The sequence below is a fragment of the Marmota monax genome, unplaced genomic scaffold (assembly GCF_021218885.2).
Source record: "Marmota monax isolate L192 unplaced genomic scaffold, Marmota_monax_Labrador192_F-V1.1 WCK01_AAM20220418_F8-fsc00061, whole genome shotgun sequence".
Lineage (NCBI taxonomy): Eukaryota > Metazoa > Chordata > Mammalia > Rodentia > Sciuridae > Marmota > Marmota monax.
The window spans coordinates 6,929,835-7,001,923 of NW_026695230.1; the positions used below are offsets into that span (position 1 = coordinate 6,929,835).

Consider the following 72,089-nt stretch of genomic DNA (forward strand, 5'->3'; position numbering starts at 1 on the left):
CTAGTCTAATATTTTGATGGTAGCTAGTAAAAGCAGTAATATCTTTAAGATTTCCTATATTTGATTTTCTAAATCAGATGGGAAACTCAATTAATTCTTGCTTATTGGTGTTAACAGTAATCTCATTCCTGGGACTGTAAATTACTTTCTTTATATCATATAAACATCTTTTCTCAACTTAAGATTCTAAAAGTGTTTAGTGTCAGAAACTATGTCTCAAATTACCAAAAAAAAAAAAAAAAAATTTATTACACATGAAAGCAAAACAGGTATATTTAAATATTCTTTACACATTAATAGAACAAAGACAATAACTTATCAAAAATTACAAGTTTAAAGAATAGTACTATTTTGAAACAGCCAATACTGTATCTGAAAATACTCTATTTTATCCATAATTAGTGAATATTATCTCCAAAAAAGTTAACTTTAATTTTCTTGTGAAAAATATGTTTTTTAAAGATGTCTTCCAAAATTGTTCTGGAACAGTCCATTTTTCTAAGTTTGAAAGACTATATGCATTTATTGGGAACTGTTCTGCCAAATGGCTTTAAAACTACTTGTTATTTTCCTTGGGCTTAGGTCAATTCTAAATTCCACTTCACTTTCAGACCACAGGGCACTGACGTAAACAGAAACAAATCTGAGTCCGAGTTTTGAGTTGCTTTTCTTCATACGGAGCGAAGAACTTTCTCTTTAGTTGGGTGAAAGACCATGGTGTACTGGGATGTCCAATCTACTACGCAGGGCTTCACCAAGCCAAAGAAGCCACACTGAAAGAAATCTGCCAGGTTCTGTGTGAATCCAAGGCTGCCAATAAGAGAAGAGAACACATCTCACTATACTTCCTGTGTAGTTCTTGAAAAACATTCATTCAAAGCATACATTCACTGAGAATCAAAGGTAATCAGACTGTTCCTGGACTTACAAAATCTTAAAACTGAAACCTAGTTCCATTTCTGGACCTGAATCCCTACTTTGAAATTCCTTGATTCTGTCCAGCAATTCAATTGAATTTTTCTTCATTGTTTCATTTTGGGTTCCCCCTCACTGTATTGGTCACTGCCATCATAAAGTATCTTTCAATTCCCACTGCCCTAATTGAGACTTTTGAGTATCTCAAAGGCCTATAGGTAAGAAGAACTATAATAAACGAGATGGGGTTTTCTCCCCTAAGCCTTCTCACCGCTCTAATGATGTCTTTCTCAGTTCCTTCCAGTTCATTTTACATAATAGAGACTTTTAGTCCTCCAAAACCCCTGATACTAACCTCTCAATTACAACCCTTTCAAGATACACATTTGCCCAGAGGCTCAAATCCAAAATCCTCAACTTTGTATTCAAGGCCTTATACAATGAACTCAAGTTTTAGCTGCCCAGCTCATCTCCATAGACCTCCCAGTCTTACCTAGGTCTATTTTCCCCATGATTATAACTGTGTGGGCCTGGAAATCACATTCCCCCAATTTATCTCAGGTAATACCTCCATCCTTTTAAGTCTTACCAGCTCTCAAAGACCCATTCAAGGCTCACATTCCCACTAGAGCTTTACTCACTACAACTATCTCAGCATCCCATTTTTTCCCATAAATTCCTGATTTACTGCCTTATTTATGTTTACTACTGCCTGATTCCAGTATAAGAAATGCTTATTTTAAAGCATATGCCCAATGTTTTCAGTGCCTAACTCAATCCTCATGTATGCACAATCATGACTGTGCTACTGTGAGTAAAAAGACCAACTTACTCAAAAAGTACCTTCCTAGAAAGAGGGCTGACTACATGGGATTGATTAAGTGGCAGCAGGGAGACATGTCTGAGAAGTACAGGATCTGGCTCATGACCTACTTTGTAAGCATAAGTAACTTAGAGGAGGGTAAAAAAGCAGAATGTTTCATATGGGCAGGATTTTGGAAGTAAGACTCAAAGTTATTACAAGGTTTTACCTTAGTTCTCAAGGAATGTTCGAGTTTATGCTGCCATTATTCAGCAAAAGTGCACCAGCTCTCATCTCCCTCTCTCCTTCCAGATTCTTCTACAGGACTTGGAATAACCTTCCTCCCATCCCCATCACGCCGTGCTTCAGATCTCTCAAGGTTCAGCTTAAAATTCCACCTCTATTATAAGGTTTCTATACTTTAGTGGAGTAAATATTATTCCTCTGGTTAAATCACTGTGACTTTATTATCACTGCTGGACTGAAATAATCACAAGATTTGCACTGTTCTCCATTATCATTGCTGTAGCCATCTCTTCCCAATTAAGTCAACTTCTCTCCTCCCTAAATACACATTGTAGTCACATCCCAGTCTCTGATTTCCTTGTCTAACAACCTAACAGTTTCATCTTGTACCAAGAGTAGGCTTTAAAATAGACTGCTCATGAGATATGCAGTGAGTGCTCAAATCCCTTGAGGGCTCTGGGTCACCTCTGCAGCACTCTGAACCTCCAAGACCCTGATGATGTAGGTGGTAGAAAGATAAGCTTCAAAGCCTGATCTTTCCTATCACAAGATGACAGCCTTCCTATAAACACTCACATTTTCTACTGAGGACAGGTTTTATACAACCACTTCTCTAAAGAAAACACCTCAAATCTGAAAAACAAAACAAAAAAAACAACAAAAACTAGCTTCTCCCTAACACAGATGGGCACATTAAATAGAGGGCTAAAAAAAAAAAAAAAGACTGGTGATAGAAAGTCAGGTTAAAATTCCTGGCAAAGCACACAACCTAATACTTTCTACAGACAACACTGTGGCTGGGCCAGCCACATGGTTAATTATCTCACACCAATTCTTCGCCAGCAACATACAACCTTGTGACCATGTGGCTTGATTGGAGAGATTTCCCAACTTGGCAAAACTTCAAAGTTACTTACTATTTGTGCTAAGTCCAGCAGACTAAATTCCTTGTCACCTCAGGGCTCATGACCTTACCACCTACCCCTTGTCACTTAGGCTTCCAATAAAGAAGGGCTCAAGTTAAAGAATAGCAGAGTGGCCATGGGTAGTGGCACTAAGTTAAGAAATCAGTGGCTAGGGATCTTCAGATGGTGAGAAGAGAACTCACTTACTTGTAAGGTGTCTTCCTAAGGGACAAGGTCTGTTTCATATGCCTGCTCTGCTTTAGCAGGCTGATTCTCTCATGGGAGGTCAGGCCCAGAAAAGCAATCTGAAAAAGAAGGTTGGCAGATACATGAAAAATACCACATTGTGGCTCCACTGCTCCTAGCAGTACATTACAGGACACTGGTAAATATTTAGCACTCCTTCTCTAACCTTCTAACCAAGATCATGGTGAAGGCAAAGATTCAGCAGCCCTAAACCATTCTCTCATTGTTTGATTTTTATTAATCTTCAAAAAAACACTGGACAGTGACTCAGAGTCACGAAGTAACTGCTTCATTAATGCAAAGCACAGCTTATGGTCATGTTTAGATTTTCAAGACATCGAGGATACAACTTTTGGGTGAATAAAACAATAAAAGGTCAATTTCAATGCAGTTATTGCAATTTGTGTTATTCTTGAAACTTCTTTGAAAAGGTGCCAAAGAAAAAAGTTAATAAAAAACATTAAAGCCTATACATTTGAAGAATGAAGATGACTCAAAAATTCCCAAATTAGTAAAAACCATTAAGAGGGTTATTTAACTGTTGTTTAATCCTCAAACAAACTCAATGGCAATTTTCTCATCTGTAATATGGACCTTATCATACCACCATATCAAACAGCTTATCACACAGTTTTATGGATGTGAGATAAAAGATTTAAAATACCTAGTGCTAAGGCTTAGAGAGGGAAAATAACTGACCCAAGGCCATACAACTGAGAGAGTGGTAGAGTTGGCACTGACACAATTCAGAGCAAGGGTACAGCTGCCCCTGCTCCTAACCAGCAGTCTGGAGACTCAGTCAAAAATCCTGTTTAACCAGTGCACTCAGGAAACGAACATTTTCAAAGAACTAGATTATTTTGCTCATTAAGAAGATAAGTTTGTTCAAAATTCTTATTCAAATATATAAGCCTTCGTTTTAAAAATTAAGAATATCATAACCTCAAGTATTTGTTCTAAGAGTTGAGAAAAGAAGCAAGAAAATAAAAATTGATGTCTGAATCCTTATGTTCTGCTTTTAATTCCATCTCTTACCATGGCTGTAAGCAAGGCAGTCAATATACCTTAGGGTTAGTTTTCTTGTCCATAAAATACATAAACTACTTTGATATGGTCTCAAATGCTTATGAGGACATAAATGGGTAAGTGCTTTGGAAAATGTAAAGCATATATAAATATTATAAATGACAGTAATTAATATTAGTAATCACAGAGGCTAATATCCATTCTTACTACCTGAATTGTTGATATCAGAGGGATAGAGTGAGTACTCAGAAACCTCAGTTTAATAAGTTTGAACTCCTTCCTTAGCATTTTTTCTTCCTTCCTTCCTCTCTCCTTTCCCCTTGTCTTTTTTTTTTCTTTCTATTATCTTTATTATTTTGGAATCGGTTACTTCTGCATAAAGTGGAATTCATTCTGCTTTTGTTGAATAATATTCTAATTATCTGAGGTCTTGCAGTAATTGGTTTGGACTGATTACTGCTGCCCATTCCATGTGGGAAGGTCATGGCAACAATGATAATTAGGTTAGGCTCATGGGAGAGGAAGGCAGCAGGGAAGGGATAGATACATCATATAAAGCTGAAGATGACTACTGCCCTGGAGCTTGAACTTTTTAATAGCCATGACCTTCTCTGAAAATATAATTATCACGTCTGTTGGTCAGTGGTATATCTTCCATTTCTTCCCATTCTTATCCACCTAAGCACTACATATGGCAAGGGTTGAAAAACTGAGGGAAAATAATCATCTCACATTTGTACAATGCTGTAGAGTTTATGTCATCTTTTCACACATCATATGGTTTAACTGTATGATGGAAAGAGCCCTGGAATGAGGGTGGTCAGAAGAACTAAGTTTACATTCCAATTTTTGCCAGTCATTGAGTGATCTTGAACAACTTGACTCATCTATCTGAACCTCTACTATTTGTAAAATCAGGAGATAAAATTAGATTACCCTTAGGTCCAGCTCCAATAAATTATTTATTATTCTAACCCTTAAACCATCTTGTGAAAGTACTTAGGCATTATTACCCTCATTTTACAGATAAGGAAACTGAAATTCAAGAAAGGTCAAATGACATGCCTAGATCCACAGAGGAAGCAACAGATTTAGATCTAAATTTGCTGATTTTAAATTCAAATCTTTTTATTTCACTTTAGGCTACTAGAAATTTTACTCAAAGGATTTATGAGAAATAAATACCTGAAAGAGTTGATTTATTAATAAAAATGTTGACCATGAGAAATGGAAAATTGCTACCCCGAAGATATATAAAACCCAAGGGGAACAGGCCACAATCTGATTGAGGTAGGTCCATAGGCCATCTTCCTTGAATGTTGTAGCACAATGATTTGACCAATCTGTGAATTCACAAAAAAGAACTCATTATTCAAAATGGCAAGAAACTAGTGACTATTTTTCAAAGACACAAACTAATGTTCTATTTAGGGAGCAAAGAAAGCAAAACATGGTGGCAGAGATCAGAATTTACCTTTAGGGGCTAGAGGTACAGCTTAGAGAGCAGAGCATATGCTTAGCATGTTTGCGAGGAATGGGGTTCAATTTCCAGCATTAAATAGACAAAACCCTAGGAATTCAACTTCAGGAGTTTACTTTTCAAATGCTAACTCAACCACCAAAGGTGAGAACATGGTACCTCGGTGTTGGTGAAGGTTTAGATAACACCATGTTAGTAGTTGATAGTGAAGGTATGAAAGTGGTTCATAAAATCTTCATTCAAATCAGCTTATTCAGCATAAAACACACTGGCCAGAACTGCTTAAGGACTTGACAATGGAGAATGATTATATTTAATAAAATACTAGTCCAGGAAAATTACCTCTATTATGCATGTTACACCAAGTTATGGGTTTCTCTTACTTATGGTTCAGATGAACAAGTGATTGCTGTGAGCATAAGAGGTCCTATAAGTGTCTAGATTAAATTAGAACATATACAGCATACAGGGGAATGGGTATGGGTGCACCTTGGCAATGGCACTATAACTCATTCTGCAGAGGAAGAAAGGCCAGGTGAAGTGACTCCACAAAACAGACACATCCAGGAAAAGAGCACAGAGCATGATTCAGAGGTCACAACTCAGTTTCTCCCCCAGGGCATCTATATACCAATTAAAAGAGGATTTCACTATGGCCTTCACGTTATTGACAACCTAATCTATGCAACTAAAAAGCAGCAGTAAGGAACAATACAGGTAGGAAGTGGCAGAAACAAGGGAAATAGATCTTCAAGGTTATGACTTTTACAGGCACCTAACTACACATAAAGTGTGAATTATTTCTAAAATGAGAATTCTCTAAGCTTGCCCCCTGAGGTTTCATAAAGGCCTCTGACAAATTTGATAAGTAGTTTCTAGCATTTCCCCATACGTACAGAAGAACTCCTGAGGCAGGAAGAAAATGAATCTATGACTTTACTGTCAACTGTTTATTTTAGTCCTAACATCTTTTTTCTCCCCGTTTTTTGAGACTCACTCATTTGATTCTCAACCATCTTTCATAAATATATGCCAAAAGCTTTGTACGAGCAATCATTATAGAGTAAAAATCAGGGTTAAGGCAAGTTATACTCTGTTTAGAAGTACACATTAGGACTGCAAGAAAAGATGCATCCATCCTATGTCCCTAATACTACAAAAAAAAAAAATTGAATACATCAATAAATAATTTCCAATAGCAGAAGGAGAAAGAATGGGAAAGATTATCTATTTTCTTTCAGTTAATGGATTTCTACTGCTCCCTTGTGGGAACGTTCTGATAACACAACATGATCTTATATTGAAGTTCTCACACTGAAGCACTGATTTAAGATTTAGTGTCCAAGATATAAATGACCACCAACATTATTTTATGCAATATAACACTTTAATTTGTGCTAATATATTCTTATCAGGCAGTCACTGGTTAATAATAGGGAACTCACATTATTTCAAGTCTATCATTTCATCATTAGATAGCTCTGACTGTTACATAGTTCTTCCTGATATTGATCTAATACCCTTTTCCCTGTCATTTTTATGATGCTGACACTTTCTGATTCACTTACTGTCCGCTCTGAAAATATACCTCCAAGAAAGATGGAATTGATCAAGGTGTGCAGAGGCAAAAGTATCTGCTACTGGATCACATGACAAGTGTATAGGAGGAGAGTATATAGCAGAACTCTACTGGCAAGAGCATTAATGGTAAACAAAGGAGGCTGAATGACAGTGACACCTCATTAGAGAAATGGAACATAGGTTCATGTTTCCTGTTTGTGAAATAATGATAAAATTCCCTCATTCAGTGTAAAGAAATATTGTCAGAATATGAATGCAATAAAGTAACCAAGTATGCTCGGGTAGTACACAGAGTTTTAAGTCAGCAAAAGGTGGGATTGTTCATTACCAACAAAATATAATATAAACAATAGTTCAGAGCCAGAGAAAAAAGACAAAAAGGAGGGAAGACTCAATTTATGTAATAAAAAAAAACCACCAAGGAAAGAATGAATGTGATAGAAAATCACTTCTCTCCTTATCAATAGTCTTATGCTGGGGACACACACACACACACACACACACAGACTATTTTTAGTGAGGAGAGGGAAGAGAGAAGAGACAAGAGTGGTGTAAAATCTGGCTCCTCTCCCCTAGAATCAAGTCCAAGACAGAAACTGGTCTGCAGGCCAACCTAGAAAGGTTTTCCAAGAATATGCTTTATTGGCAAGCCTTAAAAGGGCAACCCTCTCTAAGGCACCGACAAAAAATCTTTTATTTCTTATGTCACAAGACATAATCTAGTAGGGTTTTAAAATTTCAGTGTTCAGGGTTACTGGGAACCTTGAACAAGAAGTTGTACTAGAGCATGAACCCATGGTATCACACAAACTAGGCAAGTGCTCTACCATAAAGGTGCATCCCTGGGCCTTTCCAATTTTTTATTTTGAAATAGGGCCTCACTAAATTGCCCAAGCTGGCATCATATTGTGAACCTACTGTCTCAGCCTTCCAAGCAGCCTGAATTATAGTCATGTGCCACTATGTCTGGCTCTGAGTGAAGGAATTTTAAACTTCTATTAGTCCTATTTGGGAAGGTGACAGTTACATTTAGCTACAAAGCATTCCCTGGAGATCAGACACTGAAGATATCAATGAGAAATGGTCTGACACGGTAATTGAAGCCCTTGTCATGCCTACGTCAGGGAAAAAAAAAATCCATTTCACGTAGATACTAACAATCTCTAAACATGAAACCCCAAACTAAAGAAAAGTTGCAATACTAGATAATCCTAAGGAAGGGAACTGGGAGGCTGGGGGACAAGCATAAAAGAAATTCTCTTTTGAGGAAAGTGTGGGGCAGGGGACAAGGAGAGAAAGCATGAGCCCACAAGAGTACTATGGCTTGGCATGCTCAGGGAAAAAGAAAACAATGTAGGGAAAATCATTCCTAAAGTTTTCCAGTAGATTTCAGCTCAAGCAATGACAACATAAAAGAAAGGTTTACGGGCACAGATTAGATGTGGAGACTATTTTCCCAAAGCCTTTGAATAAATAAAAACCAAACAGTAAAGTCCAAATAAATAAAAATAAATTACTGGCACTATATTGGTTTTTCCAGTTTGGTAACCTATTCCAATGTGTGAAAAGTTCAGTCATGTATTTTGTTTTTTTGGTGGTACTAGAGATGGAATCCAGGTTCCTGCACATGCTAGATGAGTTCTCTATCACTGAGCTACATTCCCAGCTGTGCTCCTTTTTTCAAGATTTAGATAGGGTCTTCTTGAGTTGCTCAGGCTGGCTTTGAACTTGCAATCCTCCTGCTTTAAACTTTAAACTGAATAGCTGGGATTACAAGGCACTTGTAATTCTTAAGAGTTAACCAAAATTCTTCTTGCTTCAATTTAAACCCTGTTCTTCATCAATCATTTCAGAACAGCTGGCTATTATTCCACATATGATACACCTAGAATACCTTATTAAACTGCTACTAAAAGCCATTTTCCTTTCTCAGAGCTGCAGAATAAGCAATAATGTCTTCTTCCTAGTTAGTATTTCCAATCTTTCAATTGTTCATTTTTGAGAACTTCCATTTCTCAATTTCAACTTGACACTACATGGCATGTGCTTTCAAAGCTCTGTTCCTCAATTTACGGTGACCACCACCCCCAAACCTCTAAACTTGACTGCATGAACTTCTATTTTTGAGCACTTTTCAAACATATGAAGGTTCTCTTCCAAAGTATTGAGAACTAACCTTTCTTTCAGCTTACCACTGTTAAAGAGTCTTAGAGGCATCTACTTCGATTTTATTAGGGATAAGGTACAATCATCCGACCACTTGTGATATATGAGAATTTATAAGAAAAAGTACATTTTGGTATGGGTGCATTGTAAGAAAAAGTTATACTTACAGGTGAAAGATCCATATATAATCCAGTCACATACCAAGGAAAGGAAAAATAAGAAGAACAGGTAATAGTGATGGTTGCCAAAACCTAAATCAAAAAAAGTAAAACACTCAGTTTCCAGATAAGACCTTTTAAATTTCCAGTCAAAAGGCTTTATCAAAATTTAACAGAAATAAAGTTGTTGCTTTATTTTTTAAATACTATTATATCAAACCCAAATAGTCTGATATGTCATGGTCAACTTATATATTTATTCCCTACTTACCTAAAAGAAAATAATGTGTTTGAATAAAATTAACTAAGCCAAAACAGCTCTGGGCTGGCCTATACTCTGTTGAGGGAGGAAAGTAGGCAGATTTGGGGCAAATCATATTATCTTTTTTTTTACTTTCTTCCATGAAACATGTTTATATAATTATATCCTCTGAATATCAAAGACTGATTTGATCAGAGGGATGGAAAAAAATAAACCTGAGGAGCAGCAATACATACATATATTGCAGGAGATTAGCCATAGCACAGAGGGGAAACCCACAGTGTACTAATAAATGCAGGGAGAAGAAAGTGTGAGGGGTGCCAGGCAGCCTGTGTATGTATGTATGTGCTGTATCCCTACCTTCTTGATCCTAGAGATGGGAGCATTTCAGAGGTAATGACATAAATGCTTTTTAGGTACGTCATTGTACCATTTTCTCCTGAAGCAGCAAAGCTCAGAAAAAGCATTATCCACTGGAATCAGGATACCTAGATTTATTGATTATTAGTGTGTTAAGCTGTTTAATGTCTTTGATCTAGCATTCTTACTTACAATATGCAGATAACAATATCTCTTTTACTTCTCAGGCCTATGACACATAAACAGGATGATGCATTTGAAAAAAACTTCTAAATGCTGTGTGATAAGTATTCATGAGCTCATTGCTATTGTTTTTCAGCTGCCATTAAATGCTGCCTGGCATAATGCCAATCATCTAATCATTATGGTGGGATGAAGTCCATGAGGGTTGGAACCCTAATAATCGAGCCACCTTTCTCTAGGAAAAGATGGTTGAAATGCACCAAGGAAACCTGACTAAACTAAGTCAAAGTCAGCCTTCTATTCATCAGGATTATAAAAATATATCCTCTACTGAAGACATACAATTATAGTTCCTCATAATAAACTCCTGTCTTTACTGTGTTGGCTCAGAGAAAACTCGGAGCTGCAGGTCAGGAAAATTAATATTTCCTGGGTGGAAGGCAATCCCTAGATTTCTGCCATTCCTGGTCTTACCTAATACCGAAGGAGGCAAATGGAGAATATGAATAAAACAAGTCTTAACATATTAAAACATCATGATATTTGGAGCAGAAGGTGGATACTACTAAAGTGACCTTAAGCAAATAATTTCATCTTTTTATACTTTTACAGCTCCAAAACAGAAATGATAATATGAAGTCACATGTGTGTTCTGATGATCAAATTGGATACCATATTTTAAATTCCAAAATACTGTATGAATGACAATAATTATCATTATCAACTTCAAAAATTTCCCCAAAACTTCACACCATAAAGAGGATTCACAGACAAGGAAGAGCTACAAAATGGGAGCATTTTTTTTATGAATCACATACACAACTAAACATGTTTAACTTCATAGTAGTAATCGAAAAATAAAATCTCTCACCTACACACCGTCCAGTCCACAGGCAGTGTTGATCATATCGAGCCACACAAGAGTTGCACACATGGCAATGGAGTGACCTTAATGGCTTCCTTATCTAAGTGAATAATTAAGAAAGGCCTAAGCAAAAAACAGTGTCTCAAAGTGATAACAAATCATAAGCAGATAGGTTGTAAAGAGATAGGCACATATAATCTTTAAATTCCACAGGATCTTCAGAATGACTTATTAACACTTACTGTTATGTCAACTCTGATTAAGCCACTACTAAAATGGATTTGAATTCTAGAGCCTATTCACACTAGCTAAGGGGAACTGAGGCAGTAAGTACAATATAACAGAATAAGCAGTGGACTAAAAGAAAGGGAAGCTGAGTTCCCTTTCTGGTTCTTCCCATAATCATGAGAAATTACATCCTCCTCTATGTCTTAAGTCTTCAATTGCAATATAAGAAGTTTCTAGGTCATTATAAGTCTCTGACTTGAAGGTGATTCTAATATTCTAATATACACTTTCTGACAGGAAAAGTAAACAAAACACACTGTGGATAATTCACAAAGAGATTCAACCGGAGGCAACTTTCATGGGATTATAAATATTCTTCCATATGTATAAGGCATAAAATTGTTCTGGCAGTTAATACAAAATTTGAACTGGGTAAAAACAAAGGTAGGTAAGTATACCATGAAGATATGACAAATGCTTATTTGAATAATGTTACCAAGAATTTGCTTTTACTAGAGAAAATAAAAAATTATACAGAAAAGACTCACAAGACATGATGTACAAAATGTTCTGAAATCCAGACAGCCAGTTTCTGCAAGAGTGATGATATTCTGCAAGACATGAAGTTTGACCTTATGATTGCTTTTTATTGGAGAAAGTATTATGCATGGTTATGTACTATTCTTACAACTCACTCCAAACTGAAATAGTTAGAAAAGCAATTTGAAATATAGCCACCAAATCATTCTGTGCTTGAAATAATGTGACTTTTCAAGGCTATGTTTTTAGCCAGTAGCCAAGAAATTAGATTGTACAAAATTGCACCCTCTGCGATCTCCCTCACCATCTTCTCCCAGTTATAACATGCTAAAGAAAAATAAAAATTCATACATACACATCTATTAAAAAAGAAACAAAAATCAGTATACATCAAAATCAATGGTTACAAGCACCAAGGACTGAGTCTTTCAGGTACTTTAGCTTTAGGTAACAATGAACAACATTCTCCCTAACTTTGTTCCAAACAGGAGTACATGGAAAACATTCCATGTCATGTGACAACTTCATAGGTGAGGAAGAGAAGGAATCCCCTTGGCCCTTGCCTTTATATAGTAAGTGAGGAAATTTAAGCTAAATGACCCTTACCTAAATATTATTAAAAGGAAGTAGGTAATCATTTCTGCTAACAAAAATCACACCTAAAAAAGTTTTGGTGGGGTATTACTGTCACAGAAAATAAAAGTATTTTTTAAAATTTTCATATACATAGTTGAAAAAAAGTGTAATTGTGAAGATATCTCACTTTGCTGAATTAATTACCTTACATATGTTATATCTATTTGTGTTATCTATGGCAAGCTCTAAAGACACACTCATGGCAAAAACCAATATGATTATGAAATACTCAAGTTTACATGTCCTCTGATTTAAAACAAAAACACAAAACATTACAAAGAGAGCTCACCGCTTTTCTTTCTTCTTCAGAAGCTTTAGTGAAGCCTGGATCAGTTGCCCAAGTCTTATAAAAAAAGTACAGAAAGGCTATTACGCTGAAAATGAAAGCAAAATAGAAAGGAGTATCTGCTATATGTTAAAGCAAAGTTAAGGAATATATCAAACTTCCATTAAGAACAGCATAATTATGGGGCTGGGGATATAGCTCAGTTGGTAGAATGCTTGCCTTGCATGCACAAAGCCCTGGGTTCAATCTGCAGCACCACACACACACACACACACACACACACAAGCCTAACTATGATGCAAGCAAAGTTTATCTTTTGTACCTAGGAACCTCTCTTCTCTGCACTGCATCTTACTTCTCTACGTATATACAGTGTTATTCCCAAACATGGCTCAATCTTATGTCCAATCCAATAGGAATTTGCTCCTAGTTGGCTAATAGTTAATGCTCCATCATTAGTTGAAAACTATATTAATTGATAAAAATAGTCACATTTATGAATACCCTGAAGATTAAAAAACATTTAAGACCTAAATAAATTAGCATCTAATGGTGTAACTATGGCTTTCCTGCGAGTATATATATATATATATATATATATATATATATATATATATATATATATATATATATAAAAATTCTCTGATCATTTTAACAAAAGCATTTAAGGCAACAATGCAGCTTGGTTCAGGGATTCCAACTATAATATTGCCCTATAGGGTAGACAAATGCTTACAAAAATTTCCTACTGGAGAATTTAGTAACTGATTCTTGTAATTGTTTTAATCTGAGTTAATTAAATAAATTGCTCTCCTTGCAAAATAATTACAAATCACATACTATTTGGGAAAGACTGATATTATTGACAAATTAAGAAAAAAAGTATTTCAAGAATAACCACGTTCCTCTTTGAAATATTTTTAAGGTTGTAAAATTTCTTTATATAAAAAGTCAAATTTTACTCCAAAGAAAGACAAATAAATGTACAGTAATAACTCAATAAGCCTCTAGTAAATCCAGTGTCCTCGTCCAATTTAAAATATTATAGACAGTAACTACATCTACCTTACAAGATATTGCCAAGCTTTCTTATGCCATACTTAAGAGTGGAAAAGGAAGCCGTAAAATAAACTCTTGGTATTCAAAATGTGGTCCAAAGACCTGCAACACCAGCTTCTTGGAAAAGCAGAACTTCAGGCCTTACCCCAAACCTATAGAACCAGACTCAATCTCTGGGGCTTCAACCACACATTGAAGTTTGAGAAGCACTGCTCTAACCCTCAATGACCAGCACAACCACATCTGGTTCAGATAGGCAGGAACAAATCTTGGTGGCTTAGTTTGATACAGTTTATTTGCAGGTGGGTATAGTTTTAAGGAAGAGGAGCCAGAGAAGTCATGATAAGATGAATTTTTAACAAAGTTTAGTTAGAATGAATTAAGATGGACACTATTAAAGGATACACTGGTCATGATCTTTTGTTAAAAAATTGCATCTAGGGCTGGGGTTGTGGCTCAGTGGCAGAGCGCTTGCCTCACATGTGTGAGGCACTGGGTTTGATCCTCAGCACCACATAAAAATAAATAAATAAAAAATAAAGGTATAGTGACCATCAACAATTAAAATTAAAAAATTGCATCTAATTTTTTTTCAAAGTTCTGATCAACACACACAACATATTCTCAAAAATTCATTCAGTTGAATCATGTGGTGATCATGCATAGTGAACTGATTGAATTTGAAGCTCCTATTCTGAATTAACTTACAAATCACAGAAAAATCAGTGGATCCCCTTTCTCCAAACATAAAAGGCAAACACGTTCCTTGCTTATGTTCACAAACATTTTCTACTTCCTCTCACTGACTTCTGCAGCCACAATTTTAGGATGTCCAAGTCCTAACTGCCTTTAATACTTAATATACCATTTCCTTCCCTTTGTTTTTTCTACTTCCATGGAAAGAAGGATTCTCTCCCATCCCCAAACCCAGGAGAACTTTTTCTATGGTACTTGGACTATAATTATTTATAGTCCTTAGACTATAATTATTTATAGATGTCTCAGCCTCCCCTATAAACTGGAATCTCTTGCAGTTAAAAAAATCTCTCAATATAGAACTAAAATTTGCCCTTCTATAACTTGACCAATCGGTTTCCATCATTGGATCTTTTAGATCTTCTCTACATAGACTTATTCCTTCATTTGTTCAATGATCCTTTTTATTGAGTGCCCATTCCATACAGTACACATTGGCTTCCAAATAATATATTTCCATGTGAAACTGGGAGGCAGTGATCATACAGGACTTTACATGTGTTGAGTTCTCTTAAACTTAACTCAGTTATAACCAGTATCACATATATTCAATGGTATACCATTTCTTTCCCAAGTCTTAGCCATAACTCCAAACTTGTCAGTAAGGTACATGTCTGTTTCATTCAAACTCCTTCACAGAAGACAAAAAAATGCATTACTTGTCTGACATATAACAGACATCAAAAGAAACTGATAATCTGAGGAGCAAAACTAGAATTGTTCTTAAAATTAGTTTCAACCTGAGCCTTCCACAGATTTTCTTCCTAACAGTAATTAATAATAAAATATTAAGTATATTTATACAGTGCCAATTACTAAATGGGAATCTTTTAGCATAGTGATCCTTGAAGCCACCTCATAAGTTTGGTACCACTGTCCCCAATTTACAGAAAAACAAAAAATGGGGTAAAATGAACTAGTCAGATGTATATAACTAGTGAGAAAAACAAGCTAAAATCTAGAATCATTCTGTTTGATTTCAAAGACTTTATGTTTTCCTCAGTGTCCCAGACTGTCTTCCCAATGCACACCAGAGGCTATGAGAGCAGAAGCCCCCACTCAGTTGTTGCGGCAACCTGAGCCAAGATTAGTCAAAATACTTAGGATAGGTCTATATAGGACAACACCTCATTTCATCCACAGGGCAGTTCCAATCACTTTTAACATTTAGCTTGAAAAACACTGCTCTCACAGTGAAGTATTCTCATGCTCTCAACACTAGCAACTTCAAGTAGTACCTGGGTCAAATAGTTTTATGTTGTACAAGTAAGTAAAACATTCCATCCTGTCAATTCCAACATCTTAACATTCTTCCAACTATGGTAATCAGTTCTTCTAAGGTAATAATAGCTCCTTCACAAAAAAGTTTCTAGTTACATTCAACTAAATATTAACTTCTGTAACTAAGGTTTTGAACTATAGTTGTTACATTTTTAATGTCTGATTCTGTAAAATTGAATTAAAAATGATCTGTGAAAACTTTGAAATATTCTAAGTTGCTCAAATTATTAAAATTCATCAAAAAATGCCATAATTTTAAAAATGGCTTATTACATTGCTACACTGGTTGGTAAACAAAATATCAGTCATCCCTTCTCAGTATCAGGTCCATTACCCAAGGATTTATGAGCTTTGGGTCTTCTGAGAGTGCTGTTGGTTTAAAGTGTGCTGTTATTAAATGTACATGTTGTTTATAAATGTACTCCTAGTTGCTTATTAAGTAATTTTTAATCTTGTATCTTCCAAGCTTTCATTAAGTGTTGGCAAAAAGGTCAGTGCTTACAAAGGAGCTACCAAATCAATAATTATGAGACAAAGGGTAGGGGTAATTAAATCTTTTGAAAAAAGCCTAATCATTTCCATGGTATGCTGTGCCATTCATTTAGATTAAAGAAATGAAAAACATTAGATAGTGCTCAGAAATAAAAGTAGCATTAAAGCAAAAACATGCTGCAATAGAGGTAGATGCATGCACTCTGAAAACTCATATGCCTATCTCATTTCATATTTATACCTGAGAAAAATATAAATTAAAGGAATATGCTAAAAGGTATTATCTCTAGCCACTACATTCCTTTTTTCCTTATCCTATAAGAAGAACAAGGTTATAATGGATTCTCAAGCAGTGTCCTTAGGAGAGGAAAAAGAAGTCTAGAAAGAGGTGGGAAGATGAAAAATGTGCCTCATCTAATTGGTATTATAAACAGCTCTAACACCAAGAAGTAGCCACTCTCTGCACTGCTACATGACTGGACCTGACCAATCTAACAGGACTATTTACCCTTGAGCTGGACTTGGACCTGGGCCCTGATCCTCAAGTTATAAACCCACTTTGAATGTTTCTTTTTCCCCTTTTAAAACTGCAGGCTATCCATTTATCAGTAGGCCATGAAAGAATTAAGTGGGCTATGACTAGAATTAAAACAACAACAACAACACAGGATAAAGTAAAACAAGGTGAATTACACATTAGGCATTTTTTTTCAAAGTTCATTTTACATTATTTTGGAGGCAAAAATATCATTTTTTTCTGTGAACTAAGAATCAATGCCTTAGATAATAGCTAGAACTGATGCTTACCATTAATGAGGAAGCCACATTTTCCTAAATATCCCTCTCATATAGGTCATCTTGGTACCCTGAAGATTAAATCATCAACTGTAACTGCTGACTAAATTAAAAGAACCATGTGACCTTGAAGAACTCTAAAAACAATCCAATTTACTATTATGGGATCAAGTAAAACAATAATTCACTCTACTGCTCCCCTCCTATATGTAATTAATATGGGAAACCTATTATTTTCATAGTATGTTGAGATAACTTTCAGAATCAAGGACATTCTCAACATTAAACATTCAAGCAGAATCAATAAATGAATGCAAATGTTAGCTACATTCCCTAAATATTTCCCAATATCTAAGTTTATAACAATAGGCATTATTCTTTTTGAAAGGTAAAATTAAATATGCATTTAAATTTAAGCCTGAAGGATATCAGGAAAGAATAAGACGAACCAAGTCATAAATGTCCAGAAAATGGAACTTAGCAGAAAAACTGCTGGTACGTATACAAGGTTCTTATATCCAACCAAGAACCTAAAAGAAAAAGGACAAACATAAGGTATTAGTGAAATCAAGTATTAGTATTATTCATGTCAATTTTAGTCCTAAACCCCTCAAATAATGATAGTAGTAATAACAGCAGCAACAGCAATACCTTTTACTTTCTGAGTGTTTACTAGTGTCATCTGGCACTTTCCATGTGCTCACAGAGTTATACACTACCATCACCCCATTTCATTGTGAGAAAACTGAAATATAATGATCCTGAAGAAGTATATATTCTAGTTCTTCTAATTTATACATCCTTTCATTCACAACCTTAAGCATTTTCATTCTGTAACCACCTCAAGAAACAGTCACTATATGAGAAGATACAAAGATTAAAAATGATATTAACAATCATAACATTAAAAATTTCAGGCAACAAGCAACTTGAAGTCCACATATAATATACTCAGAATGTTTAACATTGCAGTTTCAAAAGAAAAAATCTGTCTTTCACCAAATACTCAATATAGTCTTTTTATGCATGAATAGAGTTTAACTGGATATATATTAAAATTCTACTAGAAATAAACAGTAGTTGTTGGTGGATATAAAGGGTTAAAAAAGTCATCAGGTCCATAACCATAATTAGGATAAAATTATATTTGAGAAGACCTAAAGAGCCCAACCTCAGGCACCCAATATTCTGCCAGAAGAAGACAAATGGAATCCACACAAACTCCATGATATGGCCTATGTGTGGCAAACATCACATTTGATTTAATTAGGTAGTAAATCACCTAATTTGTAAAAGGCTGCTACTTCTACCTATTTCTGACATGTATCACATAGCAACATGGATGAATAGGCAACTGCTCCTGGAATCCAATAATAATAAAAGTTTGCAGCTACTTATTTCCATAAAATTGGAACTCTACTGATGAGATGAGAAAAATAAGGCAGTAAAGATAAAGTTGCTATATAAATATGACTTAAATTTGAACTGCATAATATACCAAGAATAGCATATGAAAGCCCTTAACTCGCAGTCACCCAAAACAAGTTTTCACATAAAATTTTGTATTCGTGAGGTTTCAGCTAAAACAAATAGCCACCAAGATCACAAAGGCTCCAATTCTGGGTGAGTAGATATTGCTAGCCCTTAAATTCTCTCTGAAAAAAAAAAAAGACTGTGAACCTTGATGATTTGGCTTCAAATTAACTTAGAGATCAAGTCAAATCAATTAGTGGAAAGTTACAAGTTTTCTGAATAGCGGACTAAGCATTTGAGCTTTCATGTCATATTTAAATTTAAATTCATTTCCAGCCAACTATCTTGTTCTTGGGTGACCAAGTAATAAGATTCCTCTAATATTCTGTTTTCTTTTAAGACAAAAGCAGTGCATGCTTATTCCAGAATATGCTGGCAAGCAAAAGAATTCAGGAATACCTATAATCATGCCCTGTAGAGAGCCAACACCGCTTATTTCCTTTTAGATTATTTTCTATGGATCATTGTGATTACATCTTTCTTTTATTCACTGAATGAAAATGTTCAATAGTGAAGACAAGCTTTTTGCTTTTATGGACCTCATATTATAGGAAAGTGATTAAATACTATACGAAGAAAGTAAAACAGGTACAGCAGAATTAATCAGGGATGGCCTTGATAAAAAGGTGATGTTTGAAGCTTACAATGAATTTACATTTTAAAAAGGAAAACCACCATCCCCTAAAAATTCTGAAAAATGGGCAAGAATACTTCTAGATAAAAAATAGTTACCAAAATCTCTCCATTTTTTACTAAAACTAACAACTCAAGCAATTCCCCAGGATATTTATTTTCCAATGATTGTCAATACAAACAAATTACTGTGTTGAGCCATTTGCTTTCAGCCAGAAAATATGTCACCAAAGTCTTTTCCTCTCACCACCCCAAGAATGTTGTTATGTAGTTATGTAATAGTTATAGCTCAGTATAAATCTGGGATTCCAGCTAATCCACAACAAAAATAAGCAATCACATTGCAAAGGCAATAACCAGCCTTGCAAAGACTAATATACACACCTTGGAAACAAAGATGTCAGAAAGAATAATGTTACCAGAAGACATCCTTTTAAAAGCCAAGAATCTGAATTGAAGTCCAATATGTATCCAACAGCCCACATGGTACTCACAGAAAGCATCAGCAGCAAGAAAATCTATTAAGAGATTAAGAATTTTAGAGCATTATGCATTTTTACCTCCTATAATGTCATTTTAATTAGTTCAGTATAAGAACTATGTCCTAAGTGTATAATAACAATCAATACAACAGCAGAACTAACAAGTTTTCTTAAAAATTGGCTAACTGATAAACTTGAAATTTGAGCAGTTTATATATATATATATATATATATGCTGGAAATAATCTTTTAAAAAGCCTTACATTTCATTCAATGTAGCTTTAACGTGCTGCCGCTTTCCTCCAATAAATTGTGGTTTTTTTTACATAAGTAGTGACAATCTGATATTTTTAAAAATAACTTCTTCCAAATCACATTCTTTATTAGAAAGCATAAAGACTAAATAAGGGGAACAGAAGAGCTTCAAATTGGGCACCAGGTGGTGCCATCACCTAATCAAGAAGGTTAGAAGAAACGACTCTGCAAAAAAGATAAGCTCAGTTTTGGACATGTGAAATTTAAAAATACCTGGATATATCCAGAAGACAGTTAAAAAAGCAAGTATATGGATTGTAAAGCCATGAATGAACGACATACCAAAGAAAGGTAGAAAGGGGCAGTATCTTGGTCAACACAAACAATGAAGGCAAGGAACAAAGCTAAGATCCTAAAGGTTACCAAGAAAGTCTGACCAGAAAGACAGTCTGAAAAGAAATTTTTTTCCTTCTTTTTTTTTTTTCCAATGAAAAAAAATTTTTTTTCTTTCTTTGCTGAAAGATAGCAAAGAAAATTTCAAGGGAGTGATTCTTAGTGCCCAAGGGCATATGGAGATCAAAGACTGAAATATATCTTCAGGATGCTAATGATTAAGGCTAATTTTGGTAAAGTCAAAAGAATGAAACTTCCATGATACAACAGTTTGACTGTCTGCACTGAAGTTAGGCTCCACATTTGTGCAATGCAGTCCCTTAACAAAGATCTTGAAAGCAAGCATGGCTTTTGCAACAGCAAAGAGGAAAAGTGTATTTTGTCTTATCTTCTTTATTCTGACTTCTCTAAGCCATACCTAGGGATCAGTAATTTCAAATGACATCAAATCTTTAAAACAATCCCAATTTGTTTGGTGACATAAAGTAAGCAAGTTTAGATTTTTTAAAACAGTTAAATTCAGAATCTACAAGTAGAACAGAAATAAGAAGGAAAGATTTTACAATTCTAAATCTCAGATATAATGCTCAATCAAGAGTCACATAATTCATTAATTTAATAAATATTTGAATGTAAGGGTCTGTTTGAGGCATTTGAGACAACCAAAAGGATTTAAGGTTTTTCCTCTCATAAAGCTTCAGCTCTAGCTGGGAAGACAAATCTATTTAACTTTATAGTACATAAAAAGCTATATCCCCAAGTCTTGGAAGCCATTAAATGACTTTCTTTTTACTCTGGGTGAAACAGGAAGACATCATAGTTATATGAGTAGATGAATGATAGGATCTTAAACTTACAACAGTCATCTGTTATACTAACATGGCATTACTGAAGTGGTAAGAAGGGATCAGATTCTGGATATACACTGAAGGAAGAATTAGACACATCTTTCTAATGGAGTGGGTATGTGGTATGAGAGCACAAACTAAGACATGATTGGAAAACTATAGAGTTGCGACTGAGATGCAGAATATGCGACTGAGATGCAGAAGGCTTAGTCACGCATCAGGAAGAGATCAGGAGTTCAGTTTGTTTGTTTGAAATTGAGGATTGAACCTGGAGACACTCTACCACTGAGCCACATCCATAGCCTTTTTTATTTTTTATTTGGAGATAGGGTCTTGCTAAGTTCACTAAGTTGCTACAGCTGGCCTTGAACTTGGTAATCCTTCTGCCTAAGCCACCCAAGTTGCTGGAGTTACAGGCATGTATCAAGGCACCCAGATTGGAATTCAGTTTAAATTAGTGCATTTTCATTAAAAAGAATAATGGGCTTCATTGTGCATTTGACATAGTTTGGTCATATTCTCCCCTAATATAACCCTTCCTTATCCTCTCCTCCTCCTCCCCTGGCCCACTTCTTCTTTTCTAATAGTCTCTCTCCTGCTTTCAGGTCATATTTTTTCACTTTTGTTTGTCTGTGTCTAGATTCCATGTATGGGAGAAAACAAGATGTATGTCTTTTTGAGTCTGGCTTATTTTACTTTAACATAATAATCTCCAGTTGTATCCATTTTCTTGCAAATGACATGATTTCATTATTTATGGCTGAATAATACTGTATTGTGTGTATATGTGTGTGTCTGTCTGTATACATCACGTTTTCTTTACCTATTTGTCCACTGATGGGCATCTAGGATGATTCTATAATTTGTCTACTGTAAATGTGACCAAGGTAAAAGTGGGTACACAGGTTAGCTCTATGGTATGCTGACTTCAATTACTTCAGGTATATACTACGGAGTGATATAGCTGGATCATATGGTAGTTCTATTTTTAAGTTTTTTTAGGAACTTACTGGTTTCCATAGTGGCTATACTGATTTACATTCCCACCAATAATGTATATGGTTCATTTTTCCTCTGCATTCTTGCCAGCACTATTTGCTATATTCTTTTTTAAAAAATATTTATTATTTTTAGGTGGACACAATATCTTTATTTCACATTTATGTGGTGCTGAGGATTGAATCCAGTGCCTCATGCATGGTAAGCAAGCACTCTACTACTGAGCCACAATCCCAGTCCCGTGTTTTCTGTATTCTTGATGATAGCCATTCTGATTGGGGTGAGATAGAATCTCAGTGTAGTTTGGATTTATATTTCTCTGTTGGCTAAAGCGGTTGAATGATTTTTTCATATAATTTGTACTTCTTTTTAGAAGTATTTGTACAGTTCATTTGCCCATTTACTGATTGTGTTCTGCGTTCTGTTTTTTTTTTTTTTTCTCTGCTGTTAAGTTTTTTGAGTTCTTTATGTATTAACCCACTGTTGGAAGAGTAGCTGACAAAGCTTTTCTCCCATTCTGTAGTTGTTTCTTCATTCTGATGTTTCATTTTTTGTATTCCTTCTTAATTAATGAAGTTCCACTTGTTGATTCCTACCATTATTTCCTTTTTAAACATTTATTTTTTAATTTTTGGTACCAGGGATTGAACCCAGGGGCACTTAACCACTGAGCCAGATTCTCAGCCCTTTCTTTATTTTATATTTTAGTCAGGATCTTGCTAAGTTTCTTAGGGCCTTGCTAAATTGCAAAGGCAGACTCCATTCACTAGGATTACATGCATGCATCACTGTACCTGGCTTGGACTATTATTTCCTGAGCTTTTGGAATCCTTTTCAGGAAGTTGTTGCCTATAACTTGAAGTGTTTCCTCTATGTTTTCTTCTAGCAGTATTTTTTTTAAAGTTCCAGGGTCACATTTTATCTATTTTGATGATTTTTATGCAAAAAGACAGATAGGGATCTAGTTTTAATCTATATATGGATATCCAGTTTTCCCAGAAACATCTGTTAAAGGTGTCTTTTCTTCGATGTACATTTTTGGCACCCTTGACAAGGATCAGATGGCTGTAGCTGCATGGGTTTATCTGTGTCCTCTATCCTATTCCATTGGTCTACGTATCTGTTTTTATACCAGTAATATGCCGTCTTTGTTTATGCAACTCTATAGTATAATTCAAACTGGGTATTGTGATGCCTCAAGCATCACCCCTTTTGCTCAGGATTTTTTTTGTTATTCGATGTCTTCTGAGCTTTCAGATGAATTTTAGGATTTTTTTTTTCAGTTCTGTGAATTATGTCATTGGTACTTTGATGGGGACTGCGGTGGCTGTACTTTTTGTACTATGGCCATTTTAACAATATTAATTCTGCCAATCTATGAACATGGAAGGTCTTTCCATCTTCTAGTGTCTTCTTCAATTTCTCTTTTCGGTGTTCTGCAATTTTCATTGTAGATGTCTTCATCCCTTTGGTTCAGTTTATTCTTAGTTTTTATGTTGGTTTTTGGTTGGTAAAACTATTTTCCTGATTTTTTTTCAGCAGATTTATTATTCGTGTATAGAAAAGCTATTGATTTTTCTATATTGATTTTGTATTCTGCTACTTTGCTGAATTTGTTTATCAGATCTAAAAGTCTTCTGGTGGAGTCTTCGGGGTCTTCTAATTATAGCTTTGTATTACCTACAAATAGAGACAATTTGATTTCGTCCTTTTCCATTTATATCCCATTTATTTTTTCTGTTGCCTAACTGCTCTGGCTAAAATAACAAGTGTTATATTAAAAAGGAAGGTGAAAGTAGACATCCTTGTCTCATTTCTGATTTCAGAGGAGATGCTTCCATGTTCTCCCCATTCAGTATAATGTTGGCCACAAGCTTTTTGTATATAGTCTTTATTTTATATCGAGACTAAGATTCTTCTATACCTAGTTCCTTTAGAGCTTTTTATCATGAAGGAATTTTGAATTCTGTTAAAGATTTTCTCCATCTAGTCAAATGATCAAGAGATCTTTATACTTGATTCTATTTATGTGACAGATCACATTTACCGATTTACGTACGCTGAGCCATCCTTGCATCCCTGGAATAAAACTAACATGGTCGATCATGGTATGTGATCTTTTAGTGTGCTGTTGAATTTGGTTTGCAAGCATTTTACTGAGGATTTTTTGAGTCTATGTTCATCAAGGATTTTTTTTTGTTGTAACCTTATCTGTTTTGGTATCAGGATTACTATCTTGGTAGAATTAATTTGGAAACATCCCTTCCCTTTCTATCTCATGGAATAGTTTGAGCAACTGATGTTAGTTCCTATTTAAAGATTTGGTAAAATTCAGAGGTAAATTCATCAGATCCTATGCTTTTCCTTGTTTCAGGATTTTTTATTAATGTTTCAATTTCACTGTTTGTTATCCATCTGTTTAGGTTTTTTTTTAATCCTCTTGGTTCAGTTTTGGAAGGCCAAAAAAATATTCATTTTATATAGATTTTCTAGTTTATTGGAATATAAGTCTTCAAAATAGTCCTTAATGATTATCTAGATTTCAGGGGTATCTGATATAATAATTCTTTTTTCCTTTCTAATTTTATTAATTTGAATCTTCTCTTTCTGTTGGTTAATTTGGCTAAGGGTTTATCAGTTCTCTTTATCTTTTCAAAGAACTCTTTGTTTCATTAATCTTTGTATTATTCTTGTAGCCTCTAGTTTCAGCTCTGATCTTTATTATTTCTTTACTTCTACTGATTTTGTGTTTGTTTTGTTTCTCTAAGACCTTGAGATACACCTTAACATTATTTATCTGAGATCTGATTTTTTAATGTAAGCACCCATAGCAATAAATTTCCCTTTTAGAACTGCTTTTGTTGTAATCTTGGGAGCTCAGTTTTTGATATGTTATTGTGAGATGTCTACTAGACACTAAACTGAATAAGTAGATAACTGGACTTATAAATCTGGAAAGTTCTAGATTAGAGAGATAAGCCTGGCAGTTGTCAACATACAGATGCCTAGTAGAGAATGAATAGATAAAAAAGAGGTTCAAGGACAAGATCTTGGAGCATCCTACCAATAAAAAGTGAGGGGAAAAAAGTAGCAAAGGAGAATGAGTAGTAGCCTTTCTCTCCTCTTTCACATACCTAAATGCAAAATAGGTGTAGCATTCATAATGATCCTCTACATAGAAATCTGGTATTTGTTAATTCTCAGTCACTCTGAAAGTATAATTACTAATTTTTATCTGATAATGTTATCATATTTGAAAACAACAAACTATGGAATCATCCAATATCCCATTTTGAAAATTTGAATTGAATGTTATTATTTTCCTTTAAAAAAATTAATAAGGAACAATCTCATTAAAAAAAGCTTCTATAAAATTCTTTACAACAATTTGTTGTTCTTATTTTGCTTCATTTTCATCTTAATTCACTCATTAAGTAAATGTGGAATACCACAGAATATCCATAAGATAGCCAACTCTCTGGTTTTCCTTATTGCCCTAAAAATCAAAAACAAATTAACAAAAAAAATTTCTTATATCCCAGAGAACAGAGCCATATGAAAATACCTCACTTTTCTGTAGCCATCTCCAAAGTCGGAACTTTTGGTTAGTTCGCATTTTGGCTTCTGTTTTTAGCATATGAATAATGAGCTGGTTTTTGTTTTGCAGAGCCATATCAAGAGGAGTTTGTCCCTTAAAAAAAAATAAAATCTATTATATTTTTGACATATTATGGGTGTTAAAGATTTTTTCATCAGAATCATATTAACTCTAAGGGCAATTAGCTATTATTATTTATATTTATCTTCGTAGTAACTGAAAATAAACATATAGCTTATCTTTTCCTAAAATGACTAATCCTCAAACTGAAAATATAATAAACGAAAGGAGATAAGTACCTGGTCATACCTTAACATTTCGGACATCCAGACTAGAACCAGCTTCCAAAAGTTTATCAACTGCATTAATATTTCCTGCTGTAACTGCCCAGTGAAGTGGAGTGTTTTGGTGTATTTTATCAACAACATTGAGAGAAGGATTAAACTTTAAAAGAAATCCAGTTGGTTCTGGCCTGTCTCAAAATAATAAAATACCAAGAGGCATTAATAGGGATGATGATTTGAGGAATCATTAAGTATTCTGAACAAGTGAGGAACTGCTTTGTTCAGAGTTCTATTCTAACACTAACAGGAGAGATTAAAAAAAAAAGACATTTTAAATAATAATCTGCTATACACATAATTTAAACATCAATATAGTAGAATAAGAAAAACTTTACTTTCATAATGCTGCTCTATTGGTTAACACTTTTTAAAATTGTGGATTTAACTTTAACCAATATTAAGTGTTATGTTATTTATCCAATTTAAGAACTAAATGTAAAATTAAAAACATTTTTCTTTTAGTTGGAAATGGTCACAATATCTTTATTTTATTTTATTTATTTTCCTTTATGTAGTGCTGAGGATCAAACCCATTGCCTCACATGTGCTAGGCAAGTGCTCTACCATTGAGCTACAATGCTAGCCCTGTAAAATGTTTTATCTGCGCAGATAAACCAAAAGTTACTTTATACTCTTCCTTTAATCAATTATTAAATAAAGCATGTATAAATATAGGTTGGGTATCCCTTAACCAAAATTCTTGGGATGTTTCTAATTTTTTTTTTTAATTTTGGAATGTTTACACATATATAATAGAGATTTTCAGGATGGGACCCACATCTAAACAAGAAATTCATTGATATTTCATATATACCTTATACACATAGCCTGAAGTTCTATTTTTAATAATTTTGTACATGAAACCAAGTTTCATGATATGGAATTTTCCACTTGTGGCAACATGTTTAGGCTCAAAAAAAATTTTCAGATTTTTGCACCATATTGCAGATTTTTACATTAGGGATGCAAAACTGAAGTGCCCTAAAATATCTGTACAGGTTAGAAAGGTATAAACTAGAAAGATAAAATTCAATAAAATATTTTCATGTTAAACATCAATGCCTTTCTTTCCTTTATACTTATGAGTATAAAGAAGTATATGAAATATGTTAGAGTATGAAGAATATACTTTTTTCCCAAGAAAAATTATATTCTACTATGATTATTCAATGAAGATCTTTAGATATTATACCTGACTTCAGAGCTCAGTAAAGAGAAAATGCTTTCTATTGTTTTTTTTTTTTTTTTTTTTTTGACACTGAGGATTGACCCAACAGCAATCTACCTCTGAGCTACTTTCCAAGCCTTTTTTTACTTTTAGTGTGAGACAGGCTCTTGCTAAATTGCCCAGACTAGCCTCAAACTTGCAATCCTACCTCAGTTTCCAGAGCAGTTGGGATTAAAAGTGTGTGCCACCACAGAGAGAAAATGCTTTCTAACAAAATTTCACCCTCAATCCCATCATTCCATGAAAAAAAGGAAACATAATTAAAAGAAACTCAGATCCTACAAGAGAAGTCCTAAGGAAAAGCAGAACTGGCAATTCATTTCAAGGACATAAACAAACTGAAAAAGTGAAAACTATAGTATGCATTTGCACAGATAAATACCAGAAGCTGGACTACAATCTAGTCATTAATTATGTATGTTTATAAATTATACAGAAAAAGTTAAATGTGTCTAATGTGAAATGTAAATAGACTCTTTTCATAGGTCAGTTACAATTAATATTTTCAGAGACTCAACAATAATGTCAGAGAACTTCAAATTACTGTTCTCTGGAAAGCAAATTGATCATCTAGATTTCAAATTATGAGAACATTTAAACTTGTAAACATTTAAACTTGTAGAATATCAGTCATGTCAACAAGCATATGCTAAGGAATCTCTACTGTTGTATAAGGAAACTTTTTTCTTAATAGTTTTCAAATTTTTCACCAAAGCTTTCAGAAAAGATAAAATGTACTTCAGTAGTGCATTTCTAACTACAAATACCTCAAAAATCCATATCATAACCCCAGGATAGGCAAGTATCTTTATCAGCTTGTACTATCATCTCATAGTTTCACAGAAAAGAAATTGTAGGAACCAAGAATCAGACTGAGGTAATTCAATTAAACTCACCCAATTACTTTGTGAGCTGATAACATGAGAGGTGTTTGCCCATTTACATCTGTCAAATTCACACTCTATTCAAAAAGAAGAAACTATTAACAAAACTGTAAACATAGTCAAAAGCCTCTTTTCTCTCTTGATAGAAATGCTTCCTTTATACATTCAGAAACTACCATTGTTTCTATAAAAAGAGTTCAAGTCTTATCAAATAATGTTCTTCTTCACTTCCATAGGGTAAAATCCATGGATTTCTACAAAATATTTTTAAAAGTAAAATCTAAATATGTGATATAGAGCATTATATGATATGAATAAAAGTAAAATCTAAATATGTGATGTACAGCATTATATGATAGCTAGGGAAAAAAGCAAAATGTTGATAACCATCATCAAACATAAATAAATGTACATGCCCTGGAAGTCAACGAATTTAGATCTTAATTGACATATGAATACATGCTATCATTTCTTAAGCAAAGTTATCCAGTCTCTATTTAAATGCTCCCAGAAATAGTGCACAACCTATCTTCTAAGGCCACTTGTATTATTTGACTTATTTTAAGTTTCAAACAGTGTAACAGGAAAAATTCTTTTTATTATTTTAAAGAGAGAAGAAAGAAATCATATCCCCATGAGAATAATTTCTTTTTGTAAAACAGGTCCATGTATGAGGTGTACAATAATGGTTCCGACTAAACCAAAAAAAGAATTTGAGTTACTGAAGTTTCTTAGAGGTTTTCGGGGAAAGAACTTGGGAAGGAGCTGGAAGAGAAGCAGTAAAGACTCCTCCTCATATGTCTTTTCAAAATGAAACTCAGACGGTTATCAGACGGTTATAATTATTCTACTTCAGTTGGCTAAGTCTGAAAGAAAGTACTTATTTAAAGGGAACACAATCGCTCCAACAGCATTTGTGCAAACATGTTTTCCTGTCTATTTCAGGCAAGAATGCTAATACATAAACTACTTTGCTTCCAGAAAGGCACATTCTAGGCAAGTACAGCTGACAGTGAAATTCCCCATTGCCAATAACCTATAATTTAACCTCTGTCTCTTAAGGCGAATCATTTTTCATGGAATTACTTTAGAGAACAATAAGAGGCATACAATCAAATTGGCTACCATTTGGGCTCAAATAATAAAAGCAAATGATGGGTTAATTTAGTGATCCATTTCCACATTCAACCAGAAACAAAATATAGGCTTTAAAGCCATGTTTTTGAAAAACTCTGCAAATTACTGGGCTCATAAGAAAAACTATTACAGGTTTACAAATTTCAGAATTATCTATTATATGATCTTTACCCTCCAATGAAGCTGAAAACTCAGTACACAATAGTTAGACTTACCAAGGCTAATCTTTGAATATCAGTGTATCTAATAACTTCTGCTTTAAAAATGAGAACAGACTATGACTAATAATCTCTTCAGATTATAATAGCTGTAGTAAGAGATCCACTTCAAAACATACCTGTCCCTTTGAGATGAGATATGCTATAATAGGCATGTGCTGAAATAATACTGCTAAGTGAATGCTGCTGAATCCCTCTCCATCAATGAGACTAGGATCTGCACCATGCTGGAGTAATAATATGACCATGGGTAAATGCCCTTGTCTATAAATATAAGAAAAAAAAATTATGTTTTATTCTGTTGAAAAAGATTTCAGACACAACAAAAATTCAGGAAGAAACTAATATCACTTAGATATAATGGTTAGATATAAAGAACATTTCCTAAGAGATTTTTAAAACACTCTAGATTGAACAAATGTCTTTTATTTGGATGCCCCAAACTTAAAACTATAAGGATATTCCTTTCTAAGGGCAAGTGATAAACCTGACAGCCTCCCAATCTAACTTAAGCCTTAAGTTACAATCATGTGTAAATAATAATTTTACATGACTAATACTAATAAAGAAAACTTTAAAAGCCCTTACACTTCACTGTTGCTGTTTTAAAAGCAAAAAATCATGTGCCATATATATGGAAGTATAATATTCAGAGACTGTGGATACACTGTGATAATATTACCATCAGGTTCTTTAGTACTCAGTCTATGGAGAAAAGATTCAACTCCTTGCCTTACAAAAACAATTACTCACTTTAGTTTCAGGTTCTTGTCAACTTCCCAGCAGAGAAGAAATAAAATAAAAGAGGAAGCTGTCAAGTATTCAGATTTATTCCTTCAGTTTCAGAAGGCCAAAATATACCAGAGAAAAAAGGAATTTTGACAGGTCAATAGAAATGTACTAATAAGTTGACCCACTCAAAATTTCTTGTCCTGAATTGACACATTTGATACTAAAAGAGAGAATTCCCTCTCTTTATATTGAGAGGGAATTTATCTTTTTAAAATAAAATTACAACTATAAGTAACCAAATGGACATCTGTTATAAAACTGAATACTGAAATGACTGTTTGCAGTTCACTGAACTATTGCTTTTATTCAGGGTGACTAAAATATAAAAGATGTTTGTTCTATTTTAAAAAAATAAAGTATAACACTCATATTTGTGTTTGATAATCATAATTGAGCCCTGAATTAAACACCAAAATTATCCTTTCTGGAAACTCCTTGTAATTTCTTTTTAAGCAAAGGGGAAAAAGAAAATCCTTTGAATTGCCTGTATCTGTGATTTACAGTATGGTGGCTACCAGTCACAGATGACTATTCAGTTTCAGGATTTAAAAAAAAAAACTCACCGAATGGCCCAGTGAAGAGGAGTTGAATTTAAATCTCCACCCAACTGATCTACAACAGCACCTTTTGAAATATAAAACCTGTTAAAAACAGACACAAATGAAAATATGTTTTGAAACTTAAAATTCATATTGGGACAGAAAACATAATTTTTTTTCTTAGCGAAAATGTATTAGTAAACAGAAATTATAATAATAACCCTCTCTAAAGAACTCAAATCTACAGAAGTCTCAAAAATTTAAAAGACAGCATCATACAAATCCCTGGTGAAATATTCTCAGCTTCACGTCAGTAATCATTGCTGTTGAAACTAGTATTCTTTTATAACTCACATACCAAACACATGATAACTATTCTTTGCAGATTAAAACTACCACAGTACTCTTCAGTTCACATTTAAAAGTTTTGGGAACAGTATATACTCTATTTAACTCAGAGAAAGGTAAAATTAGGTCAATTTTAACAGTTCAAAATTAGAATTACCAGGTGGAAATATTCTAAACGTAGTAAAAAAAATTAATTTAAAATCCTTTCAGAAAAATTAGACATTTTATATGTTTTGCACTCTATTTGGGGAACGTAGATATGATGCACTGTATAAAGCAAACAAACCTCTAATGCAATGAGAGTGATTTTCTTCTATGGTTTAAAACAATTAAGTCATTACTTCAAAGTTGTGCTTTGTACTTTTACCATGTCTTTTGTTTTTTCAAACCATCTTTCTGACAACACAGAAATATAGTACAATTGCTCTCTTCATGTTATCTAAACAATTTACCAGGAGTATGCCTGTGAGTATGTGTTAAGAAAACTGTAAAGTTGAAACAACAAAAAACAAAGGGTAGGTAGTAGGGCTTTATGAAGGGGATAAATTTTATATAATCTGATACATGCTCACCTAAAATTATCCCATATTTAAATTTTAAAAAGGTTTAATTTCCTATCTATCTATTCCTCCTGACATTACAATATAAAATAAGTCAATGTGTCTTCTAAACTAGATGAAACTTTCTTTTATCCTTATGTTATACTTTTCCGTTTTCAAAAATGTTCGCTTTTACTTCCTAAGCTTTCTCTCTCTCTCTTTTTTTACTTTTAATTTTTGGTACCAGGGATTGAATTCCAGAGCACTCCACCACTGAGCAACATCCCCAGCCCTGTTTTGTACTGTATTTAGAGACAGGGTCTTGTTGAATTGATTAGTGCCTTGCTTTTGCTGAGGCTGGCTTTAAACTTCTGATTCAACCTCCCCAGCCACTGGAACCTTTAGCTTTTTGATAAGCCTCCTTAGCTTTCTCTACTTTCCTTTCTGGACCCATAAGGGTACCAGATTGGATGATCTCTAAGTTCCACTTCAACCCTATAATGAACTGAAGTGTGTGGAACAAAGTTTCAGGTGTTTATTTATAATTGAAGATTACAGATGGCTCAACACTCATACTTGGGCTTAAAAAGAAAGACAAATGAAGAAAAGGTCTAGAATTACAAGTACACAAAAACCACACATATCTCGCGTCTTACTTTACAAGATCCAGCCTGTTGTTAATAGCAGCCCAATGAAGAAGTGATACATTTTCTTTGTCTGGTTGCCTGACATCATATCCTGCTTCTACCAACTCTTTACAGCGTTCAAAAATCCCGTATCTCAAATAAGAAAAAGAAAGGCATAATTGATTATAATTAAAATTATCAACAAATACCAAAATTTCTTTTTTTTACCATGTCTTTTTTTTATTCAAACCATTTTTATGACAACACAGAAATACAATACAGTTGCTCTCTGGATCCATGGAGGATTGATTCCAGGATCCCTTTCAGACCAAAATCCATTGATGTTTAAGTCCTTTATATTAAATAATAGTTTTTATATGTAAGTATGCATATCCTGCCATGTTTTTTCATCTCTAGATTAATTACAATACCAAACATAATGTAAATGCTACATAAATAGGTGTTTATTGAAGAAATAAACACCATATATGTGTGAGGTATTTTCCATCCCATCTATATTCAATGAAGATTAAAAATACATAAATATAGGCTTTGGAGAAGATAATGCTAAGTGAAGTTAGCTAATCCCAGAAAAACAAATGCCAAATGTTTTCTCTGATATAAGGAGGCTGACTCATAGTGGGATAGGGAGTGGGGCATGGGAGGAATAGATGAATTCTAGATGGGGCGGAGGAGTGAGAGGGAAAGGGAAAATATATAAATATTAAAAAGTTAAAAATATATATAAGTATGTGAGCTGATATTTTCCATCACATCTATATTTAGGCTATAGTACATTTTAAATTTATATTCACTTCAGTTTTAGTGTCATTCTAAATCATTCATTCAACAAACATTTATTAGTCATGTAACAGGAGACAGAACCATGCAAAAGCCCTGGGGCTACAAAGACAAAGAAGATATATTCTGCTAGTGACCTAAGGGGGAGAGCCTGGTACATAAACAGCTAAGGTACTATGGGTCCTGAAGCTTATGACATACATTTATCTTCGTGCTGGTACCAGTGACCTACCCAGTAGGAAGTGAAGAAGGTAAACCCATAAAGTGCACATACATTATTATAATTCAACACAATATACGAATAAAAGAAAGGACTTGGAAGACTTACTGAGTAGCTTTGACAATGTCACAGTTACTAGAGTCCTCTATAAGAGGAAGAACATCTCTTGCTTTGGCAAGGTCTTTGTTTTCATGAGCAGAGATTCCATGTCGACCAAATCCTGGAGGGTGGGGACCATGGCTGTGATTCCTGCACTGAAGAGTAAGAACAATTTGACAAAGCATATAAAAGAATTAATGTCATATTCAATTACATAATGAAGGATTTGCTATCAACAATATCTATAATAATAAATTCGAAATTTTTTGAATCATAGATGTATCCTAGGGAATATTTATCTTAATTTCGCTCACTAAAAAAGATACTTATATTAGAAAAATCTAAATGACATATTTTCTCATAAAACAAAAGTCAGATGAAAATGAACAAATGGGCCTGTTACTTGTGAGTAAAGGATCATGGCTAATGTCATCATAAGAATGTTGGCAGGCCCCTACTTTGGGAGGTTGCAGTAGACAAACTCGTAACGATACTCACCAAAGAATCAAGCTCCTGCATTATCCCTTCCCGTGTATAACGTGTGACTTGTTTCTAGCCAATGAAATATGGCAAAGATGATGGGACAATTAATCCCACAGTGTTATCTAAGACTGTCTTAGAAAATTCTTCTGTTGGTTTTAGAAAAGTACACTGCTGTGATATGAGGGAACCTGAGAGGGTTGCATGGCAAGGAACTACAGGTAGCCTATAGGAACGAAGATGTTCCTAGCTGACAGCCAGCAAGAAAATAAGAGACCTTGATCATACATCTATAAAGAGCTGAATTCTGCCAATAACCCACATGACCTTGGATGAGGATCCTGAACTCCAAAATGGGACACAGCCTTGACTGTGGCTTTGTGAGACCATGAGCACAGGACCCAAATATTCTGACAAATAGAAACTAAAAAATAATAAATAGATGTTTACTTAAATCACTAAAATGTAGTAATTTATTATGCTTCAATAGATATCTAACATAGAAGTGACTAGAGTTGTGTGAGGGTAAAAAGGGTCATTGTTAAAAGATAGTCCCATCAAGTAAATCAGCAAATGTTACATTCAGATAACATATTAGAAGCAGGAGCAAACAGCAACCTTATTTATCAAAAAGCTTGAGTGTATCAAAAACTGAACTTAGATCTTAGCAGAAACCCAAAAAAGCTCCAATATTACTTTAAAAAGCCCACAAAATCCTAATTTAAGAACAATTATTCTGTAGATTGTTAATGTCTTGTTATTCCTTTTTATTACCATTACCTTTAGAGTTCATTATTACCTCTGGGGCAAACAATCAATTTAGATCAGCAATTTTTACATTAGTCAACAATTCTGTTAAACTATTTGGGGGGGACAAGCAGACAGGAGAGGTGAAAATTATTATCACAAATGAGGCTCACTGAATCACTTTCACCCCCTGAAACAGACCTAGTTTTACTTGAGAGAGGGATACTTCCAGATGAAGAGATATTTAAGGTTTTCTAAAAGTACAAATATATCAAACGTACTTATCATTTACAATTCAGACTATAAAGTGTGACTCCATCATGGTACTTCATATCATTTATTGATTGCAATCAATCTAATTAATTTAACAAAATATGGAAATTCCCAAAAGGAACAGATTTAAGTTATTCAACGTCAATAAATATATTGCTTTTTCTAAAGAAATGACAATTTGAGGTACGGCACAACTTTCTTGAATTATTATTAAGCAAATTAACAGGTACCTGGTCTAAAATATTAAAAGCCAATTCAAAGAACAAAACAAAATAAAACAACAAAATTGATATCTTCAAAACAGTTTCCTGGGGAAATTATTAGCTATTCAATGACACTGCCTAGACATGCTTTCAGACTTTCCTTAAGGAAACTGTCCTCAGAGGGAAAAAAACCAAAACAAAAACAAACAAACAAACAAAAAACACCTCACTATGTTTTTAAACTTAAAATATTGATATATCAATATAAAAGAGAACATGAAACATATATGTATACAAATGGAATTCTTCTTTCCTACAGCATAAAGAATAAATATAAAATGAACCCTATGAAATTATCACTAAGGTTCAAGAAAAATGGTGCTAGCACCTGGAAGACTGCCCCCAACATGTGCTATGCTCAAATTCTTACACTAAAGGAACTACTTTTTATTTTGTTTTTCTTTATAGTTTTATCCTTTAAATATGCAACCCTAGAAAGTATGGTTTTAATTTTTATATAATGGTATCATATATGTTTTCTTTATAATATTTTACTTAATATTAGACTTACAAACTTCATCCATGTTGTTGTGAAAAGCTACAATTAGTTCATTTTCATCACTGTATAATGTTCCAAAAATGTTAGCATACCATAATCAATTAATTTGTATTTTAATAGATAAAAATAGCTAGATACCTGGATTATTCTCAATTTTTTGTTATTATAAACAATACTGCTATGAGCCATCTTGTATGTATCTCTGGATATATATTTATACATATATAATTTAAATATATAAAAACACACATATAAGTTATATATAAATACATATGTGTGTATAAGTACAATATATGAGTGTATATATATATACACACACACACATATACAATTCTCAAAGAGTCCAGGATATGGGAATTTTTGTGACTCTAATCCTTACCAACACTTGGTGTCATCAAATGTGGTAATTTTTGCCAATCTGATAAATACAGACACACTGTACTAGTTCTAATCTGTATAGCCAGAATAGCAAATTGAACCTTTTGCTGCTTGCTGGGGAGGAAAAAAAAAAAAAAAAACAACCTAGAAAACTTAGAAAAATATATGAAATAAACTGTTCAGACTTTGGATAATAGGAAAAGTAGGACTTTGATCCCCTAAGGAAAAAGAAAAAAAACAAGGTGAGCTTTACCATTGATTGTCCTAGCAATTTCAGAACTGTGGGCACTCCAAGGAAAACGCTTTTAGAGCTCAGCAGCCTCATTAAATTGAGACAGAAATTAGAAATTCGAAAGTATAGAAGTGATTTCAAGGGAAATGAGCTAAGTGGAAAAAAATGGGCTTCAAAAATATGACAGTAGGGCTGGGGTTGTGGCTCAGTGGTGGAGTGCCTTGCCTCAGCACCACATAAAATAAATAAATAGAAATAAATAAAGGTATTGTGTCACCTCCAACTAAAAAATGTATTAAAAATATGACAGTAATATACAGAGTAAAAAATCTACAAAGTGAGGCAAAAAATTGGGGATTTGTAAGTTAAAAGAACTATCAGAATGTATACATGGCAGGAAGATGGTACAACTCTGACCAGCCAAAAATGGAAAGGCTTTAATGATCTGGGTTATTCTATGGAGGCCTCAGAGGACTATACCTTACTAGTAGGTTTGAACTGTACTTGAAGTAAGGTTATCCTAGGAGTATTCTAGTAAGACTTAAGATTAAGCTTCCAAGAACTCAAACTGAGGAGCAGGAGCAGCAGTAATATAATGCTCTTTAAAGAAAGGTAACAAAGCCCAAGATTCAACAACATATATTCACAATGTCCATCATCCAGTCAAAACTCATTAAACATGCCGGGAAACAAACAGGGATTCATAACCAGAAGAATCAGACCTTGAAATTATAACCATGACAGAATTAGTGAAGAAAAAAAAGAAGAACATTAAACAGCTATTATAACTATGCACAAATATTTAAGGGAGAATAGCAAATGAAGAGAGAAAATTAAGATATAAGAAAAGATCTGGTTGGAACATCTAAGATATAAAACAACTTCTGAAATTAAAATTATACCAGATAATATTAGCAGATTGTACAAAAGATGACTAAAATTTGAAAACATTGTGATAAAAAGTATCCAAAATGAAGCATAGAAAGAAAAAGACAGGGTAGCCCAAAAATCCTATACCAAAGCATATTAAAACCAAATCACTAAAAACCAATGATAAGGGATAATCTTAAAAGTGATCTGAAGAAAAAAGTTATATTATATTCAAAGAAATAAAAAAATGAACTCAGATTTCTCATTAGAAACGACGAAGCCAGAAGAAAATGGCACAACTAAAGAGCTGGGGGGAAAAATGTAAACCTAGAAAATTTAACCAAAATATTCTTTGAAGCGAGGCATGGTGACACACACTTGTATCTCAGTTACTTAGCACGCTGAGGCAAGAGGATCAAAAATTCAAGGCTGGTATGTGCAACTTAAAGAGACCCTGTCTCAAAATAAAAGGGCTGGGATGTAGCTCAGTGGTAGAGCATTGCCTGACATGTGCAAGGCCATGTACTGAAAATCAACACAAACAAACAAACAAACCAAAAAAAAAAAAAACAACAACAACAACAACAACAAAAAAAACCTTTTAAGATGGAGGTAAAATAACTTTTTCAGACGAACAAAAGGTGAGAAAAATGTCAGCAGATACTATTCCACAAGAAATGATGAAGGAAGTTCTTTTGATTAAAGGAAAATACCAGATGGAAATCAGGATTGAAACAAAGGGATAGTATTCCAGAACTATGTGAAGATATATTTTGTATGTAAACTGATATTTTCTCATTTTTAAAATGCCTGATAGGAATATGGAGGCACATTGTTGTTAAAGATGCTATAATAGTATTTGAAAATAGACTATGATAAATTAAAGCAACTTTCAAATAAAGAAGTATTATAAGCAGGTTGTAAAGATAAAATATTTGATTAATTTAAAAAGTAAAAACCAATGAACAAAGTACAGAGAAGAAAACCAGCAAAAATTACAAAGTGATGATCTCAATATTAACCACACAGACAAATATGTGAAATGCAAACAGTTGTAAAACTCCAGTTATATGCTGTCTAGAGAAACTCAATTTAAATATAAAAATATACATGATTGGTAAGAATAGAAAAACATAGGCTATGGAAACATACTAACCTAAGCCCTGCAAAAATACAAGCATAAAGAACACAGTAGCTATATTAAGAAAGTCCATACCACAACAAGAAATATTGCCTGAGTTAAAGGACATTTCATAATATTAAAGCACTTGATTCATTAAGAAGACATAACATTAAGTGTATGTACACTCAAAGGAACTTTAAAATTCATGAAGCAAACACTGATGGAACTAAAAAGATAAACAGAAAGATTGACGATCATATTTGGGGATTTCAACCTTTTCTCAGAAACTAAAAAGTATGAGTAAATAGAAAACCACATAGGATATACAACTAAGAGTACTATTTACAAATGTGGCCAACTACTGAGTCACAACCCCAGCCTGTCTTTGCCCATTTTCAAACAAAGTTATTTGATTTCTTACAATTGGGTTCTGAGTTCCTTATGTTTTACATTCTAGATATAAGTCTTTTGCAAGATATGTGACCTGCAAATACTTCCCCCTAGTCTATAGTTTTCCCTTTTTTTAAAAACAGTCTCTTTGAGCTGGGGTTGTGGCTCAGTGGTAGAGTGCTTGCATAGCATGTGTGATGCAGTAGGTTCAATCCTCAGCACCACATAAAAATAAATAAACAGAATAAAGTTTAAAAAAAAGTTTCTGTTAAAAAAAAAAAATCTTTCACAGAGAAGTTTTAAATGTTGATGAAATTCAATGTACCAATTTGTTCAATTGTGCTTCTGGTGTCACTTCTAAGAACTACTTTCCTTGGGATCTCAATTCCTCTATTCAGCCAGGAAAGTTCTCCCCCAGAGTTTCCAGTGCCTGTACTGCCTGGACACTTTTCTGCTCCTTAAGCAGAGTTAGATGACTTTTCATGGAGTTCTGTCTGCACTGATGCTCACTTCAAGGGCTCAAGTCTATACTACTAGGGGCAAACAAGAGAAAAAGGTGAATTAGTTCTGTGGTTTTTGAATTCTGATCTTCCTCTTCAATCTAAATGCTACTATTTACTTTTCAGAATCCTTAAAGAGCATCTCTCTGCATTCTGTCCAGGCTTCATAGAAGCTTTCAGTAAGTGAGACAGGGTGGAGTGTGCTTACTCCATCTTACCCAGAAGCAGAACTACAATGCTCTCTTGAATAGGTAAATTCTGATTTATCTGATAAATAATCAAACACACAGCTAAAAATAAACATGTAGCTAATTTAAAGGTATTTAAGAACATTTCTTTGGGGTTCTTTTCATATCACAATTATTATAATCATATTCAAATGGAAGAAGGAAAGGGTTTAAGGTTGAATTATAGTCAGCATTTCTAGTGTAGTGAGTAAGAAAGGAACAAAAATAGCCAAGGATAGAAAAATCAGTTCTTTTTATATTAAACTTAATTGTTTTATTGGAATTCTAAAATTATGAAATGATATATATTAATTTTAGACTCTAGTAATATAAAAGTGAATAAAGGGTCAATAACCTGAACTCTTTCCCTTCTGATGCTATGCCACCAGAGATAAGCATTATTAAATCTGATGTATACTTCCCCATTTTCTTTATATCTTTATATTTGCTCTTTCACAGATGAATTGTGGACTGTATGTAGATATAACTCCCACACACATGCACACCTGACATTACATTGCATTTGCACATTTTTAAATAATTTCCTTTTTATATTTATTTTGAAAAGGATAGGATACACATTATTCTTCAACTTACTGTTCTCACAGTACATCATGTACAGCCTTGCTGGTGGGTAATAGTTAAATTATTACATTGTACATATCTAGCATAATTTATTCAACCATTTTCCTAGTAAGAGATGCAATTTGATTTCAGTTCCACAAATAATCCTACAATTTACACCCAGCATATTTTGCTTCTGCAGGACTGACTCCCCAAAATTGGACTACTAAGTTAAAAAAAAAATGCATTTAAACTAGATATTGACCAAATGCCCTCCCCAATCTATATCACTAATAGTAAGACATGTTAAATGGTCTTTTCCCTACAAACCTTCCCAATCATCAATCATTTTACAATCTTGTCAATCTGATGGCTAAAAAATGGCATCCTGTTTTTCATGTGCACACTTCTAGTTGCTATTTGAGTGCTTTGTTTTGTTGTTATGTATCTGGCTCTTCATATTTGGACTGTCTTTTCATAGTTTACTTGTTTTCCTAGTAGATCGTGAATATCTGTTTCTATTTGTAGTCAGGAAGATTAACCCTTTTTTATGTACAGATTGAAATCATAGAAAACTGACTCCTTTCATAGGTACAAATATGTTGATTCTATAATCCCTTGAGGTGTTAAAGATATGTTTCATTTCTCATGCATAAAGTTGAGGAGGACTACATGTTTCAATGTACAGATAATTTATAATTAAGAGCAATTAATTATTGTGTATTAATGATGTTCAAAGCATTGTGCTAGGAGCACAGAAGACAATGTTTATCCTTTAGGAGCTCAGGTCCAATGGGGGAAAATATAAAGTTAAAAATAGAAGGCAATCTATAATTTAAATGCCAAAAATGGGTGATAAGAAAGTATGGGCCCTGTGGAGCATGCCTGTAATCCCAGCAGCTAGGGAGGCTGAGGTAGGAGAATTGTGATTTCAAAGCCAACTTCAAGCAAAAGCAAGGAATTAAGCAACTCATTGAGATCCTGTCTCTAAATAAAATACAAAATAGGGGTGGGGATGTGGCCCAGTGGTCAAGCGCCCCTGAGTTCAATCCCCAATACATCCCCCCCAAAGAAAGTATGGAACAGTCTATATTTTCTGTTCATGGTGTATTTTCTTTCTTTCTTTTTTTTATTTTTTGAATTTTAACATGAATATTTTATACATCTTCTTTTTAAAATTCTATTTATTTTTAAATACATAACGATAGTGGAATGCATTACACTCATTATTACCCACATACAGCACGATTTTTCGTAACTGTATATAAAGTATCTTCACGCCAAATTATGCCATTATACATTTTCTTTTTTTTTTGCATTACAATTCTTCATATATATATATATATATATATATATATATATATATATATATATATCACAATTTTTTCATATCTGTTTGTATATAAGATATGTTGACCCCAAATTCAAATCTTCATACATGTATTTTGTATAATGATGACCATCACATTCCACCATCCTTGCTAATCCCCTTCCCCCTCCCTTTCCCACCCACCCCTCTTCCCTATCTAGAAATAATCTTTCTCCCATGCTCTCCCTCCCTATCCCACTTTGAGTCATCCCCCCCTTATATCAGAGATCATGGTGTATTTTCTAAATTCAATTAAGATCAAAGTAAAACCTAGAAATGACTATATAAAATCAAAGCCTGTTCTATTTGAAGTCAATGGTCTCCAAAGTGAGACAAGTATTCAAGGTAATATATGCAGTGATCCATTAGGTAAAGGGTGAAAATGCTAAAATTTCTGTCATAATGACCTTTATTTTGGGCTGGGAATGTAGTTTAGTTGGTAGAGTGCTTGCCTAGCATGCACAAAGCTCTGGATTTAATCACCAGCACTACCAAAAAAAGAAAAAAAAAGTGTTAAAAATGACTTTTATCTTAAAAACAAAAGTGAAAACAATAAAAACAATTTGAGTTTTCTAAGCTTTATTAGTTTTTAACACTGGCTGGAAGTCTCACTGATCTGTGTCAAGCAGGTCGCTCATTATATTCTGTTTATAAGGTAACCTAGGACAGAGTAAAGTTAAAGGGGCTGACAGTGGGACATTCAGCATATCACAAGTAGTATCTATAATGAGAATTACATGTGTCTAGATTATCTAATCCAACCTAACAAATAAGTACCCTTCCAAAACAATCTAAAATTCTCAAAAAAGGCTAATTTGAAGCAGATTTATATTTATTAACTTTAATTCAAAGTTGCCATGAGCATATAATAAGCATATAACTTATTAATAAGTTATTTAATTAAAATTAATGAACATAATTTAGAAAAATATTGTCCAATCTTATTGTAAGTTCAATTCAGATTGAAGTAAAATCTTATTTGGACTGCCTTTGTAAGACTATAACACGACCCAGGACCATATGATTTTGGCAACTGGCTTCTGTTTGCATGTTCAAAAGGAGGGGAGTAGAAATTTTTGTTTTCTGTGAAGTCGAAGTCAAGTTAGGAAAAAGGAGGGTAAGGCCATGCAGAGAAAGAGAAAATCCATAGTCTCAAAAGGCAGGGATGAGACTGAATCCCTGCTTCTACAGTATTCTCTCAGCCTCATCTGTCCTAACTGTGCTGATGAGACAGGTATCAACTAACTAAAGCCTCCTAATACTCTCATGTTGGCTATAGTAGTGGATAATCCTCTATTGTGGTGAGCCATTCTTATAGACAGTGGCCGCCATTAGAAGATGGCGCCGGCTTCCACTGTGGCCTGTGATAAACAACTCCTTTTTTGGAGAGTTGGCACGCAATCCCTTACCACCCTATGAGAGAGATCCACGTGGCAGCTTGGGATTGGTATGCGGGAGGCTTTATTAGGCTGTGCTTGGGCGCTCGGCGGGGGGGTCGCTAGAAGATGATACATGAAACAAGGCCTGAATAAACTGCTGAAAGAAGAATCCTGTGTCGTGTTTTCCCTTGCTGGCGAGGGGTCGCGACAATTGGTGGCCCGGACGGGGAATTATATTCCTCGAACCCAGGATCCAGAACTTTCAGCAGTCAGGGTGGTGCACCGGTAAGTTCCCAGGTAAAGTGGGAATCCGCAAGCAAATAGCGGGGCGCTCTCTCTGTAAATAGAGAGACAGCGGGAAAAAGGGACGCTCCCCTGTAAAAGGAAGAGAGCGGGGACTTTTGTACTTTCACTTTCTTTATAGCTCTAAAAACATTATGGGCGCTACCTCTTCAAGCCCAATTTTGTTGGCCCTAGATGGGTTGTTACATTCAAAAGGACTTAAGATAAAGCAGAGTACTTTGCAGATGTTTTTAAGAGAAGCTGATATAGCGGCTCCTTGGTTTGCTTTTTCAGGGAGTCTTACGATTCCTAGCTGGGACAAATTAGGGAAAGATCTAGATTTCGCTCGTGAGCAAGGCACCTTAGAGGGTGGTGTTATACCACTTTGGAAGTTAGTTAGAGGATGTATAACAGATGGTAAATGCCAGGTAGCTGTGAGTGAGGGTCAAGCTATTCTTGAGCAACTGCATGAGGAAAAATCTGAAGGATCATGTAGTGAAGTGGCAGAGAGTATTAAAAGTAACAGTAGTGAGAAGGCAAAAGAGCCTGAAGATAAAAATAGGAGAAGGCTCTACCCAGACTTGACCGAATTAAAAACGCCTGAGAACACAAGCGACTCAGAGAGTTCTGAGGACCTTGATATATTGTTACAACAACTACATAAGATAAAAATGAAAAAGAAGAAAAAGGAGACACAGGGCACGCAGGCCTACTGTAAGAAGGGGAAGGGAGTTAACATCGGTCAACAAAACTCTGAGGAGGAGGAGGTAGAATATCTAGAAGATATGGTGCCGATTGCCCCACCTCCGTATGTGGGGGGGAGCCAAGGTTCCGGGAGATCTTTTCATGCACAAGTTTGGAGGACAGTTAATACAGATATGGGACTTGCATACCCTGTATTTCAGGACAATAACAGGGGAAGATATCATGAGCCTTTAGACTTTAAGATAATTAAAACCTTGGCAGAATCTGTCCGCACTTATGGCATAGATGCCGCTTTCACCCTTACTCAGGTGGAGGGACTTACTAGATTTTGCATGACTCCTTCAGATTGGGCTAGTCTAGTCCGCGCTTGTGTTTCCCCAGGGAAATACTTGGATTGGAGAGCATTTATGCTAGAGGGTGCAGTAGAGCAAGCTGCCCAAAATCATGCAGCGGGACGCCCTGCCTGGGATAAGGATATGCTTTTGGGACAAGGCAGGTTTGCTAATCAACAAACAGGATACCCCCCTGAGGTATATGAACAGATTAATAACATTTGCATCCGTGCATGGAAATCACTCCCAAACAGAGGAGAAGTGTCTGGCAATTTGACAAAAATTATACAAGGCCCCACAGAACCTTTCTCAGACTTTGTTGCCAGGATGGTGGACGCCGCAGGAAAAATCTTTGGTGACCCTGATAGAGCAATGCCCTTGATTAAACAACTTGTCTTTGAACAATGTACTAAAGAATGTAAAGCAGCTATTACTCCTTATAAAAACAAAGGCATAGAGGCCTGGATGAAAGTCTGTAGAGAAATAGGTGGGCCGTTAACTAATGCAGGCCTTGCTGCTGCTGTCCTTCAATTATCACATAAATCCAGCCCTGTTGTCGGAAAGTGTTTTGGGTGCGGTCAAGGAGGACATTTTAAACGAGAATGTCCTAACAAGAAGGGAACATCCAAAAATGAGCCCGTAGAGATTTTGGAATTACGGCAGCTATGGTGACAGCTGTGGCGGTATCTGCTGCTGCAGCAGTTACAGCTGGAGTAGCCATGGCCAGCCAAGTACAAACTGCTGCCACTATTAATCAGGTTATTCAACAAACATCCACCATACTTGAATCTCAAAGTAAAATTAATCAACACATTTTATCTGGGATTTTGGCTGCTAATCAAAGGATAGATCTGCTTCAAGCTCAAGTTGAGGAGTTGTCTGTTCTAGTACATTTAGGTTGTGTTGATCAACGTGCACATTTATGTATAACCTCTGTCAGATTTAATGATTCCAGAAATGCCTCCCGCATCATCGGAGAGTATCTATCCGGAACCTGGTCCATGGAAGCAGAAAACTTGATCCAGTCTCAACTAACTCATATTGCTGTTCTGAATAGCACCCGTGTCGAACCAGTGACTTTGGGTCAATTCACCAGTTGGCTATCCTCTGCCTTTTCCTTTTTTAAGGAATGGGTGGGAGTGGGCATTTTTGGGGCAATGTGTTGCTTCGGTGTTGTGCTTTGTTTGTGGCTTCTCTGTCGCCTTAAAACTCGCCATGCGCAAGAGAAGGCTATGATTGTACAGGCTCTTGCGGCCTTAGAAAATGGCATTTCTCCACAAATCTGGCTTGCACATCTTAAACAGTGATTTCTGGGCATGGCCATTGCACCCCAAGTTAGTTTCACATTGCACTGGGATTGGCATGTCCTCTTCCTTATTCTCTCCCAGTGCTGAATAGCCCTTGCACTCTGCAGGTCTTGTTACCATTGCACGCAGATGGGTTTCAGGACTGGTCTTTCTTCTCGGCTATAGACCTTTTACCTTCCTCTGGGGTTTAGGGATGGTGTTGCCAACTTAAATTTTGTCATTACTACCAGGCTACTTGTGTTATCCTACTTCTCACCGTCGTCACGATGCAGGATGCGAGGCAAGGCACTGCACTTGAGTGATCCCTCAACGGACCTCAAGGAAAGCATGTCCTATTGCATGCGGGTTTGACGTCCACGCCCCGCCCTACGAAAAAAGGCGTCGGCTGATATGGGACCAGGTCTAGGGAAGGGACCTCCTTAGGACTGAACCATACACTGCAGCCACTTCTGCACAGTGGGATAGGACCTCTACTTTCGCCTGCATTGTTTTATAAAATAGAAGGGGGAACTGTGGTGAGCCATTCTTATAGACCGTGGCCGCCATTAGAAGATGGCGCCGGCTTCCACTGTGGCCTGTGATAAACAACTCCTTTTTTGGAGAGTTGGCACGCAATCCCTTACCACCCTATGAGAGAGATCCACGTGGCAGCTTGGGATTGGTATGCGGGAGGCTTTATTAGGCTGTGCTTGGGCGCTCGGCGGGGGGGTCACTAGAAGATGATACATGAATCAAGGCCTGAATAAACTGCTGAAAGAAGAATCCTGTGTCGTGTTTTCCCTTGCTGGCGAGGGGTCGCGACACTCTATGGTATTTTTGGTTCCAGTTTCTACATTTGAAAAATGGAAGGGGCAAATCAATATACCTATAAAGTATAAGAGAAGCTGTTATAATTGTCACTATTGACTTGTGCACTGATGAAGAATTTGCTACATGCAAACTGCCCTTATGGATACGGAAGCTTAACTGCTACGTGGATGCCTACAATGTTAAGGTAACACAAGAGTCTAAGCAAATGCTCATGATGGCAAGAAGGTTCACAAGAGTTTTCATTAATCTTCATTCAGGGAAATATAAAAACACCTAGGGCCAATTGCACAAGATGAGTAAGACATAATTTCTGCCACACTTCCTTCATTCACTGGATAATTGCTGAATGCCTACTATTTGTTAGGCACTATTCTAGGCACAGGCAATGATCACAAATGACGAGAACCCTGGTTTTCAAGGAGCCCATATTCTCTTCCCTAGCCTCAGAACACAGTCAAATCAGACTACTTTCAGCCCTTGGATTGAAGAATGGCTGGACTCCAGGTGACAGCAACCAATCAAACAAGATCACTATCATGACTGGATCACCTGAATAGTGATGAAAAAAAGTACTGATTCAGAAGTCCTGATATCTAGATTCTGCTACTATTCTGCTGTGGATCTTTGAGAAATAAGCTAATATTTTGGAGTCTCAACTTTACAGAAAAGTTACAAGGATAGGAGTAGGTCAATGATTCCTAAATCTTCCTAATGTCATAGTCCTTTTGAAAAGGTTATTATAACTAAGGTCTCTCTAATCAGAGAAATACTCAGAACTACACAAACTAATATAATTTAGGGATAGCTACACATGGCCTGAGCCTCAGTACAGCATGGTGGCTGGTTATAACTTCAAGATATGCACTGACACCCTAAAACTTCTCCTAAACATATTTAAGAACCTCTGAACTACCTAATACACTGAAAAGCCATCTAGTTCCAAGTATTCTATGACTCTGTTTCCTTTTACCTCCTTTGGTCCACTGAGGATTTCAGTTCATAAATGCCTCAAGATACAAAATAACACAAGTATTTTGTTTTGTTTTATTTCTCTGGTTGCTTTAATTAAAATATATAGACAAAAAGTAAGAGAGTGAGAGCAAGCGAAAAAGAGGCCTCTTCTACAGGACGGGATGGGAATAAAACAAGATAATATGAAAATTATGTAAGAGACATTTGGCTATATCCATGGTGATTTTTTTTTTTTTAAATATGGTATCAGGAACTGAACCCAGTGGCATTTAACCACTGAGCCACATCCCCAGTCCTGTTTTGTATTTTATTTAGAGACAGAGTCTCACTGGGTTGCTTAGTGCCTCACTTTGCTGAGGCTGGCTTTGAACTTGCGATCCTCCTGCCTCAGCCTCCCTAGTTGTTGGGAATCACAGGAGTGCACCACCATGTGCAGCTTTCATGGTGATTTTTACAACACAATCCCCAAATTCCTTCATACTCTCCTTCAAGAGGTAGGGGTCTGCGTTCCTTTCTCTTGAGTCTAAGCTCTGTGACTGCTTCAGTAATGAAATATTGCAGAAGTGATGCTATGCCAGTTAGCAAGTCTTGGAAACTGGCAGCTTCCTCTTCCTGTCTCTTGAGATGCTTTTTTTTAGAACCAGCTACCATGCTGTGCTGAGGCTCAGGCCACATGTAGCTGTCCCTGCTAAAAGTCAGCATCAATTGCCAGACCTGTGAGTGTAGACACCCCTAGAAGATACCAGCCCCACCTCCAGTTTAAGAGTGTTTCCAGGTGAGGCTTTTGACACAGTGGAACAGAAACACACCAACCCTGTACCAGCTTGTCTGAATCCCTGAAGCACAGAGTTCATGACCATGACAATGGCTATTTTACACCACTGTTCTGAAGTGGTTGATTATACAATGGGTAACTACATCTTTAAGCTATAAGGTATCATGTAATATCTTCTGCACAAAAATATCATAATCAAATTATGTTTTTAAAGAGTAAATAAGTACTGCTGGAGTTAATTGTTGACATTAAGAGAAAACCAAGATCTAGGCTAAGAGCGAGAGCGAGAGTGAGAATGGGACAGCAAGAGAGAAAAAAGGATACTTTCTCATGTGTAAACCACACTCAAAACTCGGATGAGGGTCACTAGCCTGCCTGGTTATCAAATAAAACAGAGGGGGCAAGATATTGATATCTGACAGATATTCATTAAAATTTCTCATGACATTTCTTAACAAAAGTACCAGAATTAAGTTTCCAAGTGCGCAAGATCATTCATTAAATACTGGTACTAGATCCTGTTCTAGATGCAGGGAGCATATAAATCACTGCCCTTGTAGCATTTATATCTAGTGGAGGGCAAATAGACCACTGGAAAGGACCAATTAATATGCCAAATATTATATGCCAAGGAGAAATATAAAGCAATGAAGGAGGCCAGGGAGTGCTGCTTGTAGTTGTGAAGATGGGAAGGGCTTGGGATTTTAAACATGATGATTAAAAGTCACATTGAGGTGACATTTGTATCAAGACCTGAAAGAAGTGGGGCAATAATCCTTGTGGATACACAAGGAAAGAGCATATCAGGGCAGAGCAAATAGTAAGTACAAAGGCCTTAAGGCAGTGTGGCTGGGGTTCATTAATTGAGCAAGAAAATACGAAAAGAGGAGGTCAAAAAGGAAACTGGTGACCAGACTGTATACACAAATTTTGGCAAAAGCCCAGCAGCAATGAACTTGAATTCAAGAGAACCAAATTCAATCACAGTAGGAATGATTTTATTTGTCTTGTTCACCTAGAATGGTGCTTAACTCTTAGCAGAAATTCAAAACACATTTATAGAATGAATGAATGAACAAAGTCTTAACTCTCACTTAGCTGCTTTTTGACTTGTAGCAAGTGACTTCAATTTTTTGAGCCTCAGTTCTTAACTCTAAAATTAGGATAATCATCCCTTCCCACCTCACAGAATGGTAGTGAGGTTTAAAAATGGGGAAGTAGTTTGCAAACTGTAAAGCACCATTTATGGGTAAGGTCTTTACATTATAATTGAAAAAACTGACAATAGCAATTATTATTAACAACCAACCAATGTCCCTATCTTTCCTCACTAATGCCCACCTCCAAATCATTCTTTCCCTCCATATCCCAGAAATGAGGCAGGGTTATCGTCCCTTCAGGAGAAGGGAGTGAACTTTAAGCACTTGAAGACTTTTATAAATAAGTGGCAGTATTTAAGACCTAATAGTTACTCCTTACCAACTTTTCTTTGAGGCTGTATGAGAAAAAGAATGAGACAGTTTCCATGTGCAGATTCTACATGCTTTTGGAAAATCTAGGTGGATTGAAAAGCATTTTTTCTTCTTTCAAAATGCAAGAACCTTAACATTTTTTTCTACACATGTTCTTCACTTAAACATACACCAGACTGTTAAAAGAAAGGAGAGCATGAAGAACACTCTCAGGATTGGACGAGGTTTTTTGACCAACCAACTAATCCAATAATTTCAAACTGCTTGAAAAATCTACCACCTAACTCTCATTGGGGCAGCTTTGTTTTTTCCATCTGTAAATGGGATAAATTCCTAAGGATATTTCCATTCTGGAATGAAAAATGCATATAAAATATCTGTCATATAAGTACTGTCTGGCAGAATCTGGGAATCCACCGTTTATTCAACAAACATTAAGTGAGCATCTACGATATGCCAGTCAGTAATCTAATGGGTGGGGAAGGCTCAAAGCAAGCAAGTCGAAATTGTAGTTCTCCTGGAGCTAACTACCTCCTGTAACTTCCTCTACTGGCCCTTCCGTTTTCTGGAACTACATATGACTTTTGGTAATATGAACCTCATGCAAAGAAGGGAGTCGTCTGGAATTTTGCAGATAGCCATCACATATCTCCCTTCCTCCAGCCTAAACAGTCTTACTGCTTTCAAGGAGTAAGCAAGCACTCCGGAACAGAGCTAAACAGAAGTGGGTGGGGCGAAGGCGGGTGCGGGGGCGCCAGGGCTGAAGAACAGAAACTACCTTCAGACTCCGGGCCAAGGTCAAGACAGGTAGATCCAATTCAGGAGTTGTCACCTGACACCTCTCCCGGGACGACACCCCCCCACCCCCACCCCCGTCCCAGGCCTCACAGCGGTCTGCCAGGCAAGGGGAACCGGTCCCAGGGGGCGCCACGGCCCGGGGATGGAGGTGGGGAGGGCCGGCTAGGGCCCCCACCTTTCCCCTGTCATCTCTGAGAGAAGTCCCAGCATCATTCTCATTCTCGGCGTTTCCAAGCTCCCGCCTCCCCAGCCCAGGCCCGGCCACCCCCGGGAGGCCCCTCACCAAGCTGCCTCACATCCACGCCTCCCTCTCTCAGCCGCAGCCGGACCGCCAAGTAGGGCCACACTCACCTGAGAGCCCAGCCCCGGCCCCTCCATCTCTTCAGGCACCCGCAGCGCGGTGACTCCCCGGCAAAGTGGCGGCCGTAGCCCGCCGGCCAGCGCGCCCCAGGCCGCCTCTACTCCCACTTCCTGCTCGCGCCCCCGCCTCCGCCACCGCGGTCCAGGCTCCTGCCTGGCGCTGTCAATCAGCCTCGGAGAGCCAATCCCAGCCCTCACCCGGCTGGAGCCCAGGAGTCTAGCCCTGAACCGCCAGTCGAAGGCCCCGCCCCCGGCCCGCCCCTCCGCTCTCTTCCCGGCTCCTTTCGCTCGCTCCGGACTGCGCCACCTGCCCCAGGAGTCGGTGAATTACTCCAACGTCAACTACCGTCTGTGGAGAGCAAACCTGGACAGGCTACTTAATGCCAGATGTCCTTGTGAAAGTCTCCATGTCTGTAAAATGGGGAAGACGAAAGTACCTACTTCACGCAATTGTCTGGAGAATTAAATGAGAAAAAGCATGTAAAGCTCCCAGCCAAAGTTTATAAGGTGATTATGGATGGAATAGGTGTTGGCTACGAACATATTTGTCACTGTCCGTTTGTGTGTTCTTGGGCAAGTCATTTCTATCGCATTCTGTGAGGACTCTGTTTCCTCATAGAAAACAGAAAATATCCTTGAGTTCCTCCGCGACTGCTAGACGGGAATTGGACTGCAAGAGCTGACATTTAAACTCTGTCCTGATTAATGTCCCCATCCCTATTCCCTTTCATAGTCTGGGGGAACTGGCATTTAAGCCCTCTCCTGCTTAATGGTCCACGACGAAGTAAGAATAAGTCTTCGTTCCTGTCTTCGGGGAGCACCCATGGGGGCGTGAAGCTCTTCTACATGGGCACCCAGAATACGTTGGGGCTTTTTTTCCCGCTTAGCACAGTTTTTTGAATTATTCCTTAATGTGTCTGATGCCAAACCAAACCGGATTAAGGCATTTAGAAGCTAAAGAACTGAAAATCTGATGAACTGAAAATATTTTGACTCTCTTATTCTATAAAAATAAGGTTAAACCGTAAAATAAGTGTCTAGAAATCCAACAAAGTACGGAATTTTCCCATGAAAAATACTCCTATGATACAATTAAATTATAAAACTCTTATGATTATTTTAGTGCACCTGCCGACTGGTTACACAAGCCCTGGGTTACCCTCAAAGCCCAAGTTTACTGAAAATGGGAACCATGTTTTTTCATCTGTGAACTCCCAGTTCCCTCATGGCATTGAAAACTATTCAGCACAATTGTATTGAGTGGATGGGTGGATGTACAGATGTGTCATCAACTTTTAGTAATACAAGGAAGGACAAATTGAGTGACAAATAGAAGTTCAACACCTTCCTTTAAGAGCCAGAAGAAAGAGCAAGTAATTAGAACTGAGTAGGATCAAGCATTGGTCAAGGTTTCACAGAAAACAGAAGCTTTGGGTGTGGTCATTTCCTTTACCTAATCAAAGCTGTTTTTTGATCACTTACTATGTGTGCCTGTGTTTTCCATGAATTATGTCTAATCCAGGAGATGGGTGTTATTTTTCTCGTCTCTCAGAAGAGGAAAGAGATTTAGACTGATTCCATAAACCCAAAGTGGAGAGAGAGAGGATTCAACTCAGTTCTCTTCCTGTGCTTTAGTCAAAGTAGTTTGGTTCTTTCATTTTCAAGGATTTATGATGAAGGTATTATTGAATTTAGGGAGGCTTGAAAGCTGCTACTTCAATGATTTTATATTGATATTCTAACATATTGGAAGATTCTAGTGCAAATAAATTCTAATATTCCACTTCCTAGTCAGATTCCTTATTCCCTTCTGCCTTTGTTTTTATGCCTCCAATGAGCTATTTCAGATTAGAATAATAATGTTATATGAAAATAAACACAGTGATGCCTTTATGTGTCCCCATTAACTCTCATCTTTGAGACTGCCTCTGCCTTACAGACCCACCCCAATAAAATAGCGTGATTATAGGAGCGCATTCCTGAAGCTGCCTGCCATGCCTGGAATCCCAGCTCCAGCCCTTAGTAGCTCTGTGTGCTTAGGAGAGTTGCTAAATCTCTTTGGTCTTCAATTTCATCATCTGTAAGAATGGGACAATAACGGAACTTACTTAACAGTGCTGTCTAGAGAATTAAGTGAGCTAATAAATGAAGAGTAGAGGACAACCTGGTTCATTCTAGGCTTTGTATATGGGTTAGCTATTTTCCTTTTCATTGTCATTGCCTTCCTCGGGAATGGGTATGGAGGAGAGAACTAAATCTCCCAGCTGAGTGCTGTCATGGGAAGGGCCAAGGATTCAGCAGACCTGGCTTCTAGACCAACTTATATATTGCTTTCTGTGTATATAAGTTTCCTAGGGCGACCTTCCAAAGTACCATAGACTAGGTAGCCTAAACAACAGAAAGTTATTGTCTTGTAGTTCTGAAGCCAGGAAATCTGAGATCAAAATATTGGCAGGGTTGATTTCTTCTGAGGCCTCCCTCCTTGGCTTGTAACTGGTTGTCTTCCTCCTGTTTCTTCACATGGTCTCATCTTTTGCACATATGAGTCCTAACTTTCTCTTCTTATAAGGACACCACTTAAATTAGATTAAAGTCCATCCAATGACCTCATTTTTAAAGTGTGTTTTTTTAAGGACCCTAACTCCAAATATAGTCTATTCTGAAGTAGCAGGGGTTTGGGCTTTCAATGTATGAATTTTGGGGGCATGGGGGAGAATTCAGCCCATAACTGTGTGACCCTGGGCAAATCACTTCCCCTCTCTGTGAATGTTTTCTTATTATTATTAAGCTGGAAGCACTAATCTCTATGATCCCTTTTAGCTTTGATTATGGAATTTTCCCAGCTGAGACTAACCTCTGCTTCTCTGGTACCCCCAGTACTTTTTGATTTCCTATAAGCAACACTATCCTCATTCTACAAGAAATACATTAAATTCCTGATATGTACCAGGCACTGTTCAGTGTTGGGATCTTGAGCAACACAGAGAAATTGGCTCCCAGGCTTTCTGGGGCTTACTATGTAGTAGCAAGAGAGACTTTTTAATCAAATGGTCTCCTGTGTACCTTCCTCTCATAGCCAGCTTTGTAGTTCTTGGGCAGATTCTCTTTCTTCTCCTTGGCCATGGACTACTAGTGTACATTGGGCTTTTATTTCCATCATGCACAATGTCTGGCACATGGTGAAGTTTAGAAAGAAATGTCCAAATAAAATGATTACAACTGAAAAAATGGCCCATAAAGTGATGTTAAAGGTGGCTCAATTCCACAAATTATTCTAAGAAGTGATTCTACAATATCTAACAATTATTTGATTTAAAAATTCCATAGAAGGGTCTGATAATCCCAGCTGTCATAATATGTGTGACTACTGATTTGTTTTGACTAAACTTCTAATTCTGGTCTCATTTCTTCCACATGCCTGGACAGGACAGTGGCATTTATTTGAACTGAAGTTTGTGGATATAATTATTTTGATAGTGCACCAAAGTGATCCTTTTGAATGTCAAAAAATAAGTAAATACATAACAAGTTAAAAAAAAATCTGTCTACATAGAGCTACTTAGAAACACCACTTAGGAAATCACACTATTCTGGGGCACCAAGCTGGAAGGCTGGATAGGATATGTGTTTGCTGTCCTATAGGCAACACATGTTTGTTGAGCTCCTGATATGTTTCAGCTACAGCTAAGACCTGGGAGTAAAGTGGAGGACAACACAGCCCCTGCTCTTTGGGAGTTCAATTTGAAGGAGGCAAATTCTGATGGAGACAGAGAAATAGATGAAAAGAAGAACTGGTGAAAAGGAGACAGGGCAGGAATTCTTAAGTCTTGTGCAATCTCTTGTCTTCTACTCATAAAAAAAGCAGCACTGAGAAATGTTAAAAATCCTGTACAAATTATCAAGATCTAGTCCTGAGATACTCTAAGAACCACCATTAATATGGGTTGCATTTCTAGACCAGATTAGGATGCCCTCCCTGTTAATTGACTCCTTAGCACCCTCTAATTCTACAACAGGTCCTATGGAACTTTTTTACATTCACATTTAGAGAATCTATTTTTTTTTAAAAAAAAAATTTAGTTATACATGGACACAATATCTTTATTTAGTTATACATGGACACAAAATAAAGGATCAAACCCAGGATTTCACACATGCGAGGCGAGCGTTCTACCACTGAGCCACAACCCCAGCCCCTAGAGCATCTATTTTCTCCATATTCCATGAGCTGTTCTGTGAGCACAGAATCTGTGCCTCTCTCAGACCTAAATGTGTTCCCAATGCATAGCACAGTACGGGGCCCATGGGAGCCCCCTCAGTATTCAGTTGCTGAGTGAATTAACAATTGTCATTCATTTTTATGTATATTCCTAACACTAGCACATCTCCTAACATGGGCTAATCCACAAATACATTAAAGGATCCCATTTATGGCTCTGCATAGTTTGCAAAACACTTTAGCTTCCACTTTGAGATTCATAACTGTTGGGACTCTTAACTGCCTGGTGATCTAGGTAGAGCAGGGATGAGTGTCACACTTCATTGACTATGGCTCAGGGAGCATAAGCAGTTGTCTGAGTATATCAGGCCAGTGAATGTTAAAAAGCAGAGGCTGCAAACATCCAATAATAAAGTCAGTGCTGTCTCCTTGTTGTGACCTTGTCAATACAGTCACTGGCAAGAACTAAGTTCAGAGCCCAGGAACTAGCTGTAGGTTCAGGGTCTTTTAAACTTGAACTTATGTAAATATATGAAAGAGAAAACCAAATCAAATCAACAAAACCCAAAAAACAAAACCTTCATAATGGTGTTTTTTTAAAGCTATTTTCAATCTCACACCTTTTTGGGGAATCAAGGTAGGATATGTGTTGTAGGGCTCACTTTCTTCATCCTCCTAGGAAGACATCACTTTGAGCCTCCATCCTCTCATCTGTAAAATGAGGATTAAATGAAAGAATGTATCTAATGTGCATACAGTAAGTTCTGTATAAATTTGGCTGTTGCTAGGTACAAAGTCAGCTGAGAAAAACTAAAATCTTAGGGAAAACTTGAACTTAACAGTGATCATGAACTGAGCTCTAGAATATTCATCACTTCACAGGAAATACAATGACCAAGGTTTTATTGGCTAAAAGACTAGGTTCCTAGTATTCTTCTGCATTATTACAATTTGTCCTTAAAGCTTATAACATGACATTACTATTGCCAGATTTTAGAATTTTCTGCAGAAACACAATCAGGTAGATTCCTAAGTTTTACAGGTGACCTCTTATAAGAATAATTGTTCTTCTTTTTCCATCACCACCCTACCTACACATTGTATTATTTTGATGATGAGAAAAGCTGCATTCCTCTCAGCTCTGTCTTTACTGGAGGACAAGGCACTGGCCAAATGTCTTGTTAGCTGCTGCTCCAAATATAGAGTTGTGTCCATAGTAATTGCCACAGGGCTGCCTATGGTATGAGTTGTTCAGGAATATAGAAGTCAGCATCATCTGAGTCCCAGTTGGTTAACTGCCATTTCAGTTTCTAAATACAATACTTCTATATTGGAACATGACAAAATCTGGATTTCCTAAACTGAAGGCATTAGAGTCATTCCAAAGGTCACTGATTCCCAGATGAATCTGACTTCTGGATACATGGGTTGTGAGCAAGGGAAATAGATGGGATGGTAGGACAGGCAGAACACTAAGTAAAATAATAGAGTGAAATCATGTCATTACCTCAAATCTTCTGTGACTTCCTGTTGCCTGTCATAGTCTCGACTCCTTAGTGGGACTGAGACACCATCAGGAACCAGGCAGCCACACTCACTGGTTCTTCTTATTCTTTGTCTTCCCCCATCTCTCAGCCTCTGTTGCCTCTGAACATCTGTTCTTTCTGTAGAGAGGGGTTCATGGCCTCATGGCTTTTGCTTTTCTACAACTTCTGCTTGGATATGATGCTAGCAGTAGCTCTGAGTCTATAGGAGTTTGTAGCCCCAGGACTACTACTTGCTTGTTACTATTGCTGTATATTTTCATTCGGATTCTTCCTTTTTTTTTTTTTTTTTTTTGTAGTGTGGTGCTAGGATGGAACCTGGGCCTACCTAGGCAAACATTATACCACTATCTTTGTTCACATTGTTAAAGGAGAAAGTCCATTTAGTAGTTCCTTATTCAATGATTTAGATGGTCCCACTCGTTCACTCAGCTGTGATGGAATATCTTGGTTTTGTCACAATCTCCAAAGTTTTTAGTGAGGTTTATAGGTGGAAACAATTTTTGGAGAAGGGAGCCTACACTATCTGAAATTCCATGGATTAGAGATTCATTTGATTTTACAGTAGACATATTCAGGAAGGTGTGTTAGTTTCCTAGGGCTGCCAAAGTAAAATACCAAAATGAATGGCTTAAAACAACATGAATTTATTTCCTCATAGTTATAGAGACTAAGGATCCTAAATCAAGGTGTCACAGGGCACAATCACTCTGAGACTGCCTCTTAGTTTCTGGTGACTATTGGCAATCCTTGTATGCTGGGCTTTTTAGGCATATTATTCCAGTCTCTGCCCCTTTCATGAGATTCTCCTTGTCTGTCTCCATACCCACATTTCCCTCTTCTTGTTTGGATAGAAGTAATTGAATGAAGTTCTGTATTAATCCAGCCTGAAATAATTTTAACTTGATATTTCTGCAAAACCTTATTTCTTTTTTTTTTACTCTTTTTTTTTATTGTTGGTTGTTCAAAACATTACATAGTTCTTGATATATCATCTTTCACACTTTGCTTCAAGTGGGTTATGAACTCCCATTTTTAGCCCATATACAGATTGCAGAATCACATCAATTACACATCCATTGATTTACGTATTGCCATACTAGTGACTGTCGTGTTCTGCTACCTTTCCTATCCTCTACTATCCCCCCTCCCCTCCCCTCCCCTCTTCTCTCTCTACCCCCTCTACTGACCTTCATTTCTCCCCCTTGTATTATTTTTCCCTTTCCCCTCATTTCCTCTTGTATGTTCTTTTGTATAACCCTGAGGGTCTCCTTCCATTTCCATGCAATTTCCCTTTTCTCTCCCTTTCCCTCCCACCTCTCATCTCTGTTTAATGTTAATCTTCTTCTCATGCTCTTCGTCCCTACTCTGTTCTTAGTTACTCTATTTATATCAAAGAAGACATTTGGCATTTGTTTTTTAGGGATTGGCTAGCTTCACTTAGCATAATCTGCTCTAGTGCCATCCATTTCCCTGCAAATTCTATGATTTTGTCATTTTTTAATGCAGAGTAATACTCCATTGTGTATAAATGCCACATTTTTTTAATCCATTCGTCTATTGAAGGGCATCTAGGTTGGTTCCACAGTCTTGCAATTGTGAATTGAGCTGCTATGAACATCGATGTAGCAGTGTCCCTGTAGCATGCTCTTTTTAGGTCTTTAGGGAATAGACCAAGAAGGGGAATAGCTGGGTCAAATGGTGGCTCCATTCCCAGCTTTCCAAGAAATCTCCATACTGCTTTCCAGATTGGCTGCACCAATTTGCAGTCCCACCAGCAAAGTACAAGTGTACCCTTTTCCCCACATCCTCGCCAGCACTTGTTGTTGTTTGACTTCATAATGGCTGCCAATCTTACTGGAGTGAGATGATATCTTAGGGTGGTTTTGATTTGCATTTCTCTGACTGCTAGAGATGGTGAGCATTTTTTCATGTACTTGTTGATTGATTGTATGTCCTCCTCTGAGAAGTGTCTGTTCAGGTCCTTGGCCCATTTGTTGATTGGGTTGTTTGTTCTCTTATTGTCTAATTTTTTGAGTTCTTTGTATACTCTGGATATTAGGGCTCTATCTGAAGTGTGAGGAGTAAAGATTTGTTCCCAGGATGTAGGCTCTCTATTTACCTCTCTTATTGTTTCTTTAGCTGAGAAAAAAATTTTTAGTTTGAGTAAGTCCCATTTGTTGATTCTAGTTATTAACTTTTGTGCTATGGGTGTCCTATTGAGGAATTTGGAGCCCGACCCCACAGTATGTAGATCGTAGCCAACTTTTTCTTCTATCAGACGCCGTGTCTCTGATTTGATATCAAGCTCCTTGATCCATTTTGAATTAACTTTTGTGCATGGCGAGAGAAAGGGATTCAGTTTCATTTTGTTGCATATGGATTTCCAGTTTTCCCAGCACCATTTGTTGAAGATGCTATCCTTCCTCCATTGCATGCTTTTAGCCCCTTTATCAAATATAAGATAGTTGTAGTTTTGTGGATTGGTTTCTGTGTCCTCTATTCTGTACCATTGGTCCACCCGCCTGTTTTGGTACCAGTACCATGCTGTTTTTGTTACTATTGCTCTGTAGTATAGTTTGAAGTCTGGTATCGCTATACCGCCTGATTCACACTTCCTGCTTAGCATTGTTTTTGCTATTCTGGGTCTTTTATTTTTCCATATGAATTTCATGATTGCTTTCTCTATTTCTACAAGAAATGCTGTTGGGATTTTGATTGGCATTGCATTAAACCCATAGAGAACTTTTGGTAATATCGCCATTTTGATGATGTTAGTTCTGCCTATGCATGAACAGGGTATATTTTTCCATCTTCTAAGATCTTCTTCTATTTCTCTCTTTAGGGTTCTGTAGTTTTCATTGTATAAGTCTTTCACCTCTTTTGTTAGGTTGATTCCCAAGTATTTTATTTTTTTTGAAGATATTGTGAATGGAGTGGTTGTTCTCATTTCCATTTCAGAGGATTTGTCGCTGATATACAGGAATGCCTTTGATTTATGCGTGTTGATTTTATATCCTGCCACTTTGCTGAATTCATTTATTAGCTCTAATAGTTTCTTTGTAGAGCCTTTTGGGTCTGCTAGGTATAGAATCATATCATCTGCAAATAGTGATAATTTAAGTTCTTCTTTTCCTATTTTGATGCCTTTAATTTCTTTCGTCTGTCTAATTGCTCTGGCCAGCGTTTCAAGAACTATGTTGAACAGAAGTGGTGAAAGAGGGCATCCCTGTCTTGTTCCAGATTTTAGAGGGAATGCCTTCAATTTTTCTCCATTCAGAATGATGCTAGCCTGAGGCTTAGCATAGATTGCTTTTACAATATTGAGGTATGTTCCTGTTATCCCTAGTTTTTCTAGAGTTTTGAACATAAAGGGATGCTGTACTTTGTCGAATGCTTTTTCTGCATCTATCGAGATGATCATATGGTTCTTATTTTTAAGTCTATTGATGTGGTGAATAACATTTATTGATTTCCGTATATTGAACCAGCCTTGCATCCCAGGGATGAATCCTACTTGATCATGGTGCACAATTTTTTTGATATGTTTTTGTATCTGATTCGCCAGAATTTTATTGAGGATTTTTGCATCTAGGTTCATTAGAGATATTGGTCTGAAGTTTTCTTTCTTTGAAGTGTCTTTGTCTGGTTTAGGTATCAGGGTGATGTTGGCCTCATAGAATGAATTTGGAAGTTCTCCCTCTTTTTCTATTTCCTGAAGTAGCTTGAAAAGTATTGGTATTAGTTCCTCTTTAAAGGTTTTGTAAAATTCTGCTGTATACCCATCCGGTCCTGGGCTATTCTTAGTTGGTAGTCTTTTGATGGTTTCTTCTATTTCCTCGATTGATATTGGTCTGTTTGTCTATATCCTCCTGACTCAATTTGGGCAGATCATATGACTTAAGAAATTTATCTATGCCTTCACTATCTTCTAATTTATTGGAGTATAAGGATTCAAAATAGTTTTTGATTATCTTCTGTATTTCTGAAGTGTCTGTTGTGATATTGCCTTTTTCATCCCGTATGCTAGTAATTTGAGTTCTCTCTCTTCTTCTCTTCGCTAGCATGGCTAAGGGTCTGTCGATCTTATTTATTTTTTCAAAGAACCAACTTTTAGTTTTGTCAATTTTTTCAATTGTTTCTTTTGTTTCGATTTCATTAATTTCAGCTCTGATTTTAATTATTTCTTGCCTTCTACTTCTTTTGCTGTTGTTTTGCTCTTCTTTTTCTAGCATTTTGAGATGAAGTATGAGATCATTTATTTGTTGGTTTTTTCTTTTTTTAAGGAATGAACTCCAAGCAATGAATTTTCCTCTTAGAACTGCTTTCAATGTGTCCCATAGATTCCTATATGTTGTGTCTGTGTTTTCATTAATCTCTAAGAATTTTTTAATTTCCTCCTTGATGTCTTCTATAACCCATTGATCATTCAGTAACCTATTGTTCATTCTCCAAGTGATGTATGCTTTTTCCTTCCTTCTTTTTTCGTTGATTTTCAGTTTCATTCCATTATGATCAGATAGGATGCATGGAATTATCTCTACTCCTTTATATTGTCTAAGAGTTGCCCTGTGACATAATATATGATCTATTTTTGAGAAGGATCCATGTGCTGCTGAGAAAAAAGTGTAACTGCTTGATGTTGGGTGGTATATTTTATATATGTCAATTAAGTCTAGGTTATTAATTGTGTTATTGAGTTCTATAGTTTCCTTATTCAACTTTTGTTTGGAAGATCTGTCCAGTGGCGAGAGAGGTGTGTTGAAGTCTCCCATGATTATTGTATGGTGGTCTATTAGACTCTTGAACTTGTGAAGAGTTTGTTTGATGAACATAGCTGCACCATTGTTTGGGGCATATATATTTATGATTGCTATGTCTTGTTGGTGTATGGTTCCCTTAAGCAATATGTAGTGTCCCTCTTTATCCCTTTTGATTAACTTTGGCTTGAAATCTATTTTATTTGATATGAGTATGGACACTCCTGCTTGTTTCCGAAGTCCATATGAGTGATATGATTTTTCCCAACCTTTCACCTTCAGCCTATGTATGTCTTTTCCTATCAAATGCGTCTCCTGTAGGCAGCATATTGTTGGGTCTTGTTTTGTGATCCATTCTACTAGCCTGTGTCTCTTGATTGGTGAGTTTAAGCCATTAACATTTAGGGTTATTATTGAGATATGGGTTGTTCTTCCAGCCATATTTGTTTATTTCTGTTACTAAACATGGTTTGTTTTCCTCTATGATTATCCCCCCCCCTTTACTGTCCTACCTCCCACTGTTGGTTTTCATTGTTATTTTCCATTTCCTCTTCCTGTAATGTTTTGGCGAGGATGTTTTGAATAGATGGTTTTCTAGCTGCAAATTCTTTTAACTTTTGTTTGTTGTGGAAGGTTTTAATTTAATCTTCCATCCTGAAGCTTAATTTCGCTGGATACACAATTCTTGGTTGGAACCCATTTTCTTTCAGTGTTTGAAATATGTTATTCCAGGATCTTCTAGCTTTCAGAGTCTGTGTTGAAAGATCAGCTGTTATCCTGATTGGCTTGCCCCTAAATGTAATCTGCTTCCTTTCTCTTGTAGCTTTTAAAATTCTCTCCTTATTCTGTATGTTGGGCATCTTCATTATAATGTGTCTAGGTGTGGATCTCTTATAATTTTGCACATTCGGTGTCCTGTAGGCTTCTAGAATTTGGGATTCTGTCTCATTCTTCAAGTCTGGGAAGTTTTCTCCTATTTTTTCATTGAATAAATTGCTCATTCCTTTGGTATGGAGTTCTATACCTTCCTGTATCCCAATGACTCTTAAGTTTGGTCTCTTCATGTTATCCCATATTTCTTGGATGTTCTGCTCATGGTTTCTTAACAGTCTTGCTGAGCTGTCTATGTTCTTTTCAAGTTGAAATACTTTGTCTTCATTGTCTGATGTTCTATCTTCTAAGTGTTCTACTCTGCTGGTAGTATTCTCAATTGAGTTTTTAAGTTGGTTTATTGCTTCCTGCATTTCTAGGATTTCTGTTTGTTTGTTTTTTATAACCTCTATCTCCCTGTATAGTTGATCCTTTGCTTCCTGGATTTGTTTGTGTAATTCCTTGTCGAAGTGATCTTTCATTGTCTGATTTTGCTGTCTAATGTCTTCCTTGATACTCCAGATCATCTGAAGCATATATATCCTGAATTCTTTATCTGACATTCCATCTGCTGCAGCTGTTACCTCTTCTAAAGTTGAGTTGACCTGCATTGCTTGTAGTCCTTTCTTTCCTTGTCTTTTCATACTGCTTGCGTTTCTTTCTTCTTGGTGAAACTGTTGTGTTTTTGAAAATTTTTCCCCCCCTATATATTTATATTGCTCTTGTATAGTTGAAAAGTCTCCCTTGCAGGTGCGGGCGGGGGCTCTGCTCTGCCCCTCTTCCAATTGGTGTGAGGTGTCTACCACGCCCGCGGACCCCTGGGCCTGATCCGCCGTTCTGTCGCAGGTCTGCCTACCTTGCAGGTGGGGGCAAAGGCTCTGCCCTGCCCCTCCTACCACGCCCGGGGACCGCTAGGCCTGATCTGCAGGTTGGTCGCCGGTCTGCCCACCTTGCGGGCACGGGTGTCAGTTCCGCTCCGCCTCCACTCCATTTGGGGTCACTTGACCACCACACAGGCGGGCCGCTGGGCCTGATCTGGGCGCGGGCGAAGGCTCTGCTCTGCCCCTACTCCAGTTGGGGTGAAGTGTGTACCACGCTGGCAGGCCGCTGGGCCTGATCCGCCGGTCTGTCGCAGGTCTGCTTACCCTGCCGGCGCGGGCGGCGGCTCTGCCCTGCCCCTCCTACCACGCCTGCAGACCGCTGGGCCTCATCTGCAGGTTGGTCGCAGGTCTGCCTACCTTGCGGGCGCGGGCGGTGGCCCCGCTCCTCCCCTCTGGCTCGACGACAAAGCGAGAGAGACTCGGGTATCTGTGACTCACCCTCCCTACCAGGGGACCAACTGTTTCCGTCGCCGCTGGCACCGATGAAGTTTTCTCCTCGGCCGCTCTCCGATGACATCAGATCTCTGCCATGCTGGCATCCCATGTTCTATGGCTGAATCCCATTTTCTTCTCTTCCAATAGGCGGAGCTGTGCCCTCTGAGCCGAGCTTCTGCCCTCTATGTGCTGACAGAAATCCCTGTACGGTGGCTCCTGGGAGTCTCTCAATCCTGTTAGTCCAGAGCCCTTTCACTTATCCGGCCCCTCCCCCTGTTCCTCCTCCCAGCCAGCCAGCCAGGTCCTGTTCACCAGAGGCGGTTCCCCAAGGATCTGATTACACTTGCAGCCCCACCGCGTGTCCTATATCCCGAACGATGAACACCCTCTCTGTCATTCATCTAAGCCCCAGTGCTGTGGTGGGGTGATCTGGGAGCCAACAGTTTAATTTTTCCGGACCCCTTTGGTGGGCACGCCCCCAGAAACTGGCGGCTAAGATCTTGGGTGTCGCCGCTGGTGTTAAGGGGAGGTGGGGATCTGGAATCCCCTCTGCTTCCCTACAGACACGCCCCCAGAGAGATTCCCGAGGTTTCCTGGCTGCTTGTATCTGGAGGGGGTGGGAGTCACACACCTGCTAACGTGGATTCTGCTGGGAAGGAATTCTGTCGGAGGAACTTTGGTGATGTCACCTCTCTGCTATGGCGGGCCCCAGGCTCCTTGCCGGAGTGTCCGAAGGGAGGGGTGGGACTGGTCTGTCTCTGGTTGGTTTCAGCTCCCGGTTCGCTATTTCATGAAGGCTTGGCGAGAGACCTCTTCCTAGAGTTCCTGCACCGCTCCTGCTGCGCTGCGCCTCGGAGGCTATCCGCCCTGACGCGGGGGCCGGTGCAGGCAGCTGACAGTCGCCGAGTCGCGCGGGCAGCGGCTGGCGGGTCTGGACCTCTGCACTGCGTGGCGGAGATTCACTCGTCTAGTGCAAACTGTCACCTCCAAAAATCCTACCGATTCCCGGCCGGTCTCTCTTTAGTGGAATTTTGCTAGGAGTTTCTCAGCAGGTCGAATCTAAGCGTATCCATGCGTCTCTCTGACCCCGTTGTTCAGGAGGTACTGAAAGCGCTGCCTCCCCTCTCGCCGCCATGTTGGATCCCTCCCAAGATTTACTCTTGCCTGGCAGGATACATATTAATTTCTGTGAACCCTTTCTGCAGAACACAAGTGAGCACGCGCAATTCTCAGCCCCAGGCCCAAGCCTCAAAACCTTATTTCCAAGTAAGGTTCCAGGGGTTCGGATTTCAAGATATATTTTTGGAGGACAGGATTCAACCCACATTAGAGGGTAAAGGTTAGAAGAAAGGAGAATTCACTTAATTCCAGTGTATCTTTCCAAGAGGTCTGAAGAAAATATCAGTTTTGATTTGGGAGTAGGGAGACAGGGGCTAGAAGTCATTCTGAGACTAGAGGCACTTTCTAAAAGGGAAAGGACAGAGTATGGTATAACAATGAGGAATTTTGAATAACCAGGAGAAGTGAAGCATACTGGATTCCTGGATTGGGAAACAAAAACATCAGGAAATGGGAGAAGACAGATTTTACTTATTTTGAAGCTTGTCAAGAATTCAGTGAGTGGAGTCACAGGAATCCAGAGCAAACACCTCATGTCACCTAGGACAGTGTCTGGTAGATAATAAATACTCAGAGCAGGTGAGGGAGAGAGATAAGAGATGGAGGGAGGGAGGGATAGAGAGAGAAAGAAAGAAGGAAGAGGAGAAGAAGAGGAGGAGGAGGATTTGGATGTCATCTGTCAATACTTGGGCCTGAGGTAACTTGTGTCCTCTACACCCTATAGCACTCTGGCATAGTGCTTGTCTCACTCCATTGTACTTCCTGTTCTTTTTTATGTCTCTTCCTCTAATCTGTGACTTGTGAGTCAAGAGTCCTTTCTGTTCACTACTGCATTATCCGAATACAGAATCTACACATAATAGGCATGCAAGAAATGTTTGTTGGGTGAGGGGGTAAAATGATCAGGAATCCTATTCTAAAGACATGGTTGGAGGACAGGGGAGGAAAATGGTGATTAACCCAGGCCTAGTAGCTCCCAACTACTCATGACTCATTTTCAAATTTCACATGTGTCCTGCCTGTCTCCAGTTTGGGTCAAGGGAAGAATAACCCACCAGTCACTTTGCTTTAGGGAACTAGGGGAACAAGGTGGAGCCCAAACTCAACTCAAACATCTTGAGGCTGTGGAGTCTACATATAACCTAACCACAAAGATCTCACAGGGCTGGCTTGTCCCCAGGGTGGGGCTGATTAGAAAGAAGAACCAAAACATGGTATTGCTGGCTGGGGTTGTGGCTCAGCGGTAGAGGGATCGCCTTGCATGTGCGAGACCTGGGTTCGATTCTCAGCACCACATAAAAATAAATAAGTGAAATAAAGTTATTGTGTTCAACTACAACTAAAAAAAAATAAAATATTAAAAAAAAACATGGTATTGCTGGGTGACCTGAATATAAGACACCAGAGGTCAAGCTTCCAAATATGATTAGAAGCAGACCCACAGAGGGCCTGAGGCAACAATCCTGGATCAGCTTCCTCCTCCATCCTCCTCCATTAGCTGTACACAGCAGCTGTTGCCTGGTCTCCGAAGCTGTGGAAAGAGTGAAAAGGGTGCTGGGCTGGTGCTTCAGGAGCCTTCAAAACTTTACGCAGCCTATTAACAGCTTCATAGCCTCTGGCAAACAGTACATCTCTCTGGGTCTTAGTTTCCTCACCTGCAAAATGGAACTTGAAACACAGCACACCTGAGTAGCACTTTGGACTGAGGTGCCACAGAAAAACCATCTGTATAGTTCTTCATGTGATGTGCTGCAGATGAGACAGAAGGGAATCCTCAGTTCCAAAACCAAGTTGGTCTGCTCAGTCCTAAACATCTATGGAGACCTATAGGAGATTGTTTTCCTAGTATAGGACAAACTGGACTGCTGTCTCTGGAAGGAAGAAGCAGTTCCACATTGTTTCATTAGAGCAGAGCCTTGAGTAATGGACCAGTAAGTAGGGCAGAGAGAGACAGAAGGAAGCATTTATGAGATATGTTCTCAGAGCTGAGACACTCTGCCTTCATGCCCCCTTGGGTCCTTTCTTTCAGGTAATTCACTTAAATTCTGAGGCAGAATATAATAATAAGTGAAAATATTTTCAAAACAAGCAGGAGTCATCTTAACTGAATAGAAATGGAGTATTTAGATGATAAACATGAAACTAAGAACTTGAAAGTCTAAGTTAGATTAAAACACTTAAAGGTGCATAAAAGTCTGCAAAACATCCTTATGGTGTATCCACATGGTCAATACATGGTTGCTTGTTCTGTTTTGAAATAATGTATCATTTCTCCTCCTCCTCCTCCCCACCCCTCCTTCTTCAGTCAATTTGCCATTTCGAGTTAGTTGACCCAGAATTGTGGGCCAGGTGTACAAGGATTGTAAATTCAGGAAGTAGGTGGGAAGAAAGAGAAAGTAGTCATTTCATAGTCATGGATCTTTAAAAATCTTCTATCCAACCTGTTTCTTATGTCAGGGTTCCTTTACTCTCCCACATCCCTTAACAGCTATTATCATTATCTCCTTGAATACCCTAAGTGATGGGATACTCAGTACTTTCTATCATTTCCATCATATTGAACAGAACTCTACCTTATAATTGATCCTGTTTCTGCTTCACAGGGCTGCAGTAATTCCATTGAATTCTCTTTTCCATATCATAGTCCATTATGTACTTGAGTGAATGATGATACCTCTAAGTGTGTTGTCCTCCTCGTTAAACATCCCTGGTTCTTTTATCTGTTCCCATTAGTACCTTTTCTGGCAAAGCCTCTCTTAAAACCAGTTAACAAGAAAGTCTGGGGAATGTAGTTCCAGGGTCCAAGCCTCCCTGAAATTGGAGAGCAATCAAGCGGTCCAATGTGCAATGTGCTAGGTTTTGTTCTACATCTAGCAATAAGCAGACAAATTAAAAAAAAAATACCACTCTCTGGCAACTTATTTCTTGGGGGAGGGAGGAGGATAGACAATAAAAAAGCAAGTGTATGAAAAAAGAAGGTAATGCAGCAGGACACAAATTATCAATTGGTCTCAGTTTTCTAGAGGCTGAATATGAATTACAGATTAATAAGTGATTTAAGAGAGTGATCTCAGAAACCCATGTTAGGAAGTGAGGGAAACAAGGGTTAATTTTATGTCACCTTGGTTAAACTATGGTAAACAGTTGCTTGGCCAAACATGGTGTAGATGTTTTTAGAAGGTATTTTTAAAGATGTGATTAACATTTGAGTAAAGCATTTTACCCTAAATGGTATGGATAGGCCTCACCCAATTAATTGAAGGCCTTAAGAAAAAAGACTGAAGTATCTAAAACCAGAGAACAGATTCTGTTTCCAGATAGCAGACAGAAATTGCAACCTTCTGATTCAAGACTGCAACATCACTTCTTACCCAGATCTCTAGTCCCTGGTTCATTGACTTGTCTTCTGGCTTTCAAACTTGCTAGCCCCAACAGTTGCATGAGTCAGTTTCTTAAAATCTCTCTCTCTCTCTCTCTCTCTCTCTCTCTCTCTCTCTCTCTCTCTCTCCCCTCCTTCTCCCTCTCCCTCTGCCTTTCTCTTTGTCTCTCTCCATCTCTCCCTTTCCCTCTCCCCCCTCTCTCCCCCCCTCTCTCCCCCACTTCCTCCCTCTTTTCTTCTGGCTGTTTCTCTGGAGAACCTTGATTAATACAGGCAGGAGAAGGAGGATGTGATTTCAGTCAAGGTCTAATCTCAGCCTTATGCCTCTGGCAACTCTGGATATAAACTCACCCTTGAACTGGGCTTTATAGATGTGTATCAGTTAGTCCCCAGGCAATCCTCCAGAGAAGGTCATGGGTGTACACACTTACTATCATGATTGACATATTTTTCTTTGTGTGTTTTAAGGCTATCATATTTTAATTCCAGAAGGTCACATATACTCCAGGGAGGAATAATAGGAATAGTGTATAATACCTTCAACATCCATTGACAAATTAGGAAGTATTTCTTTAGTTAGAAAACTAGCTATAGGCCTCAAGGGATATGGAGCTTGGCTTAAGGATATAGGAGATCTGGTTTTAGGATCCAGCTTGGCTAACTCACCATGTGACCTTTACAAAAGTGCTTGCTTTCTTTGAACTTGACTTCCTGGGTATACCAGAGGGCTAGCCAGGGCAGTACCTAGTTCCTTTCAAGCCAGTTCTCCCACTAACACCCCCACATCCCTGACCTTCACGATCAGGTAAGTGGTGCTTCCTCTGGAAGCTTCCCTGATCTCTGGGAAGTGATACACTTCCTTCTATATGCTCCTTTAGAGTTCTTAGTGAACCTTTCTTATTATGTAATCCAATAAAAACTCTTCACTTTTAGGAAAAACACCCCAGTTTTCCTTGGACTGAGGAGGCTTTCTGGGACACTGTATTCTCAGTGAAAAAACTGAGACAGTTGGTCAACCTACTTCTCTTTGTCTTTTACTAACCATGGATCCTTGGAGATATAGGATTTCATCCTACTCGGCAAGATATTTGTTGCTGAGCAGTTCTTACACAAAGTAGATGCTCCAATGTTTTTAGTATTGTGGAGGTCAAGAGATAATATCCTCTTTTTTTTTTTTCAGAACGCATTAGGATGGACACACAGATAATCCAGATGCACAAGGAGAAAAGTGCTGACTTTACTAGTGATGAAGACTGTTGTTGAATAAGGGCCTTAAGTCTTTTAGCCAGTGGTCCTAAAGCTCCACTCCCTTTAATTAGGTGCTTCTCCAATCATAATTCTCAGTAGTCCTGGATGATTGTGGGAATCTGAGTATCTGAACATATGGAATGGAGCAAAAGCAGTGCTCCCTGCGGGCAGGCAGTTCCCAGAGAGCAAGAGGCTGCTGAGTGCGCAAAGCATGTCTCTCGAATGTTCTATTCACTCTTTCTCTGAAATAAGGGTAGTAAATGGAGGAGGGAGAAGTAGATAGGAGAGAAAAGTGTTACTTCAACTTCTTTCCACAAGAAAACCCAAAGTCAGGGGAAAGGAGAACTTCCAGAAATGACTGAGTGAATGAATGAATCAATCAATACTATTAGTGCTGCTCAGTCTTTATCATTTGATCATTCATTGTGGAGGCTGGAGCTGTTGGCAGAGTAGAGGGTGTCCACTATCACCATCATCAGGCCTGGCCAGAGAGAACAATGGATGACAGCATCAGCATTGATTTTACATGCTAAGATCCCCCTCAATTGTCAACTTGACTACCTGAGAACTTTCCTAAGCAATTGCTTTGCACCTACCTGACTTGGACTTCATTAGCTGCCCTTCCCCAGAATTCGCCATAATCACATTGACAAAGTAGTTGTTGATGTTTTCAGAAATTCATCCAGTCTCAAAAACAGAATGCTTACTAGTTTGTTCAATAAAATATTTTATTTGCTTGGGATGGAGAAGTTTAATCTTGTTGGGATGGTAATGAAGTTGTGTGATGCTCAAATGAGGTTCCCTAGGAGTCCTTTACATAAAGACAATAGTTATTTGAAGTTATGTTATGCTGGAAAAGGTATGGCTCAACTAAAATACTGTCGAAGTCCTGTTTATTCTCCAGCATTCTGGTGCTCCAACTCAAACCTTGTTTCCCAAGCATAATCAACAAGGCCTAATAAACCAGATAAATCCACCCTGAATAGTACTTTTATCTTCCAAGCCAAATGGAAAGTGCCAAGTTCTCAGTTCCACCCAGTTAATACCTGTAATAGATGAACTTAATTCAGCAGTGCAGTAGTTGGCTGGAGATGAGGCCCATGCTGGCTCTGATAAGGAACCTAGTGCATCTGTGTGTGTGTGTATGTGGGTGGGGTGTGAATGGGATAGGCACAGGCCTAGGAGTAGGGTTTCTGTTACACATTAATTCACTGTAGACCACCAAACTTAAGTCGGAGCTTGTAGTCTGTGAATGGGATGAGGAGGCATTGGGTTAAATACCTTCTGGAATCTCTTCCATACCAAATGCTGCACCAAGAACAACCAGCCATCCAGCATGTCTAGCCTGCTGGAAATCTTCACTGAGTCTGTTTTGACATGGGTTTTTTAGAAGGCTCCATGTTCTCTGTGTCAACTTGCAGCAGGTGTTGCAGGAAGCATGGCATGTGTGGAATATTAATAAAACATCGTGGCACATCAACTCACGGTTTAATATCTGCATTGTAAATATCTATGACAGCCATCTTCTGAATCCTCAGATATTAACATTCCAAACCTCTCTGAGTCATATTTCATAGCCTCCCTAACACACATCCATCCATGGAGATGATTTCATTATTGAGAATTTCATTTCTCATAATGGATTTTCTTTTCTAACTTAGGCTCCATGGGCAAGAGCTGAGATTACATGATTTATTGCTTTTAGTTTTCTGGCCTTGAATTGTTCTTCCTGTGTGCTAATTTTATGGCACTCCAAACTTTTGCTTCTTTACCAGCTTCTTCCAGAGGAGAAATTTGCAGCCCTAACACCTTCAAAACAAAAAACAACAAAAAACCTTTCTGTTAAAAAGAAAAGCTCATGTTTGCTCAAAATGCTATTATCCTATCTCGAGGCTGTTGAAATGGGCTGAAGGAAATATCAGACAAATAACTTACAGATAGGAAATGCAGGAGACTGGTTAATTCTCAATTAGTATCCATTTAGAATAAATATCTTTATGTAGTAAGCATCAAAGCACAGCTTTAATAAACTTTAGATTCTGCTTAAAGCATATCTGTTCCTAATAGAAATCTTTCCTGTTGGCAATGGAATATATATGTATGTATTTGTGTGTGTGTGTATTTATACACACACATATATATATGTATATATAATATGAAGTACACATTGTTATATTGTGTGTGTTTGTGTTTACAGAGCTCTGAGATATTGTGAAAAGAGTTAAAGGTAATGAGTGTATTAGTTTCCTGTGACTGCTATAACCAATTTATTAACACAAAACAACAGAAATTTATTTTTTATATTATTGGAGGGCAAATGTCTGGAATCAGTCATTGTTGGGACAAAATCAAGGCATCAGCTAGGCTGCAGGTCCTCCAAAGAATCTAGGGGATAATTCATTCCTTGCTCTTCCAACTTATGGTGGCTATCAGCATTCCTCAGCTTATGGATACATCTCTCTCTATTCTATCTTCATGTCACCTTTAGGTCATTAAGGAAATAACTTGCACCAAGTGGGGAGCCAAGGAGCAGGCATGTGTAAAGTCTGGACAGTTGTCCCAGGAGACAGAGATTTTGTAGTCTGAAGCTCAAGATCAGGCAGGCTGTGTTAGAATAATCATAATGATTATAATGGACATGCATGATGGAACTGTTCTAGCATTTTCATATACAAACTTATTTAATCCCTCAGCAACCTTATTGGTTAAGTAGTATTATATTCATTTATAGGTGAGGAAAAAG

General features: G+C 37.2%; 1 protein-coding gene across 2 annotated transcripts; it reads right to left on the reverse strand.

Moving 5' to 3' along the window:
• Positions 1-270: 270 nt before the first annotated feature.
• On the reverse strand, positions 271-50,999 carry Zdhhc13 (zinc finger DHHC-type palmitoyltransferase 13). Of its 2 annotated transcripts, XM_058577026.1 has the most exons (19): positions 50,883-50,999; positions 33,794-33,939; positions 32,695-32,817; positions 31,176-31,253; positions 29,940-30,084; positions 28,478-28,542; positions 26,319-26,481; positions 25,977-26,102; positions 19,819-19,952; positions 17,718-17,798; positions 15,261-15,331; positions 14,350-14,448; positions 12,889-13,007; positions 11,972-12,034; positions 11,202-11,295; positions 9,535-9,618; positions 5,326-5,483; positions 3,076-3,173; positions 271-810 (listed from the first exon to the last, which is right to left on the reverse strand). In XM_058577026.1, exons 1-19 carry the CDS (start codon positions 50,907-50,909, stop codon positions 672-674), a joined length of 2,013 nt encoding a protein of 670 aa, XP_058433009.1. In that variant the 5' UTR covers positions 50,910-50,999; the 3' UTR covers positions 271-671. The 2 variants fall into 2 exon arrangements, with proteins under 2 accessions (XP_058433009.1, XP_058433010.1); XM_058577027.1 differs by lacking the exons at positions 14,350-14,448; positions 15,261-15,331 and having other exon boundaries at positions 12,889-13,009; positions 17,694-17,798.
• Positions 51,000-72,089: the final 21,090 nt, after the last annotated feature.

Bases quoted from the DNA above. Each gene is read 5' to 3' on its own strand.
- Zdhhc13 (XM_058577026.1), bottom strand. From the start codon at position 50,909: ATGGAGGGGCCGGGGCTGGGCTCTCAG. The intron at 17,799-19,818 runs GTGTGTATATTA...TTTTTCTTTTAG, and splicing joins CTGACATCTTTGTTTCCAAG to GTTCTTGGTTGGATATAAGA. The intron at 11,296-11,971 runs GTGAGTCTTTTC...TTATTCACTTAG, and splicing joins CATTTTGTACATCATGTCTT to ATAAGGAAGCCATTAAGGTC.